Source organism: Macaca nemestrina, chromosome 9 (genome assembly GCF_043159975.1).
Source record: "Macaca nemestrina isolate mMacNem1 chromosome 9, mMacNem.hap1, whole genome shotgun sequence".
NCBI lineage: Eukaryota > Metazoa > Chordata > Mammalia > Primates > Cercopithecidae > Macaca > Macaca nemestrina.
The window spans coordinates 90,134,967-90,207,055 of NC_092133.1; the positions used below are offsets into that span (position 1 = coordinate 90,134,967).

Here is a 72,089-nt window from a genome sequence, read left to right on the forward strand (position 1 = left end):
TTATTGCAATGGCTTCCACAGTGTCTGGTCCGGATGACAGTTCCACAGATATGCCAGGGGTGGGAACGTGTGGTGCCGACGCTCCCACAGGCCTGTCCCGGAGTCCCAGTCTGGGAGGCGCTTGGACCTGAAGCAGAATGAATGGCATCTTTGCCCAGAGTTTGCTGAACCATGCTCCAGACGGTCCCTCATATGCTATTTTTGGACATGGCTTGTCATTACATTGGCCACACTTTCCTTCAACATGAGGATGCCAGGCTCTGAAGCGAAACTGAGCCCATGATTCCTGGGCCCCTGCCCTCCTCTGAGCTCATTGGTAGAGTTAAGGCTCAGTTCCTTCAGAGATCTTTGTGCGCTGATAACACTGGACTCACGAGACTGTGAGAATAGAGGAATGAGGTCTTGCATTTCTTTGGCGTCTTTCCTCAGAGGGTAGAGCACTGTGGATGTTCACCATCTCCCTCATGGCTCCATTGTGAGCTCCAGGGATTGGGTGAGGGAGCTTACTCTTTCCTGCCTTCCGGTCCCATTGCCAGCAGGTGATTTGGAATCTATCAGTGGGACAGCAAAGAGAAAAATGATTGTAAAAGAAAACCGTGTCAGATGGCTCCAGATATCCCTAAACATACAGTTTAAAATATAAGAAGAGTAAATGAGACTACAGCCTGTGTAGTGGAAAGCTGGGATGGACAGACCCTCCAGAATTGTTCTGCAGTGCCCCGGGGGCTCTTGGGCTCCATAGTCCTTGGTTCTGCCCCATGGGGACATGTCATGGCATCCAGCTGAGGTTCGTAGGCATAGAGGCAGCATCAGTGTCACTGGAGCCACAATCCCGGAGTGCACATCACAGACCAAGGGCTGGCTTCATGAATCTGCGCTCAGAAAAACCCTGGGCTTGGCATAGCACTGTGCTATCACAGTTTTGTAATAATTTTTGAACAATGGACCCTACACTTTAATTTTGTGCTGGGTCCTACAAAGTATGTAGCCAGTCCTGCTCATTTTCAGCCCAGGCCTATCAGAGTCTCCAGAGGAGGCCTCTGGTGTGCGTCCATGGAAAGGAGCCAGGCAGATGACCCAGCTGCTGACCAGTCTTGGTAAGGAACCCCCGGCACAGACTCAGGGTGGAGACTTCCTTCAGCCACCAAGTCTTCCTGAGGGACCCCTGCCCATGGAGGCTTTCCTGCAGGCACTTGCTCCTCTGTGAGAACTCAGGAGAAACAAGACCAGCATTCCTCTGAGTGATATCTCCCACTGACTTAGAAAGCAGATGCTAAGCACCCCTGTCTCTTCTGAGAGTCCACATTACAGCCTTGAGTCAGCAGGCCACTCTGTGACTTGGTTGGCTTTTGTTTCCAAACATTCTGCAGCTCTTTATAATTTCCTGATGATTTTGAAAAATGCAACCTTCTAGTGATTCTGACCATGTGTAAAGCATGGCGCCTTTGATAGAGATGTTTGGACATGGGAAGAGCCCATGGTCTCTTCCTTTAGAGAATGTGGAGCCTGGTGGGGAGAGTGTGGAGCCGTGAGGGGATGGTGAGTGTCCACCGGGCTCTAGCCTCTGAGGGAAGATGCAGAGGAAATGCAAGACCTCATTCCTCTATGCTCATAGTCTCGTGAGTCTAGCGTTATCAATGCACAGAGACCTCTGAAGTGAGCTCAGAGGAGGACAGGGGCCGAGGAATCATTGGCACAGTTTTGCTTCACAGTCGAGCATCCTCATGTTCTCTGACATGACTGTGTGTCTGATAAGGTCAAGGCAGGTGGTGCATCTGGGAGGGGTAAGCACAGGGGAACCTAGGGGAAGATGGGTGGTGCCTCAGCTGGTTGGGTGCTTGGCAGGGGAGGGTTAAAGTGAGTATCAGAGGTGGGTAGAATTTAGACTCAGGAGCATGGGCCATAGCTGAGAAAGTGAGATTTACTGAGGCCTGGAGGAGGTGCTTCTGAGGAAGTACCATGTATAGGGTTTGCAGGAAAGTTACAGGGATGGGGCTGAGAGAGGTCCAGAGACTGCATCCTGGGGAGGGGCTGGCTCTAGACTAAGATGGGGTCTGAGGGAAAGCTACTGAAAGGCAGAGAAGTGGCACGATTGGACGCATGCCATGGCTGCAGAGTGGAGAGTGGACTCCATGTTGGGAGGGAGTGAGGGGTTGTGGGGAGGCTGGGGGAAGTAAACACCGGAGTTTCAGAAGGTCAGTGTTTGCAATTTATCTATGAGGTGGTTTGATCCTGGGCAGTGGCAGGAGAGTGACAGCTGACAGAGAGTTCCACATGTTTGGAACCAGGCTTTAGAGGCTGAGGTTAGGGAAGGGTAAGAGAGCAGGGGAGGAAGAGTGGCGGCCAGCTCCCTGCTTGGGGCTGTGTGGAGGACCTGGCCATCTAAGGTCAGCATCCTTCCAGGAGAGCAGGCTTGCAGGTAGGGGAAAAAGCATGAGTCCTACGTTAAAGAGGCTGAGTCTGCGGTCCCTGTGAGACACCCCCGAATGTCCCACAGGCAGTGCGGTAGCTCAGAGAGAGAGGGTCTGCAGTGTGGAAGCAGTCAGCCTGCAGGTGTGCATTGCATCTGTGCTGCTGGTGCATCTGCCCAGGGAGAGCAGAGAGGTGGGAAAGGGAGGCCAGGCCAGCTCCCAAAGGAGCACCACTCTGCAGATGGGCCACAAAGGAAAGTCCGGGAGTTTCCCAGCACCGCCTGAGCTTCCACAAAAGCTTCCAGTTTGTGGATGTCTTTTTGTGCTCTTGTCTCCTCTTGCCAGGACCTACCTGTCTCAAATGTCTAAACTGATCCCAGTGCCTTCTGGAAAGGGTGACACTGGACTCAATGGTCCTGGACACAGTCTTCTTAGCACACGAATTTTCCCAAATGTGAAGTAATTTGAGCAAAGACAAGTAGTCAGGATCGTTGCACTCATGGTTGGAAGTATGCCTCACACATAGTAGTCACCCAATAAATATTTGTTGAGTGAGTGAACATATGCTTAGCAAGTTTAGACATTTCCAGGCAAAACGGACACATCCTTGAATATGATCTGGGCAATCAGTTCCTTCCTCAGGGGATGAGGATAGCTGATGCGGCCCCAGTCATCAGAGTTTCCTGTTGGGGCATAAGTGTTTCTCAGAGGGGCTCAGTTTTCCCCTGGGTAATCACTAGGGCCCTAGGGATGGACATGGCTGCCTTAAATGGCAGCACAGGAAGGAGAACAAGCAACACTCACCCTCCTGTGTGGCCAACAGGGTGCCTGTAAAGCACCCCAGCTCCAGTATAGAGAGTGAAGCCAGGGCACTGACCTGACCCAGACAGATGTATCTGAAGCAAGGGCATTTAAATTTTTTTCTAATTCTTTTTATTGTGGTAAAATACACATAAAATTTGCAGTTTGGTTGCACCAAGTATATTTGCATTTTTCTGTAGCCATCACCACCACCCATCTCCAGAACGCTTTTCATATGCAAAAATGAAACTCTACACATCAAACAACTCTCCACTTCTCCCTTTCCCCCCGAGTTCCTGGTCCACACCGTCCTACTTACGTCTCTTTGATCTTGACTACTATTGGTACCTCATATAAGAGGAATCACGTACTATCTATCTTTTTGTGATAATGAGCTTATTTTACTGAGCATGAAGTCCTTAAGTTTCATCCATGTTGTATCATCTGTCAGAATTTCCTTCCTTTTTAAGGTTGAGTAATATTCCATTGTGTGTACAGACAGCAATTTCCTTATCCATTCATCCATTGATGGACATCTGGGTGGCTTCCTCATTTTAGCAATTGTGAATAATGCTTCTATGAACATGGTGTGCAAATATCTCTTGGATACCCTGCTTTCAATTCTTTTGAATATACACTCAGAAGTGGAATTGCTAGATCATAAGATAATTCCATTTTTAATTTTTTTTAGAAACTGACATATCATTTTCCACAGTAGCTGCATCATTTTACATTCCCATCAACAGTGCCCAAGGGTTCCAGTTTCTCCACACCTTTGCTAAGGGTTATTTTTCATTAAAAAATATATATGTACATAAAATAGTAGCCCTCTTAATGGTGTGAGGTGGTATCTTGTTTTGATTTGCATTTCCCTGGTGGTTAGTAATGTTGAGCATCTTTTCATGTGCTTATTAGCCATCTGTGTATTTTCTTTGGAGAAATATTTTCTCAAGTCCTTTGCCCATTTTTGAATTGAGTTATTAGTTTTTTGTTGTTGAGTTTTAGGATTTCTACGTACATTCTGGATATTAATCTCTTATGAAATAAGTGATTTGCAAATATATTCTCCCATTCTGTGAGTTGTTTTTACTCTGCCAATAGTGTCTTCTGATGGACAAAAATTTTAAATGTTCATGAAGTTCAATTTATCCCTTTTTTTCTTTTGTTGCCTATTCCTAATCAAATCAATAACTACATTAAATGTAAATAAGTTACATACCTCAATATAAAAGAAGATGTTATCAGATGTAAACCATTTATAATGTAAATTTACAAGAAGTAAGGCCAGGTGTGGTGGTTGATGCCTGGAACCCCAGTTACTTCAGTGGCTGAGGCATGAGAATTGCTTGTGCCACTGTGCTCTAGTCAGGGCGACAGAGTGAGACCCTGTCTCAAACAAACAAACAAACCAACAAAGTAAGACTAAGTGAGGCTGAGTATATGCTGCCTAAGTAAAACTCATTTTAAATACAAAGATACAAATAAATGAAAAGTATAAGAATAAAAAAAAAAAACTGTTCTAACTCTCATCAAAAGAAACCTGCAGTGGCTATTTTAAATACAAGGCAAAGTAGATTTCAGAGCAACAAATTCTACCAGAAGTTAATTTCAAAATAACAAAGGCATTAATTTATCAAGATGACATAACAATTCTAAATTTTTATGCATATTATAAGAACTTCACAATAAATGAAGCAAAACCTGGGAGGACTTGAAGGAGAAATAGACAAATCCATAGGTATAATCAGAGATTTAACTAGTCTTTTCTCATTAATCATATGCTATATAACAGAAAATCAATAATAATATAGAAAGTTTGAACAACAATGTCAGCCAGCTTGAATGAATTGACACCTCTGACAACAGCAGAATACATATTCATTTCAAGTGCACTCAAGATATTCACCAAATTATACCATATTCTTGCCATGAATTGATAAGAATGGTTGGGCTCTCCGCTAAACCCCACCCTTAAGCCTGGAACTGTGGCCCTAAGTGAAAACAGTTGATCTTGTTTTTCTGCCCAAATGTTGCCTTTTTGGTCTACCATGCCCCTGTCCTGTGCCCAGAAAAAGACTTCAGCTGGCAGAGCAATACAAGCTGCTGAGTGGAGAGCAGAGAAGCAGCAAGTGAGCTTCTGAGACTAAGTATAGACACAGCTAACTTCAGATGGTGTGGCTTCAGAGACAGATCACCTTCTTTCCGCACCATCTTCTTTCCAATTCCCCATGCCACAGAGAGCCACCTTTATCACCCAATAAAATCCTCTTCATACACTACCCTTCAATCTGCTTGTGTGACCTGATTCTTCCTGGATGCCAGACAAGAAACCGGGTGCTGAGAGGGCAGGGACTTGGACACTGCTGCGGGGCCCTCACAGCCTGCTCCTGCCAGAGAGGAGTGACCGGCTGGTTCTAGCATTCATTCCCTCTGGTTCCCACACTTGCTTGCTCGTGTGCTCCCTCTCTTAAGGAGTGGCCAACAGCTGGCTGAGTGAAACAAGCCACTTCAGTTCCTGCCCACAAAGGGGCTCAGGGGAACTATCCCGTCTTACTGGCTCCAAATATAGTCACATTGGGGGTTAAGGCTTCAACATACACATTTTGCGGGGGAAGATAAAATTCAATCCATAACATTTGCAAAATCTCTATAAACTTAAAAGCATTTTACAAAGTATGTTCTCTGACTCCAATATATTAAATTAGAGATCAATTTTAAAAAAACTCTGGAAAATTCTCAAATATTTGAAAACTGAATAAAACAGTTCAACATAAACCATGGGCAAAAATGAAAACTATATTAAAATGAACTTCTAAAGTGTTTTAAACTACCTGAAAAAGAAAATAGTACATATAAATATTTGTGGTAAGCAGCTAAAGCAGTTCCTAGGGGAAAGTTATAGCACGATAATTCTATTATAGAAAAGAATGTCTCAAATCAATGACATCAACATCTACCTTAAATTAGGGATGGTAGAACAAATTAAACACAAGTTAAATAAAAGAAAGAAAATAATAAAGATCAGAGTAGGAATCAATGAAGTCTATAACAAAAGTAAAATAGATAAAATTAAATTAATAGTAGCTTCTTTGAGAAGATTAACAAAATTGATAAACCTTATTGCATGCTGATTAGGAAAGAAATTACCAATATTAGAAATGAGAGAGGATCCCTTCTCAGCGTTTTGGCTAGGATCAAGTGTAGGAATGAGAAAGGTGACTCACTACAGATTCTACAGATATTGAAAATAAAATAAAGAAATATTTTAAACAACTTTATGCCAATAAATCAACAATTTATATAAAATGGACGAAGCCCTTGAAAGATACAAACTACCAATGCTTACTCAAGTAGAAATAGCTCTATATCGAATACATAGTTTGTTGTTATAACCTTCCCACAACAAACCTCTAGGCCCACATGGCTCTGCTGGTAATTCTAAACATTTAAGAAAGAAGTAGTACGAGTCCTACAGACATTATTCCAGAAATTTGGAAAGCAGTGCATACTCTGCAACTCAATCTATAAGGCCAATTCTGATACTGGCCTGATACCAAAGCCTTAACTGAAAAGAACATTGCAGACCAATATCATTTATGAACATAGATGCTGTTATTAGTTCCCTCAGGTTACCATAACAAAATATCACAGACTGGCTGTCTTCAACAACAGAACTTTATTTTCTCACAGTTTTGGAGGTTGGAAGATGAGGTCAAGGTGCCAGCAGGTTGCTGGTGGCAGACGGCTATCTTCTTGCGTGTCCTCACATGGCCTTTCCTCATGCACATTCACTCCTGGTATTTCTCCCTCTTCTTATAAGGACACCAGTCTCATTGGATTAAGATCTCATCCTTATGACCTCATTTAACTTTAATTACCTCATGAAATGCCCTATCTCTAAATATAGTCACATTGAGGTTAAGGCTTCAACATGTAAATTTGGGGGATAGAATTCAATCCATTGTAGAGGGAAACAGGGAAACACTCATAAAAACATTTTTTTTTTAGCAACCTGAATTCAACAATATATAAAATGAATCACCACCGAGTAGTTGCATTGCAGGGGTGCAATGTTGATTTAACATTTGAAAATCAGTCAATGCATTTCACCACATTAAGAAATTACAAATGAAAAAACAAAAACAAAAACACATGTATCATCTCAATAAACACAGAAAAAGTATTTGACAAAACTCAACATGTATTTCTGATAAAAACTCTCAGAAAACTAGGAATAGAGAGAAAGTTTCCCGACCTGATAAAAGGCAGTGAGAAAAAAAACCCGTAGCTGACGTTCCTACTTCAGGCTGGGAGACTGAATGCTTCCCATTAGGATCAGAAACAAAAAGGTGTCTGCCTTCACCTCTTCTAGTCAACATGATACTGGGTGTTCCTGTCAGGGCAATTAGGCAAGAAAGGGAAAAAAGCCATCAAGAGTAGAAAGGAAGAATTAAAGCTGTTTTCACCCACAGATGGCATGATAGTCCATGAAGATGTGTTGTATTCCACAAAACCTCATAGAAGCCATAACAGAGAATATACTTCAGTAAAGAGACTTTGAAATCAGAAGGTAGATTTCCCAATAAAAAGAAGTTCACAGGAATAAAAGTAAACTTTTTGGCTATTTAAAAAATGCTAAGACTGAGGATGTTTGTTTTTTAAAGATTTATTTTTATTTTTATTTTTGAGATGGAGTCTCGTTCTGTTGCCCAGTCTGGAGTGCAGTGGTGCGATCTCGGCTCGCTGCAACCTCTGCCTTTTGGGTTCAAACAATTCTCCTGCCTTAGCCTCCTGAGTAGCTGGGACTACAGGCATGTGCCACTATGCCTGGTTACTTTTATTTTTTATTTTTTATTTTTAGTGGAGACAGAATTTCACCATGTTGACCAGGCTGGTCTTGAATTCCTGACCTCAGGTGACCCACCAACCTCGGCCTCCCAAAGTAGAACAAAACCATTAGGCAATATGATCGGTTGGCAGATGGGCGGAGATGAACTTCAGATAAAAAATATTCTCAAATTCTTGTATTGTCCGGGAAGAAATTAAAATATTAACTTTATACTTTGTAAAGTCTAGTATGCACATTAAAATGTAATGGTAGCTAAAAAAATAACGGAAATAGAATGTGTAATTCTGAACCAATAGAGAAAAAGGGAGGAGGATGAATTAAATCTGGATAAATACAATGACAAATAAAGAAGAAGAAATAAAGACAGAAAAGGTACAATAAATTCAAGGTGAAAAATGGAATGACAAAATAGGCCCAAATATATCAACATTCACAATAAAGTTAGTGACTGTTTCTAGAGAAAAACAACTTTTTCCAAATTAGATTTTAAAATCTAATTATATTACATCTACAAGATCACCTAAACCTAGAGCCTAGAATGAAAGAGAAGTATGTTTACATCAAAATTATTAATAAATAAAGCAATACTCATATTAGGCGCAATATATTTTTAAGCCTGAAAGCACTAATAGGAATAAAAAGTATAATTACTCAAAAGAAAAAGAAAATATTGATTAGGAAGGCAAAATAATAAAATAATGTGTATTATTTATCAAAACCAAAAAATATAGCATCAAATAGATAAAACGGAATCTGGTCAAATTTGGCCACATTTTTGCACAGGGATTGATAAACCTGTAATACAGTGGGAGATCCTCATGGACCTCTGTCATAATTGATGAACTAAGTTAATTGAATAAGTTTAATCTAATAGCTATACAGAGAGAGCGCTGCATCAAACAAGGAAACAGTCATGAATTTTCGACCACTTGGGAAATGTATAATGACAGAAATCTCTGCAAATACCAATGCATTATTATCATATAGACCATATTTTCTGATCACAATGGAATAAAATTAGATATCAATAGGTAGAGTGCAAAAAAGCCCTAAGCAAACATCAAAACAAAAGCAAAACATAGCAAACTAAAAAGACCCCTTTAAAAATTGTATGGGTCCAAGGCCAGGCTCGGTGGCTCACACATGTAATTCCAGCACTTTGGGAGGCTGAGGAGGGCAGATCACAAGGTCAGGAGATCAAGACCATCTTGGCTAACATGGTGAAACTCCATCTCTACTAAAAAAACCCAAAAAAGTTAGCCGGGTGTGGTGGTGTGCGCCTGTAGTCCCAGCTACTCAAATGGCGTGAACCCGGGAGGCCGAGCTTGCAGTGAGCCGAGATCGCGCCACTGCACTCCAGCCTGGGCGACAGAGCAAGACTCTATCTAAAAATAAAAAATAAGAAGTAAAATAAAATAAAAATAAAAATTTTATGGCTCCAAATAAGTTATTATGAATATTACCAAAGATTTAGAATTTTGTAATAATATAAGTATTGCCTATCAAAATCCATGGAATACAGCTAGAGCCATACTTAGGGGAATACCAGTAGCTTTAAGTGTATATATTGTTATTTTAAAAAGTTAACACCAGGAAAATGGAATAATCCCAAATAAGGAAGAAAATAAACAATTAAAAGAGAATGTTAATGAAGTTGTGTGTATCACACACACAACTACACACACACCAAATATACATTTAAATCAAAAGCTAGGTTTTGAAAAGACAGGTTATAGAATGGTACAGTCTACCAACAAGCTTGATGATGCAAGGAAAGAGAGCACAGATCACCAATATTATAAGGAGAGAAGGAAGAGGAGTGTTGAGGTTGGAACAGGCTGGGGAAGGTCAGATTTTTATTAGCTTGTACAGTATGTCAAAGATTTGGGGCTTTATTTCAGAGTAGTGGGAAACCTTGAAAGTTTTTAAGTAGATAGTAAATATATGGATGGGGGAGGGGATGGTGGATTGGGAAGGAGTGAGTTGGACTAGGTAGGAGACAACAGTTACAGAGAGGACCACAGAAGCCCAAGCAAAATATGATGGCAGTATTCATCAGAGAAGAAGCAGACAAAATGAAGACCTTGGAGACTCAACAGAAATGTGGATCGTAGAGCAAATGAGATTTGGTGTTTGATAGTGCATCAGTTAGGTCTAATGAGGAGGCAGAAGCCACGCAATCATTTGGACTGAGAAAGTTTAACATAAAGAATTCTTGCTGGGCATGGTGGCTCTGCCTGTAATCCCAGCACTTCTGGAGGCCAAGGTGGGTAGATCTGAGGTCAGGAGTTTGAGACCTGCCTAGTCAATATGGTGAAACCCCATCTCTACTAAAAACACAAAAAATCAGCCGGTATGGTGGCATGTGCTTTTATTCCCAGCTACTCAGGAGGCTGAAGCATGAGAATCCCTGAACCTGGAAGGCAGAGGTTGCAGTGAGCCGAGATCATGCCATTGCATTGCAGCCTGAGCCACAAAAGCGAAATTCCATCTCGAAAACCAAACCAAACAAAACAACTCTTAACTGTAATGTGGGAATAACTATAAAGAACAAAAACTAACTTTAAAGAATACTCTGGGGATGAGGAAAAATACCCAAGGAGGATGGAAACTTGGAGGGCCCCTCACCAAGGCTGGGATTCAGACCCGGTTGGAGAGGGTATGGCTACTGCCCATTACATGTCATGAAGGAGGTGGCCAGGTGTTGCTGGGCTGCCCAACACTATGAGCTGCACAAAGATGGCGCTCCCCAGAAGTGAGGCTGGGCAAAGCCCCGCTGGGCACCCCCATCTCCACCTCCACATGTCATTTCTGAAGCCTTGACACTCAGTAGTAGGAGGAATAGGCCAGCACCAGCAAGAGACCCCCTTTCTGCTGCTGCGTCCCTTCAGCGTCCTCTATTGACAGTTGAACCTGGTGGCAATTGCAGAGAGAAATACTTACAGCTCATTTTTTGCTGAGCAAGAAATGAGAGAGATGGGTTTAGAGCTGAGAGGCATTCTACTGCTACCAGATGGGACGCAGGGAACCCATGATGACTCCCAGGAAACTGGCCGAGTCCCTGAGAGGGCAGTTGGTGGCATTCTTAGAGACGGGACCCTTGAGGAAAAACTCTAGAGCAAAGCAGAGGAACGGCATCAGCATTTTAAAAACGCTGAGTTGAATGACACCGAGAAATGCCCAGTAAAATGACAAACGAGCAGCTAGTTTCTCAGGGGCCTGGGGACTGGAGCGGGGCTGGGCTGGAGTGAGAGAGAGGCAGGTCCCCAGCTGCGCTATGCACACCTCAGGTTGAAGACGCTACATAGTTAAAAGCGCTGATGGTTCAGCATGGTATTGGGGGTTGCATTTAGAATTCGGCTGGTATTTTGCATTGCAATGGACAAAAATATCACTGTCACAGCTGACTTGGAGCTCATTCATTGCACATGCAGTGAAGGCAACTGTGTGGTGGTGGGGCCACAGGGGAGGTAGCGTGGATGGAGAGAGGATTCTGAGTAACTTTGACTCTGCAGGTTTTTCATAAGGAAGGGCTGAACAAAAGCAGCCCAGGGGGCCAGAGAAAGAGAAAGGAGTGTGAGATCAGAGGAGATAGGTGAGTTCTAGTGAAGAGGCAACAGCCCATGGTGTCACAAAAGACAAAGACTGCAAAGAGGCCCTTAGCGTCAGTGACCCAGAGGCCTGTGCTGAGGCCTGTGCTGACTTGTGGCTGGAAAAGGTTCAGTGGAGGTAGAGGCAGAGATTACTGTGGGCCAAGGCATGGGGGCAGGAGAAGAAATGGCTGGTGACAATCTGTGGTGACGTTTGCCTGTGAATGAGAGGAGAAAGGATGAGAGTAACTGTGGAGAGGTGTGAGGATGAGGCAGGGTTTTACTTTTAATGGGAGAAGGAGCATATTGATGGTGATGAGATTGCAAAGGGTGGCAGATGGAGGTTACATACTGTCATGAGTGTGAGCGAGGGAGAGAAGACTGCAAGGGGCTTGCCCAGAGCTGGCAGTGAGGGATGGCTTAGCACGTTCGCTCACCAGCTGGGAGGCCTATAAATGTCATTTGGATGCCTTCCAGGAATGAGCCAGGGGACACAGATGGATTTAGTAAGGATGATAACAGATAGTTCTCTTTTTAAGCAAGGTCACATGGAAGTGCATGGTGTGTGTGTGCTGTGCATGTGTGTGTGTGTGCTGTGCATGTGTGTGTATGTGTTAATAGCTACCAGAGCCCAGGTTTCAAACTGAAATCACTTGCAAAAAGGTGAATGTGGCTGTGGGGGCTGGAATCAGAGAATGAGAGGCTAAACACTGACCACAACCTTCAGTTCTGACCTATGAGCAGTAAGAATATATTATTAGCATAGTCTGACTTTCTCTTTTTTTATGTCCATCTGCGATGATTTCTCAACATGTCTTCCAATGGGCCATTGTGAATTTCAGCACTGGTCACCACCTTCTATTTGCACATGAAATGCATAGTTCCCACTCCCAGCTCTCAGAGTGCCACACGTCTGGAAGCAGCCTCCCGATGCTCCCAGTTCCCTTTTGGTTGTGGATTCGTTTGCTTTGCATTTATAGTTTTGCCAAGTTTTTGGCAAATTCTTTGTTGACTTACATTTCATTTTATCAATCTGTTCAGGGTTTTCTTCCCTAGCTTGTTCTCAGATGTGGCCAAGCATCGCTCTTCACCAGGAGGTGAGTGGCTCTCTCCTGGCTGTGGGAACAATGAGCAAGGTTGTGCTACCTCCCTTCACCCGAGGCTCACATCCTCTCCTGCAGTGTGGGATGTCTGGACAGTGGCTTTCCTCCCTCCAGAATCTCTCAGGGGGAGGCAACAAAGGACGTGTGAAGATATTGTGCTTACAAAGCTATGCACATGTCAGGTTGAAGATGCTGTATAGGTAAAAGCACTGATCGTTCAGCTAAATGCAACAGGACTGCATTCAGACTGCAGCTGGTATTTTGCATTGCAATGGACAAAAATATTGTGGTCACAGCCAAGTGGGGACCATTCGTTGCATTGTATTTTGAGTAAAAGTATATGAGCCAGAGTGAAGGAGGACGCTGAGATCCTGCCTTTCTGGGCATCTCTGGGAGGCAAACCACACTGTTGGGCTTCCAGGTGTCTGGGTAAGATTGTCCTGCAGCCTGCCCCTCCATTCCAGGAAGCTTCCTAATGTTTGGCTTCCAGAAGAGAACAAAAGTCAACTGACTTTAGGAGCCCCAGGCCCGCTGCCTGCCCCACTGGAGCACTTAGCCAGATCTTGCATGTTTGTATTCCTCTGATAACATGGGGGAATCTGGCAGCACTAACTGGAGCACACACTCCATTAATTAACGCAGCTCCTAGGTGCCAGGGACTTTCCTAGGAGTTGGGGTGCAAACATGGAGCAGATATGGCTCCTGCCCTTGAATGACTCCTGCCCTTGAATGGCTCATGGTTCAGCGGGGAGATGGTCCACAAAGCACAGGAATAAGCGACCCGAGAGAGGCATGTGCGCAGGGTCATGGGCACACAGATGAAAGAGCAGTTGATTCTGAAACTGATGAGACAGAATGATGGGATGGGAGGGAAGCCAGGAAAGGCAGGCTGGACCTGGAAGGATAATGAGAAACTCATCATGTGGGGAAAAAAAAGAGAAATGGCATTCCAGGCAAAAATGAAAATGGGTAAAATGCAGAGGTGGGACTATGCACTGAGTGTGCCGAGAAGAGGTAGCATCCTATGAGACAGAGAAATGGAGGGATGGAGTGAGGAAGGCTGACAGAAATTAAAACCAAAGGGAGTGTTTAGTGCCCAGTTTGAAGAGAGCCTAACGGTTGAGTTCCCTCTTCAGCAGCGGAAGCTGTAGAATGATTCTGAGCAGGGGAGTGACTGAGGGAAGGTGTGGATGCCAGAAGGTGAAACTGCGGGAAGCAGGGTGTGGCCGCAGGGCTCCTGACTCACCTGTCAATGGGTGAGCTAACAGGGACTGCAGGCACCATCACCATGGAGCTCCATGAGGTCCTACGTTTCTGAAAGTCGCTCTGTTCTGCATCTTTCTGAGAGAACTCAGCATGCCCGGGAGAGCCCTATGAGAGGCCCTGCAGTTCAGGGATACTGTGTCTCCTGGCCAGAAGCTGGGACTTCCCCAGAGCAGTGCCTTTTAGCAGGGAGTGGCCTGGGCTAGACACTAGGGGCAGTGGGGACTCAAGTAGCCAGGGGTTCTGGCCATGTCCTCCTTAGCACACCAAGGTGAGCATGTGATTTAAGGAGAAGCATCTTCAGTCTCATGGACAGAATAAAGCTGTCGCCTGTAAGACAGGAGCTGATTTCAAAGCTGCTTCCAAATGCTGATTTCATCAGCTTCTCATAGAAGAGTGTTTGCTATAGACTCTTGTAACCAACTCAAAATCAGCAGCAGCAGGGCACTTCTCTTTTGGTCCACACAATTTTTCATGATTAAAGCAAGGCAAGGTCACGACCCTTTCCTGCCAAATGTTGTTTCTTTTGGGATCCCTTCAGGCAGAAAGATCCTACTGTCTTCTATTTATTGTACTTCTGAGCAAACTCAAAATGAAACTAAAAACTGATGGCCCTAAATGGGACCCCGAGATACCAGGTGGCCCCACATCACAGAGGGTAGATTCTGAGTAGGGTTGGTTAGTGGCAGTTATGTGGACTGCTCTACATGTTTGAAAACCAGTGTTCTGTGGAAAGGCTCTGTGACAACCAGTTGCTAACAAGAATATTAGTTGGCCCAAGCGCCACCCAGCGGAGGTGGCCCACTCCCATGGCCCAGTGCCACCGTGGGTGGGGGAATGGGGACAAGTAACTGTTCTGTCATGAGACAGGCGAGAACACGGACCTAGCTCCATTCTTAGTGAAGGAAAATTACCTTTCTATTTTTCCCGTCAATATATACCATAACAAACTGAGGACACTAAAGTAAAAGAACCATCAACACAAATGTCACGTCATAGCAAGAGCTGGCACAGCCTCACCAGCCCATGCCCAGCCAGAATAGTGTGCTGCTGAGTCTGGGTTGGGGGGTGGGCATGGGGGTAGCCTGCTGGGGAAGTGTGGGTGGGGGGCATGGGGGCAGCTGGGTGGGGAAGCAAGGGTTGGTGGAGTGGGGTGGCCGTGGGGGTGGCCAAGTGGGGACGTGGGGGTAGCCAGATGGAGAAGCATGGGTGGGGGATGCGAGGGTGGCTGGGTGGGGAGGCGTGGGTGGGGATGTGTGTGGGTAGCTGAGTGGGGAAGAGGGGTGGAGGGCGTGGGAGTGGCTTGGTGGGGTAGCTGGAGGGGGAGGTGGGGAGGCGGTAGGGGGGAGTTGGGGGGGTGGGAAAGGTGGCAGGACCTGGGGAGGGGGCAAGCTCCCCCCGAGCTGAGCCACTACTCCTGACTCTGTGGAGCATGACAAGCTCTACTTGTGCAGAAGTGCATTGAATAAATTAAGTCCCAGTTAATCAAGAAGGTTCCGTTGAACTATGGTGCCTTTGGAGGTACTTTCTTTAGGAAAGGACGCTACTTCTTTTTCACCAGTCAGCATGATTTGGGCCCCAAGGTTCCCGGCAACGGAGACAGCTTGTCCCCACTTCTGTCTGACAGGGAGCATTGGCTGCCTGTTCCATCCCGTGCTTGTCTGCCTGCCTCTCTGTCATGAGACGCATTCGAAGAGTCCTGGGTCTGAAAGTAACTCACAGTCCAGGAAGATGCCCAGGCCTTGGGTGATGCTCAGTCTCAGTAAATGACCCTGGCTGGCAGGCGGTGGCAGGAGGGACCCAGATGGCTGCCTTTGTGCTCCTTAAATACCCTTGTCTAGGATCAGCCTGGGGTATGGCATGGGGCAGATACAGGAGTGCCCTCATCTGCCAGGGAAATGCCCACTAGGGGGGGCAGCTGGCCCCCCAGGCCACACTGCATGTCCCACCCTCTAAGCTGCAGAGTGCATGTGCATCAGTGGAGCTCAGAGGGAGGGTCCCAGTCTTCTGTCCACCCTAAAATGCCCCTGGGCCCCAACCCTTCACAGACGAGATCCTGCCTCATTAGAAAGCACATGTGACTTCTCTAGTGGCTTATTCCCACTTCCTTTGTCCTCAGTAAGGATGGAGAATGGCTGTCCTCCTCCACAGGAACGGTGATCATCATTAGCTAAGGCCAGCTTCAATGTTCAAAATGCCTTTGCAAAAAAAGTACCAGACAAGTTACACAGTGTTTCCAGCCACACACATTTGCTTCTCTATTTGTCTCAACATCTTGGCTCCTTCCTTAGAGATAAGCGTAGGGAACCCAGAGAGACACATAAATTATCTGGCTCTTTTATTACTCTGGTTCTCATAATAGGCTACATTGTGTGACCCGACCATATCTTTTCTAGGAAATTTATGTTGTGGCAGCAATAATTCCTCCTAACAGAAACAGCCTATAACAGGGTAGGTTTATTAGGAGAGTATTTATGGCTAATCAAGCTGCCACAGACACTCCTGGGGTGCTGGGGAGCAGATCCTGTGGGGGACGGTGGGTATGGGAGATAGCACATGTTTCTGAGGGCAGGAGACCCTCCTGTGTCTGGTTGTGGCCTCACACCCAGCGGCGTTGAAACAACAGGGTGATACACTTCCCTTCTCTTGACTGAACTTTTGTCAGCTGGAAAGTGGACGGGTTGAATTAGATGAACTTCATGCCCTGTGATTGTGAATCTGAGGGTGGAGGCCTGGCTGTGTGCACAGGGACATGACATGGGTGAAGGATCCCAGCACTCTGAGGCCTCAGCCCCCACCCACCAGTTGTGAAGGTGACAGTAGCTTAACCTAGTCCAGGAGACAAATCGGAAAGTCAAAGTAAGTTAGACAACACAAAGCATCATGTTCAGTGTGTGTGTGTGCGCGCATTCCCAGCATCTGTCCCTGACCCACACTGAGAAAGCCATTAGGGAAAAACACACTAAGTGACCTAACGGGAGGCCATCTGTGAGCCAGAAAGTGCCTGTCATTCATCACCTCCCCTAAGTGTGTCTGCTTCCACTCTGGGGAGACTAATGACAGTCTTCCCGCTCAGGGATCCTGTCCATCTCCCAGCCACAAATCCCCAGACAAATACAGCTGGGAAGAAATTATTCTCACAGTCAGCAGTGACATATCCTTCTTGAAAACCATTTTAGCACGGTTCCGCTCTGCCCCTTGCTGAGGTGCTGGGTCAGTCTGGACCCCAGGGAAGTCAACTCCAACTAACCTGGCCCTCCCCACCCGCTGCATGTACCAGGAGAAGGAACTGCAGCCCTTGCTTTCTCAGTAGGTCACCACCTATGTCCAGTGACATTCTGACTCCCCAGAGGAGCTGGGGCTCACACTGTCCCTCCAGTTAGGAGCAGACAGGATTATGTGTTTGTCATTTCAACCAAATCACAAATAGCGACTTACCTTTGGTCAGTAATGGCTTCACCACCATCACTGAAAAGATGCAGGCTTTGTGCCACTCATGGGAAGGTTGCTGTAGGTGACTGTGGAATTATTTAAGATACAGTTCTGGCTCTGAAGGGGTTTGCTGCTGGAAACTTCCTATTTGAGAGAAAAAATTGATAGAATTATTTATAGCTGTCAGTTCTAGGAGGTGCTCCTTGACTGGGTGAGAATAAGGACGAAGGGGACAGCATGGCAGGCTTGGCTGTACTTGGCAGTCTGACACTGGTTCCCACTGTGTGATCTCTCTATTCTTACATCCCTAATAGGAAGGCAGCAAATTACTTTACCCTATAATTCAAGGATCAGACAACCATTTGGAAAAGTCGTGCTTACCCTGACTGCTACCAGCAGCCCAATGGCTCATTTCATCAGAATGCACAGCTGGCCTTTGGCCACTAAGATCCCCTGCGGACAAGACCAGAAGTAAATCCCACTGTGTTTCCTCATAATTTTTTAATGACACTTTGAGGAGTAGAGTTAGATGTGCTTTTGAAAAAGAGTCTATAGACACTTGAGAGAGTGATAAATGACACCCAACCCTGCTCAGTAAATCTAGGGCAAAATCTCTCCGTAGGAAGTAAAAGTACAGGTGACCACACCCCAAGGAACTGGGTGATTGGAGCCTGTGTGTAGCACTGGGTGCTCCAAGGATTTATACATTCTAATCTGGTCCCTGTAACTTATGGTGATAACAACGGCAATACCGTTAGGTAGTTATCAGTTATCAAACCCTATCAGGTATTGTGCTAAACGCTTTGTGCACGGGACCTACTTCAACACTTCCAACAACTCTATAAACAGATGTTAATTTCTCTAGACAGGCTCAGAGAAGTTAAGCCAGTTACTTGAGATGAAGCACCAGCAAGTCTCAGAACTGAGATCTGAATCCGCTGCTGAGCTCTGCGCTGCCTAGTATTCCAGTTCTGCCTGTTCAGTCCCATGCCCTTGGGGAGCGGGGCTCTCTAAGGACAGGTTTCTAAATGCTGAGGTCTGCCTCTTCCTTCATCTTCCCGTTTAACCACATCATTTGTATCCAAAATCCCAGCATCACCCACTATGCCCATTTAACAAACCTGCACATGTACTCCCTGCCTCTAAAATAAAAGTTGAAATTATATAAAAATTTTAATACATATATTAAATTTTAAAAAATTAGTTTGGAGACCCCTGCATAAAATTGATAACTTGAAGGGGAACAATTCCAAGTAAAATTCTGAACTACTAAAACAAAAAGGAAGAAATGAAGGATAGCAAGAAAATATTCTTGTCTCCAACAATAAAAAAAATCATATGAAAGAAAACTAATAAAGGCTGGGAACACAGATTCAAACTACTTGTGTGGCCAGGGGAAAAAGATTAAAAATTCAAGTAGACCTGGATGATAAGGGCCCAAGACACCTTGCAGAAACTAAGATAAATCCTCTCTGGGAAATTACCCCACAACCAAGACCTCAAAGAAATTCCATAGATAAAGTTTCAATGAATATAATCTTAAAATCAAAAACACCACAAAGACATGATAAAAAAATGGAGTCATCAGAAATTAGAAACTAAAGTTAAGATACAAAGAAACTTGTGATATTGGAATTACCATATAAGAACATAAAATAGTTTTTTCCAATTCTGTGAAGAAAGTCATTGGTAGCTTGATGGGAATGGCATTGAATCTATAAATTACCTTGGGCAGTATGGCCATTTTCACGATATTGATTCTTCCTATCCATGAGCATGGTATGTTCTTCTATTTGTTTGTGTCCTCTTTTGTTTAATTGAGCAGTGGTTTGTAGTTCTCCTTGAAGAGGTCCTTTACATCCCTTGTAAGTTGAATTTCTAGGTATTTTATTCTCTTTGAAGCAATTGTGAATGGAAGTTCATTCATGATTTGGCTCTCTGTTTGTCTGTTACTGGTGTATAAGAATGCTTGTGATTTTTGCAGATTAATTTTGCATCCTGAGACTTTGCTGAAGTTGCTTATCAGCTTAAGGAGATTTTGGGCTGAGATGATGCTTTAAAGTTCATATGGAACCAAAAAAGAGCCCGCATTGCCAAGACAATCCTAAGTCAAAAGAACAAAGCTGGAGGCATCACACTACCTGACTTCAAACTATACTACAAGGCTACAGTAACCAAAACAGCATGGTATTGGTACCAAAACAGAGATACAGACCAATGGAACAGAACAGAGCCCTCAGAAATAATACCACACATCTACAGCCATCTGATCTTTGACAAATCTGAGAAAAACAAGCAACGGGGAAAGGATTCCCTATTTAATAAATGGTGCTGGGAAAATTGGCTAGCCATAAGTAGAAAGCTGAAACTGAATCCTTTCCATACTCCTTATACGAAAATTAATTCAAGATGGATTAGAGACTTAAATGTTAGACCTAAAACCATAAAAACCCTAGAAGAAAACCTAGGTAATACCATTCAGGACATAGGCATGGGCAAGGACTTCATATCTAAAACACCAAAAGCAACAGCAACAAAAGCCAAAATTGACAAATGGGATCTAATTAAACTAAAGAGCTTCTGCACAGCAAAAGAAACTACCGTCAGAGTGAACAGGCAACCTACAGAATGGGAGAACATTTTTGCAATCTACTCATCTGACAAAGGGCTAATATCCAGAACCTACAAAGAACTCAAACAAATTTATGAGAAAAAAGCAAACGACCCCATCAAAAAGTGGGCAAAGTATATGAACAGACATTTCTCAAAAGGAGACATGCACACAGCCAACAGGCACATGAAAAAATGCTCATCATCACTGGCCATCAGAGAAATGCAAATCAAAACCACAATGAGATACCATCTCAGGCCAGTTAGAATGGCAATCACTAAAAAGTCAGGAAACAACAGGTGCTGGAGAGGATGTGGAGAAATAGGAACACTTTTACACTGTTGGTGGGATTGTAAACTAGTTCAACCATTGTAGAAAACAGTATGGCGATTCCTCAAGGATCTAGAACTAGAAATACCATATGATCCAGCCATCCCATTACTGGGTATATACCCAAAGGATTATAAATTATGCTGCTATAAAGACACATGAACATGTATGTTTATTGCAGCACTATTCACAATAGCAAAGACTCGGAATCAACCCAAATGTCCATCAGTGACAGACTGGATTAAGAAAATGTGGCACATATACACCATGGAATACTATGCAGCCATGAAAAAGGATGAGTTTGTGTCCTTTATAGGGACGTGGATGCAGCTGGAAACCATCGTTCTCAGCAAACTACCACAAGAACAGAAAACCAAACACCGCATGTTCTCACTCATAGGTGGGAACTGAACCATGAGATTACTTGGACTCTGGAAGGGGAACATCACACACCGGGGCCTATTATGGGGAGGGGGGAGGGGAGGGATTGCATTGGGAGTTATACCTGATGTAAATGACGAGTTGATGGGTGCTGGTGAATTGATGAGTGCAGCACACCAACATGGCACAAGTATACATATGTAACAAACCTGCACGTTGTGCACATGTACCCTAGACCTTAAAGTATAATAAAAAAGAAAAGGAAAAAAAAATATATAAAATAATATCTCATAGGTTTAGAGAAATAAAAAGTGAAATAAAATTATGAGTAACATATGAAAGCTAATACACAGCTCCACATCTTTAACAGCTTTATTGATATATAAACCACATGCCCTACAGTTCACCCATTTAAAGTGTACATTAAATGATTCAGTATATTCACAATTATGCAACCATCATCACAATCTAATTTTAGAACATTTTTGAGATCCCCAAAAGAGACCCTGTACTCGTTATCAGTCACTCCTAATGTTTCCTAACCCCCAAGTGCTGGACATTATTAATTCTGTCTTCATAGATTTATCTCTTCTGGGTAATTTATGTAAATGAATAATAGATTATGTGGTCTTTTGTGACTGTCTTCTTTTACTTGGCATAATGTTTTCAAGGTTCACTTATTTTATAGCATGTATCACTGCTTTATTCTTTCTTTATTGCCAAATAATATTCCATTCAATGGATACACCATATTTTATTTATCCACTCAACAGTTGATGGGCATTGGAACTGTTTTCTAATTTTGACTATTACGAATGATGCTACTATGAACATTCATGTACAAGACTTTGTATTGTACATTTTCATTTCTTTTGGATATATACCTAGAATTACTATTGCTGGATCACATGTTAAGTATGCTTAACTATTTGAGGAACTGTCAAAATTTTGCTGCACTATTTTACATTAGAATACATTGAGTAAATTCTTTATTCAGCAATCATTGTACATTAGAATACATTGAGTAAACACTTTATTCAGCAAAATGTGAGAGTTTCAGTTTCTCCATTTCCTTACCAACACTTATTATTTGTTGTCTTTTTGATTATAACTATTCCAGCTGGTGCAAAGTGGCATCTCATTGTGGTTTTGATTTGTATTTCCTTAATGATTAATTATGTTGACTACTTTCTCGTGTGGTCATTTGCACATCTTCATTGTAGAAGTGTCTATTTAGATCCTTTGTCCATTTTTAATTTGTCTTTTTATTATTGATTTGCAAGAGCATATTATATATTCTAGACATAAGTCTCTTATCCAAATATTTGATTTGCAAATATTTTCTCTCATTCTGAGGTCATCTTTTCACATTTTTAATCATGCCCATTGAAGTGCAAAGGTTTTTTAGTTCAATTTATCTATTTTACTATTTTACCTGTGCTTTTGGTGTCATATTTAAGATACCATTGCTTAACCCAAGATTATGAAGACTTGCTCCTCAGTTTTCTTCTAAGAGTTTTATAATTTTAGTTCTTACATTTACATTTGTGATCATTTTGGGTATTTTTTTTTTTTTAGTATGATGTAACGTAGGGTCTCAGTTTCATTTTTTTGCATCGAATATCCAGTTGTCTGATACTCGTTGTCACCATTTGTTGTCTGATAGTTGGCACTATTTGTTGAAAAGACAAATCTTCCCTTCACTAAATTGTCTTGCTTCCCTTGTTGAAAATTAATTGACCATAAATGTAGGGGCTTATTTTTGGACTCCCAGATCGAATCCATTGATCTGTCCTTATAGGAGTACTACATTGACTTGATTACTATAGTGTTGTAGTAAGCCTCTAAATCAACAAGTATGAGTTTTCCATGTTTATTTTTATTTTTCAAGATTATTTTAGGTTTTCCAGGTGACTGCCATATCCATGCAGATTTCAGGATTAAAAAGTCAGCAAGTATTTTGGTAGAGATAGCCTTGAATCTGTGGGTGATGGGTTCAGTATTCTAAACCAATATTAATCAATATTTTTAAATATTGACTTATATGTTGGTTAATATTGACTTAATATTGATAATATGACAATACTAATTAATACAATTAATCAGTATTGACCTGAGGCATTTCTCAATTTATTTTTGTCTTCTATTTCTTTCAGTAATGTTTTGTAGATTCAAGTTCAAAACATGCACTTCTTTTGTTTGCTTTATTCCTAAGAATTTTATTTCCTTTAATGTTATTGTAGATGGAATAATTTTTTAAAATTTCATTTTTGTATGGCTCAATGTTTGTATATGTTGTATTCTGCAAATATGATCAACTTGTCTATTAGATCTAATCATTTTGAGTGTATTCTTTAGAAATCTCCATATACAAGATATGTCATCTGTAAGTAGAGAAAGCTTCACTTCTTTTATTTCAGTGTGATCGGCCTTCCTTCCTTCCTTCTTTCCTTCTTTCCTTCCTTCTTTCCTTCCTTCCTTCCTTCCTTCCTTCCTTCCTTCCTTCCTTCCTTCCTTCCTTCCTTCCTTCCTTCCTTCCTTCCTTCCTTTTCCTTTCTTTCTTTGCCTCACTGTCTTGGCAAGAATCCAGTACAATGCTGAATAGAAGTGGTCAGAATGCACATCTCTGTCTTGTTTCCTGAACTTATGATAAAAGCATTCAGTTTCTCATCATTAATCGTGAAGTTAGCTGTGAGTTTTTCATAGATGGTCTTTATCAGGTTGAGAAAATTCCCTGTTTTTCTAATTTATTGAGACTTTTTATTACAAAAAAATTTTGAATTTTTCAAGTGCTTTTTCTCTATTTATTAAGATAATCATATGCTTTTGTCTTTATTAATATGAATTACTATTTGAATTGATTTTCAGATGTTAAACAAATCTTGGATTCTTTGAATAAATACTACTTAGTCATGGTGTATGATTCTTTTTATATATTTTCTGGATTTGGTTTGCTATTATTTTGTGGAGGATTTTTATATTTATATTTGTAAGTGCTTTGTCTATAGTTTTCTTTTTGTGTGTGATGTTTTCGTCCGGTTTTGGTGTCAAGGTAACACTGAACTTGTAAAATATGTTGGAATGTTTCCTTCTCTTCTATTTATTTGGAAGAGTTTGTGAAGGATTGGTGTTGATTCTTCATTAAATGTTTGATAGAATTCACCATTGAAGTTATCTGACCTTTAGCTTTTCTTTGTGAATAATTTCAGTCCGATATCTTTTCAATTATTTTCAATTCAATTCAATTCAATTCAATTCAATTCAATTCAATTCAATTCAATACAATTCAATTCAATTCAATTCAGTATCTTTACTTTTCAATTCAATTCTAATTCAATATCTTTACTTTTATAGATCTATTCAGATTTTATTTTATTTTTCAATTTTTATTTTAGAATTGGGGTACATGTGCAGGTTTGTTACAAAGGTATATTGTGTGACACTGAGGTTTGAAGTGTGACTGAACCCGTTACCCAGGTAGTGAGCATAATACCCAATAGGTAGTTTTTTTGCCTTTTCCTGCTCCTTTCTGTCTCCCCTCCAGTAGTCCCGTGTTTACTCTTCCCGTCTATATGTCTATGTGTACCCAGTGTTTAGCTACTACTAATAAGTGAGAACATGCAGTATTTGGTTTTCTGTTTCAGCATTAGTTTACTTAGGATTATGACCTTCAGCTGGATTCATGTTGCTTCACAAGACACGATTTCCTTCTTTTTATGGCTGCATAGTATTCTGTGGTGTATGTGTACCACATTTAAAAAATCCAATCCACCATTGATGGGTGCATTAGTTGGTTCCATGTTTTTGCTATTGTGTCTATTCATATTTTCTATTTCTTCTTGAGTCAGTCCTAGTAGTTTGTATGTTTCTAGGTATTTGTACATTTTATCTAGGTTATCTAATTTGTTGCCATACAATTGTACATAGAATTCTTCTATAATCTCTTCTGTTTCTCCAATAGTAGTGATGCCCTCTATTATTTTTGATTTTGGTAATTTGAATCTTCTCTTATTTATTGGTCAGTCTAACAAAAAGTTTGTCAACTTTGTTGATACTTTCCAGGGACCAACTTTTGGGTTTAGTGATTTTTCTTGTTTATTCTTCTATTCTCTATCTTATTTATTTCTTTTCTAATGCTTTTATTTCCTTCCTTCTGTTTTCTTTTGGGTTTAGTTTATCTTCTTTTCTAGTTTCTAAGATGGAATGTTAGTTTAATGATTTGAGAACAGTGAATCCTAACCACTAGACCACCAGGGGTGCTTGGTTTAATAATGGTTTGATACCTTTCTTCTTTTCAATTTATAAGCATTTAGAGCTATAAATCCCCCTTTCTTCCAAGCACTGCTTCACATGTGGCCCAGAAATTTTTCTATGTTGTGTTTTTATTTTCATTTATCTCAGGTATCTTTTAATTTCCCATGTGATTTCTCCTTTAATCTATTGGTTATTTAATAATATGTAATTTCCACATATTTGTGAATTTCCTAAATTTCTTTATTTCTATTGATTTCCTATATCATTGTGATTAGAGAAACACTTGGTATAGATTTAAATTTCTTTACATGTATTGATCCTTGCTTAGGGTGTAGCAAATCCTGAAGAATGTTCCATGTGCACTTGAGAAGAATGTGTATTCTGTTATTGTTGGATTATTCTATAGATGTCTCTTACGTCGAATTGGTTTGTAGTGATTTCTAGTCTTCTGTATGCTTTTTTATCTGTCTAGTTCTCCTACCTTTACTGAAAATGAGGTATGAAAGTCTCCAGCTGATATTACCAAATTGTCACTGTCTTCCTTCAGTTCTGTCAGTTTTTGATTCATCTGAGTTGAGGCTCTGTTGTTAGGTGCCTGTGCTTATAATTGTTACAGTATCCTAATGGATTGACCTTATTTATCATGATAGAATTTCTCTCTCACATCTCTAGTAACGGGTTTTTTTTTTTTTTTTTTTGCCTTAAGGTCTGTATTGTCTGATATTTGTATAGTCATTCCAGCTCTCTTATTGTTGCTGTTTGACACGACTTTTTACGTTCCTTCAAGTTCAACTTGTTTGTGTCTTTGAATCTAAAGTGTCTCCTGTAGGATTTTGCCTGTGGATTTTGGTGTCATCTGGTCTTAAAATATCTGCCTTTTGATTGGATTGTTTAAAGTATTTCCTTTTAATGTTGTTATTGATATAGTTGAATTTATGCCTGCCATTTTACTTTTTGTTTTTTGTGTCTCATTTCTTTTCCTCTTCCTCTGTTCCTCCTTTACCACTTTCTCTTGCATTAAATGAATATTTCCTACTTAATATTTTAATTCCTTTAATAAATTTTTAAGCTTCTTTTGAATTATTTTCTTAGTGGTTGTTCTGGTGCTTACAATATACATCTTAATCTAATTTAGATTTAAATTAATTTAATTTTTGTAAGATACAAAAACTTTACTTCTATATAGCTTTTTCCCTTGCTCCTGTCATTTCTTTTATTATTGTTGTATATATTATAACTTCTATGTAAGTTATTAATAGAAACATAAGGATGCATTATTGTCATTTCTGGTTCTCTTCATTTCTTCCTGTGGATCTGAGTTACTATTTGGTGTCGTCTCCTTTCCCATATGACCTTTTCTCCATTGATCTCCTTTGTTTTGGTATTTTCAAATACACTACATTTCTATGTGTTATAGACCCAATGATACAATTATACACCTTTTCTTATGTAATTGTTTTTTAAAAAATATACTAAGAGAAGAAAAGAGAAAAATCTGCAGTTATACTGCCTTTTATAATTATCTACATAATTACCTTTATTGGCAGTGTTTGTTTTATTGTGTGGATTTGAAATACTTCCTGAAGTTATCTGCTGTTAGCCTGAGAGATTATTTTAGGATTTATTTCAGAGAAGACCTTCTAACATTGAATAATCTCATTTTTTATTAATTTAGGATTTTCTTTACTTAGCCTTCATTTGTGAAAGTGTTTTCCTGGTTGTAAGGTTCTTGACTGACAATTCTTTTTCTTTCTGTATTTGGAATCCCACTACCTCTGGCCTCCATTGTTTCTGAGGAGAAGTCAGCTGTTAGCCTTCCTGGGGTTCCCTTGTATGTGATGAGTCACTTTTCTTGTTCTGTGTTCAAGGTTTTCTCTTTGCTTTTGCCTTTTGACTAGTTCTGTGATGTCTGTTTCCCTGCAGTGTGGAGTCTCTGATGTCTCTGCTCTGAGGGTGCAGCCTTGGGAAGGCAGTCAGTCTCCTTGGCCAGCATAGATCTGTGGTTTAGTTGGGTGCACTTTGACTCTCTTTCCCTGATCTGCCTGTTAAGCTTCCAGCTAGTCTGCCTCTATTCATGTCTCACACAGATATTAGCCTCCAGTAATTGCTGTTTGCTCTATTGTTTTTAAAAAAATACCTTGGTATATAATGCTTCTTAGTCTAATTCAATTAAAGCCATGTCTTTTTGCAGGAGCAAGGTGTTCCCATCTTCATGTCTTGCACTGACCCAAGGAGGGCTCTTCTTAGCAGTCTCTTTCTCTGGTTCGTCTGTTAAACTTCTAACTGGTATACCATCTTGCTTGCTGCTACTACTGTCATGGAGAGACAGCCTCCTCTTATTCATCACCAAGATCTCCACTGCTTTTAACAATGCCCTTAGGCATTCTTCTCTCAAACTATATGATAAATAATGTCCATCCCTTTAAAGAGAGTTGAGGGTCTTCCTTTTCTTAAAACCCCCTTCTCCTTTTGGGCAGAATCTCTATGCCATAAAAACCAGAGCTAAGGATGGGGATAGTGGCCCTTTTCTCCTGGAGAGATGCCTCTGCTCTATGAGTGAGATCTTCTCCTCTTGCCTCTCCTAGCATTGAGCTGCCACCCTGCAAGTGAGCTGGGGCAGGGGTGATCAGGGTCCCATGTTCTCAGCCTTATAAGTGGGGCCCGAGTTCAGGAAGGGAACCCTGGTCCTCTTAGGCACACCTGCCTGGAATAGAGCTCCTGCAGCACAGAGCTGGGTAGGGCTGTAAGATTGGCTGACAACTTCTCCATCCTGAGTGAAACTGTGGCCCTAGACTTGGATCTTGAGGGAGAGGAAGCCCCACGTTCTTGGCCATACCCACTTAGAGTAGAGCTTCCATCCTGAGCCGAGGGTGGGCATGGGAGCTGGTCGTGACTCAGATGTCACAGACTTTCACTGTTATTACTAAGATTTAGTAGAATTTCTTGAACAAACGTTTCCTATCTACCATATGCCCTTAGGACAATTCCCAGAGACTTTAAATCATTGTTTTGTGAAATGTTCTCCAGTTAAAAGTTTGTTTTGCTGGGGAGAGGGTTTGCTGAGCTCCTCCCAACACCACTTTTCATGTCCCCATCTGCACCGCCCTATGATCTTTTTGAAGATGGAGCAAAATCTGCTCTCTAATCCTTCAAAAACCATCACAACACAGTTCTACAACTGAATGTTATGAAGGTTTATTCTCCCATATAATATAGTCCCAGAACTTTTTAGCTTGGATTTTCTAGCTTTTCATTTTCTTTCCTTGCCTTTGGCCAGTCAGTCATTTCTGCTTTACTTTTTTGGCAGCCTGTGTGTCTGTAGTTACTGTCTTTCATGCTTTCTAATTTTCTGATTCAAGGCTGACTGGAAGTTTATCAGAACTGTGGGACAATTACAGTAAAAACATTCTGATTGAAAGCCTAGAGACTTCTTCAACAAACCAAGTGCTGGTGCTTCGAGTCATGCCATTCCATGAAGATTATCGAAAGCCCCTGTTGAGTCCTGCTTATTTTGGTGTTGATGGCCTTCCAGAAAGGGGGCTCATGGGGAGCTGAGGGGCGCTACACAAGGGACCTCGCAGGTTGCTCCCAGCATCAGCAGTGATGATTGAGTCAGGGAGTCAAGAGACTTGTGAGAGTGTTACTATTTTAGCATAGAAAGGGAACACCTTACTAGGGATGCTTGCAGGGACTGATAGCCAGTCCTGTGGTGAGGCAGGAAGAAGATCACAATTTCCACCCAACACAAAGAGACCAGCACTGGCCTTGCAGCTAGTCCCACCCAAGGCCAAGAGGGTCCTGATTCTTATAATGGAGGTGTTGCATTTTCTCTGCCTCTGAATATTGCTGTGGGAGACTGCTGCTCAGAGCATCTATGCCCTGGAGTGTTATCTCACCTTTCCTGTGTCCTTGTGAGAGATTTGCATACACAGCACCCCCAGTGGACTCGGCCCCTCGATGATAAGCCTTCCTAATGCTCACTGCCAGCTGTCCAACTGCACGTGGCTCTGGCTCCTATCTGTGCCTGGTGTCCTTTCTGCAGGGTCCCATCTGTCTTCTGTGCTGTACCAGCTTGCTGTGACAGACTTCTGTGGTCTTGCATATGTCCCTTCCTACAGCTGGTCTGTTGGTCAGTGAATGTGCAACCTCAGTTGGAAGGTATGTTTTAAGCTCTGGCCTCTCCCAACGTACTTGGCCAATGTGCAACCCAGCTGCAGGTAATAGAGAACTGGTAGAAACAATCAGTGCTTCTCAAACTCCAGCAGGCATCAGAATCACCTGGTGGTGGGGAGGTGTCTTTAATACATAGATTGCAGGGCTCTGAACCCAGGGTTTCTGATTCAGTAGGTCTGAGGTGGGGCCAGGAATCTGCATTTCTAAGAACTTGCTAAGTAGTACTGATTGCTGCTGGTTCAGGAACCACACTTTGGGAACCACTGATATAGAAGGCAACACCCTTAAAACGGTTCTAGTTGTTGTCCCTGGGGAGATTGCTGAAGCTGATTTTTAATGTTTTCCTGCAGTTTTAAGTTTGTATTTCCAGTTTTTAGAATTAAAGAAATAATAAAAAGTAATAGGAAAAAACATAAATACCTGAGCCTTCAAATGCATGTCCTCAAGTTCTCCATTCAGGCGCTTGACTCCAGCCCCTGGACTTTCTTCCTTTTCCTTAAGGAAAATGTGCTTGTTCTTCTTCAGGGCCATTGATGAAGCTGTTCTGTGCCTGCAGCGACCTCCCAGGAGGCCCTGCCATTCCCATCAAAGGTTACGCCCTCAGAGAGAGCGCTCCTAATGTGTGCCACTCTCTACCACCTGAGATGCTATTTTTTATAGCACTTCTTACAACCAGAGACGATCTTAGTTGTCTGTGTTCAGTGTGTTTTCTGTTCCTGACCTGCCCCTTCTTCCACCTCCCTGTCCTCAGCTCAGTTACCAGAGCGTCAGCTCCACATGTCTTCCCTGTTGCTGCCGAGTCCCACGGGCCCAGGGCAGCGACAGTCACATAGCAGGTGCTCAGTAAAATGATTGTTGAGACTAACTGGAGATAAGAGAAGAAACAGTAGTTACAAACAACAGGACCAAACCCCCCACTGTGCTTTCAGCCTTCACAGGGGTGTGTGCTTTAATTTAGCTGGAGCAGCTCTCTGGGGAGGCACTGTACTTGAGCAGGGCGTGGAGGAGGAGGGCATGGCAGGGAAGGAGTTGTCAGAGCTCAGGGACTGGGGGGACAGTGGACAGAGTACTGCCCCATAGCACAGGGAGTTTCAGCAGGGCTGCTCACCCTGTCATCACAGCAGGGAGCTCCTGCATGCAACGGGCAGAAAGTTCTATTTGCTTGCAGGTGGTTGTGAGTTTGCTAGGGCTGCATAACAATGTCCCACACTCTGGGTGTCTTAAACAACAGAAATGTATTCTCTCACAGTTCTGGAGTCCTGAAGTCCAAAACCAAGATGTTGACAGGGCCATGCTGTCTCCAAAGCTTCCAGGGAAAGATCCTTCCTTTCCTCTTCCAGCTTCTGGTAGCCCGGGGGCTCCTTGGCTTGTGGCAGCATCGTGCCAATACTTGCAGCTATGGGGTGTACTGTTCCTTTCTGTCTATGACTGTATCTCTTTACCTCTTCCTATGAGGATGCCAGTTGTTGGATTAGGGCATACCCTAATGACCTCATTTTAACTTGATTACATGCGCAGAGATCCTATTTCCAAATAAAGTCACATTCACAGGTACCAGGAGTAGGGCTTCAACCTATCTTTTTGGGGGACACAGTTCAATCCAAACAGTGGTCTTTGCAGAGCAGTTTCCATGGGGGTGGTGTTTCATTTGCCAGAGATCTGCACCAACAGGTTATATCTATCCAACTGAAGAACGTTTCACTCCACAGTCTCCAAAAGAAGAGTGGTCCATTGAAGCTCCCCAGAAAAAGTACCTCAGTCCAGGGCCCCTCAAAATAGGGAGTACTCTCACCCAGACCCCTAAAGGAGAAGTGTCTCACTCCAGAATCCTTCCAAGAACAATATCCATTGATGTACCCTAAAACTTAACATGATCTCCATCCAGTTAGGGCCCATTTTTTGATAGATTGGGAGGGCTAAGATTACCCCAATTTCAACTGTGCTAACAAGGCAAGCTTGACATGTGTCTTTGCCCGGGTTTTAGAAAAAGAGGAGGCTTCACCGCTGGGTGAGGTGGCACATCTTGTAAAAACCCAGTCTTTCTATGTATGTGTTGCTGCGACCCTATGAGCAATGTACGGTGATCCCATATACAGAAGAGGAGACAAAGGATCAGAGCGGTGACAAGACTTGTCAACAGTCACATTGACTCGGTAGTGGTAAAGCCAGGCCTTGTGGCTCTACTCCAATGCACTGTGCATTGTACCACAAAGAGTCTGTGTTATTGGGGTGCAGTTACCATTGGTGAACATTTAACCCATGCCTGGTCCGTTAAGACTGACGGGCATCAGATGGAGGCTGAGGGAAATCCCTGGACAGTGAGTTTAGTGCAGAAGACCCTCCTATCTCACAGGGCCGTCCTCTCACCTGCTCATTATTATTAACGTTGGCTAAGTACAGACCAAGCATGCCAAGAAAACTGTTTCTGTGGAGCCTGCAGCCCCCTACGCTCTGATATTTGCATTCAGCATTGTGCACAGAGACTTCTGGGGGCAGCCAGCTAACCCAGATGGGAGGGCTTTTGCTTGAGGATGTGACCACAAAGCCAGGTGTGGGAGGAGCTCGGCATGTCATGGAGGGAGGCCTGGGGTGGGCCAGGGAATGGGCTTCCTGGATTTGGACCATGGGGAGCAAGGAATGGTAGGATGAACCCTGTAGTAATCAGAGGTGAGGCCGCAGGGGCCCTTGACACCACACAAAGGAATGTGATGTTCTTCATTAAAGTCCTCAGGGATTGGGGTCATCCAGGGAGCAAGAGAAATGGGTATCAGACTTCCAGATGCCACCACACTGTGCAAGACAGGACCCTGCTCACTGCGCCTGCCTCCTGGGTCCTGGCATTGTTTAGTGCTGCCTTGAACCTCCCATCCTGAATGGAGAGGAGCAGCAGCTGTGCTTGGGTTGTGCCTTCTCACTGCCGGGGTCAGACTATACCAGGGCCGTGAACCCTGTAGGATCCTGGCCTTTCTCCTAAGCCTGTGACCAGAAACATGCCCTGCCTGGCTGCTATCTCAGTACCCTAGGGAGCAGAGAAGCTCTCTAAGCCCCTGGCTTCATGCCCTTCAACATGGCCACAGAGAGTGGCAGCCTTGAGACTGGCAGAGCAGGAAAGCCTACCTACCAGACTGGCTGGGTGAACAGCGCCCTCATCAGAGGCACCCATTCCATCATTCACTTAAGCATCAAATATTTACCAAGTACCCACTGTATGCATAGTTACCTGCTCACTGCAGGGACAGAGAGGTGGGGAAGGGTAGACCCTGACTTCAACCTCCCCACAGTGCAAAGAGATGCCCAGAAAATGTTTATACATCCAGATCTGGGATCCAGAGGAGGGAGCAGTCAGCCTTGATGCAGAGCCCTCAGTACAGGGATGATAAACAGGAATCCAGAAGGTTCTGTCTGAAGTTGGTTGATTTGCTGCTCTCATAGGGTCCTACTGTGAGGAAGCTCCTTCTCCCCGTTCCCTAAAAGGTCACTTCAGACCTTTCTGAACTCATAGCATTAATCCTTCTGCCTCAGTCTCAGTTGACGAGCCTGTTCCCAACATGGCCAAGGAGACAAAGCCAGTTTGAAAGGCCAATACTCCCCAGGAGTCATCCTCATCCGCTAGCCAAAGGTTCCAGCTGCCCTCTGCCAGCCAATGGCTCCCAGGATAATGTCCTCAGCTCCAACTCACTCCCAAAGTCTAGCTCTGTCCCTGCACATACTCCAAAGTACTTCAAGCTCAACTTGCCTCAAACTCAATATCCATCCAGTCCGCAGCCTCTCACACCAAAGATATGTGCTCATTTATCTGAATTATATAACTTTATTAATGGTGGGGGTGCTCACACAGCTCTCGGATTCAGAAATCAGGGGATTGTCCTGGAATCCCTCATGCAGTCCTCTGGATGTGGGAACTAGCTGAATATTTCTCCATTCCCCCTTCTCCTCCTGGCTACCCAAATTCCTGCCACACCACCCTTCACCTGAATTTTGCCATAGCATGACTGTTGATTTCCCGCCTATAATGTGCCCAGTCCTAGTCCACCCTCCATGTTACATCAAGGGTGAGTTCTCTAAACGCGCAAAGCTTAAATTCAACCTGACTTTCCATGAAAAGCAGACAGGACTGTTCAGAATATGCTCCCTCCTCTGTCTACTCTGATGTTCTTCCCCTTCCCCTATGACCCCTGTCCCTGCCTGTAGCTCCAGGAATCTGGAATTGTCCTGGCGGTGGGCACTGCTGATTGCCCACCCTGCGCTGCTCTCCTCCTCTCTCCTCATGCCCCATTACCCCCTGCTCAGCTCCTGGGAGGAGGGCGACTTGTCTCCCTTCTCTGCACGCAGCATCCCCAGGGTAATTGACCTGGGGTGGAGAGACAGGCTGAAGGGAAGATGACTTCCTCTCTGTCTCGCTGGTGTGGCTAAGAGAGCCTGTAGCCTGTTGCTGTTAGCTGTGTGAGACCACTGGGGCCACAGCACTGGGGTGAAGCTGAGGGTAAGGACAGTGAAACACGTGGGGAGAAGGCAGCTGGGTCCCTGGTGGAAGCATTAAGATGCTGAACGGCAACTCACCTGGAGGTCAACTTGGACTCGAGTTACACACACTTAGCAAGGGTTTTTGTTACTAACAGCCCAAATTCAATAGATGTTGTTCATGCCTCCAATGCCTGTGCACACTCTGTTTAGACACAGGGCGAACACGTGTCCCACACGGCTGGGGACAGCGCCGGTTTATGCCTACCATTTGATTATCATTGGTAACAGCGTCCCCTTTCCCTCTCCAGTGTTCCAAGTGTGGACAGTAGAGTTGGTGTTCCTTCTGCTGGAATCAGGCTGCACAGACATCTGCCGAGCACACTCCTACCCAGAAGTCTAGAGCATCGCCTCGCTGAGGAGGCTTATCCAGCCTCTACACGTCCCTGCTTGCCTGAAGGGAATCCCATACTCCTTTGTAACAACCCCTGTCGTGTGGACATGCTGGTAATGCATGCACTAGACTGCACTGAAATGACTTATATATTTTTTTATTAGATTGTGAGCTCAAGGGGAGGAATCACATGGCCACGTGTGCTCATTAGGTGATTGTTAAACACATAAATAAATCATTCAAGATATGTCATTTTCATATAGTAGGTAGGGCCCTCTGAGCCACAAGGTGGCCATGTAATAATTTACAGGGGACAGAGCCTGGCAGAACCTTGGGCTCCTCCTCCAAGGTCACGGGCACTCACTGACCAGCCAAAAGCTGTCAGTGGAGGTATCTCCTGACCCTCCTCAGCTCACTCAGCAGCCTGCAGGGTCTGCCCTCAAGAACCTGGCATGGTGATCTGGGCTCCCATCTGGCCAGGGAGCCGGCAGCAGGACAACACTGACAATGCCCCTAAGGGCTCCTAGCTGCTTGGCTGAGGATTTTTTGTGATGCCTGAGCTGGGTAAGGGCCATCCCTCACTTCCAGAAGCCAAGGGTCATTGCAACAGACAGGGCCCCCGGGTCCCCAGTTCCCATCTCAAAATGAAATGCCCCTTTGTTCTTCAGGCATCCTAGAACCGAACTCTGTTTGTCATTTCTTTGTTGCTCTTTGTCCTCATGCACAGGCCTGGGGGCTAATAGTTTCTCTATTGGAAAGACCTGAGTAAAGGGAGGTTGCATGGCTGTAGGTCTTCATTCTGCATCTCCAGACAAGGTTCCGTGCAACCATGCACTGCCTTCCCTCCTGGGCTACCCTGGAAAACTTAGCTTATCAGATAGTTCCACCATCCTAGAACTGAGAGGGCAGAGGGGACCCCAGGAAAGAAGATGGCTCCTTAACAAAGAATGTGGGCATCTTGACAAGGAGAGTCAGAAAGAGTCCCCAACATCCTCCTAAAGCCAGCACCACCAATGAAAGTGACACAACCATGGGTGCTGAGAAGCGCAGCGTGTGGCCCATGGCAGGGCAGCCCAGTGCCCGGAAAGGCCTCCTGCCCTGCCTGCGCTGTCCATGGCTCCCATACATTTCTGGATTCTGAAGGCCCAGAAAGGCAGGAGCTGGAGATTTTGCAGAGAGCTGTCAGAAGTAAAATACGCCCATCAGAATAAATGCCTAGCATCATAACATGTATTCGGGACGTTTTCTAGCATCATCTCTGTACTCCCGCCTGCCGTCTCCAGACACAGATGGTCCTGGCCCTCAGCATCATTGAGAACCCACCCACTTCTCAACCTCTGTGTTTTTGCCCATCCATTTCTATCCAGCAAAACCATACAAAAACTTTTAAACCTAGCTGAAATAACTTCTCCTACAAAGCCTGCCTTCTATAAGCTTCCAAAGTGGAAGAAATTGGGATTTATTTCTACTTCTAAAAACATTGACTACCGATGTTGGGATCCTAGAGTAACCATGCGAGTGTGTGTATATGCGTGCATATGTGTGTGTGCAAGCCCTAGCGACTGTCTGAGATCCCTTGGTGGGAGGTACTGTTTTTTCCAGATTCCCAGAAGTTTTTCTGTTTTGTGGTTGATGCTCTGAAATGTTGAATGAGTTGATCACTTGCCTGAGGGCTGGAAGGAGACTGCTGGTTTCAGCAGACGAACTTCAAAATTACGAAAAATCGTCTTTTTTTCTCTTCTGGTTTGGCAAATAACTTTAATTCTCTAATGCAGAGCTTTAATTGGAACCTTGATTCTATATTCAGAGGTAATGGGCTTTACTAAAAATGGATTAGAGCAGTTCGTAAATTTTTCCCAAAATGTTAACATACTACAGGGCTGATAGAGGTTGTTTAGCTTGGCAAAAAAAAGTAGCATTAAAGATTAAAATAACAACTTCCTGGATTGCTGTGCGGGCTTCTAACTTGTCCTGGTGTCCTTGGGCCCTGAGTGGACAGTCGTGACATCATCAGTAATGACCATAAATCAGCAACAATCCCAATCTCTTCATGGTTCTCTTGCAAGATGTTTGAGGGAACAAATAGGCAGAGTGGGTGTCAAGGAATAATGACCAATAACAGCCAACTTCCTGAGTGCCCATGCCACCCACCTCTCCTGTGAGGGCTGTGCCTCAGTGACCTCCGTAACCTCCTGCCAGCCTGCGAGTGACTGGGTGCCTTCCCCAGGTCGTGTGGCTGAGAACCTGCGACTGTACTGCATTTGAGAGTCCAGGTCCCCAACCGCTCTGCTGTACCTTCTCAATTAGAAACAACCTGTGGATGTTCCAGATCAGAGAGCTTGGCTGAGACAGAGAGGCACACTCTGAAGTTTCGGATCCCGTGTTCTTCACTCCAGGCCAGGGACCATCGTGCCCCAGATGCAGCGAGGCTGGGCTCTGGAATAGGTCTGGACTAGGTCTGGATCCACCTCTGTGGAGGGACAGGGTATCTCTGGGCTTGTGGTTCATGCCCTCAATGTGCTGGTGTCTTCATCTGTAGAATGGGGTTGTTATGACGGTTAAAGGAGACACTTCGTGTGCAGGGCTCAGCATGACATCTGGGCTTGCAGGGAGATGGAAAAGGAGGATGGGGAGGAGGAAGAAAGGCAGCCACAGCTGTGGGTGTTGGTGGGGCAGGGGGCAGAGTCTGTCTGCCTTCTTGAAATGGCTCCCATTTCTGTGGTCCTAAGAATGTTCAAAAAAAAGAAAAATAAATATTTGCAGACAGGCCCTCAGGAATCTGCTCCCTGTGACTTTCTAGTGGCCCCCTTGTCTTTCAGCATCTCTGGGGCCAGGTGCCCAATTGCTGCTTCTCCTTCACTCTTTGCCTCCCTGCCAGCCCTTGCCATCTCTGGGACTGTGGGCTGGCCACTCAGCTGGGTGCCAGGGCTGGTGCTTGGGTTTGTGTGGGGACCCCAGCACCAGCACTGCACAGACACAGCCAGGCAGCAAGTACTCCGTCCCTGCTCCTGCAGCTCCGCTGAGTGTTATACCCCAGCCCAGGTCCATCAGATGGTGGGACCCTCTGGACCACTCCCTCAAGAGCGACCTGCTGGCTATGGGACATCGGGGCCAGGCCTACCTTTCCGTAGACTCACAGGGATGTTTCCCATAACTGAGAGGGCTTGAGGCTCTTCCACCCGGCAATCTCGCTGACCTGGAAACCAGGCGGAGAGATTTATGGATCTCCAAGTTAATGAAGCTCAAACACCAGCTGCCTGGGCTTCAGTGGAAGGCATGGCCCTTCGTTCAGTTTCTCCATAGCTCTGCTGCTTTCACAGCCAGAGCCAAGGTGACCAAATTCCTCACATAACCACAACACTCATTCATCATGTGTGTTTATAATAATGAACACACTTCAGGGCCATTGACAGAAAGCAGCCTCCTGATGGTTGAGTCTGCCTGGTCACACAGGGCAAAAGCCCATTGGCCAAACCTCGAGATCTGGGTGAGATGTGACTTATCTTGGGAACGCCTGACTTTGAAAAATATACACAGAGTGACCCATGACAGACCCTTAAGCCCTGTTTGCTAGCCCTCATGTATTCTCTGCCTCATTAAAAATGTTGTTTAAAATTGCCGAGGAATAATTAAACAGGCCTGTGGTTGATTTATGGAGGACAAACAGAGCTATGAATGCACAGAAATATTGTGTTGTTGGGGAGGCAATTTATGAAGATGAGGCTAACTGCTGACCTGAGGTTGGCCACAGAAGTGATGTGTCTTAATGATGCTTCAAGTCCACAGAGGCCCGAAGTGTCCAGGTATTACATGTTGACAGCCTGGCCCACATTTTGAGTTTAGTAGCTTTTCAATCTGAATACCCCAACTCACAAAAGAAATGAAATATTGTGCCATGCCCCTACCCCACACTGTGGGGTAGGCACATGTTTGGAATTTGAAGTGGAAAACAGGGGGACTGACTGTGATACTGATGTTGGAATGGCCCTCACTTCTCAGCACTCCACCTTGCTTGGCAGCGTGGTTGACACTCCCCCAGGGGGTTTTTATAGCAAGTTATGAATCAGAGGGTGTGGGTGCGACTCAGGCACGTCTGGGTCCTCACTCTGGGAGTTCTTTGGAGTGGAGTGGGGAAGGACATTGTTATTCTCTCTTTGTGTTGATGCTGTCAGTAAGCAAACAAAACACAGAATGTAACCGAGGCTACCTCCATAGAGAACCATCCTAGAAGGCAGAGAACATGAGACTTACGAGCCTGTGACCTTCCCGGCCTGGCCAAGCTCCCTGCTAATTGGGGAGCAGCTTCGGTCCGTGACTGGAGTCCTGATGTGGGCTCTGCATCCTGGCGGCTTCCGGCGCTTTCAGCAGCTGAGCCTGGGGCTAGTGTTTTGGGGCCGCAGTCTGAGTCCTGTTCTGTCCAGTCCCTCAGTGGTCAGGGGCCACAGGGACACCTACTTCCAGCCACTTTAAAAGGTTGGGTGTCCACTGTGTCAGAGAAAGGCTCCTTCTACCCTGAGAGCTGTGTCCTGGAAGCCAGCTTGCACCAGGGCCCTCCCGGAAACCTTTGTGCATTTACCCATCACTCCCTTTTGGCTGTCTCTTATCTCCTCAGCTCTGCCCTGATCGTATTTCCATCCCTAACACCTCCTACCCCGTGACCCACACTGGAGCCACATGCAGAGTTCAACACTGGAGCCCTGGGACCCTAGTCAGGTGTGCTTGGGTGCGAGGCCAAGCTTCACTCCCTCTGCCTATGTTCTCAGGGTTGTGTACCCTGAGTGCCCCAAATAACTTCCAAGGGAAAAAAATTAAATTGAGCTCTAGAAATGACCGCAGGTTGCATAGCGTTCATGACACATTTTCCCTGCCGAGTCCTATCTTGAAGGTGCTCCTAACATCATCAGGGTGACTGTGAGAAAATGGCCTGGTCCCAGCTTCCTTTGTTGGCTCAAGTCTACCTGCGCTTCTGTTCGCCACATTAGAAACCCCCCCCTCAGAAACCCATGCTTCCACTTCTGTCTTTCTGAATGTCCCTCTGTCCATCTCCAACAACCTCCCCACATGTCCCAATTAATGAAACTGCCCTCCCCAGCGTTAGGCTACCACCTTTCCTTCTGTCAGAAACTGCCTCAGAATCTGAGTAACTCCTCCAGGCTCTGAACCCAAAGCGATCCCCAAATCACCACCAGAGCTCCCTTTGTTCTAAAGAAGGAAACGTTTCACCAGCCTGGTTTGAGTTACTGTGTGTACTTGGAAATATTTGAAATACTCAAAGTACTCTTTCCTGTAGAATTAAGTTGATTTAAACTGTCCTTGTCTTCAATTTGTCTGAATTGGTAAATTTATTGGATGGGAAAGTTAAAATCAATGACTATGTTTTACACATCCCCCACAACCAAGAGACCCAAATCTTAAAATAGAGTAAATGGTTACTTTATTCTAGTTAAGTGTCCCTGAGACTTAAGGTAATCACATACTTGAGGTTTTTACATTTCTGTCTTATTTATCAGTAATTCTAACCCAAGAGCCATTAAAAAAGTGGAGCTTATTGTTTAGCTTGGAAGGGAAAGCTCCTCCTGTTCCGCAAATCACCGAGGCAACTCCCGTCCTGTCCACGGTGTCCTGAGCCTTTACAGCCTGGACTGGGAAAAGTTGGTTTCCTTTTTACATAAATAGGAAAGTCGTACCGCTGTGCATGTGACCCCAGAGACTGGCCTCTGCAGTGTACTCCAATCTGGTAAAAATGTCACTTCTCCCTCTCTCCAAATTAAGGCATGTGGATGATCCGAACAACGCAAGAATAAGCTAGAATGTGAAGCAGAGTCAATCTTATCAGTTAATAAAGTCAAGTTGTTGATTCAGAAAGATTGGCCCTGAGAGGATTTCAGGAGCAGAAGTGTCATCAGAGCCGAGGCTTCATTTGTGGTTGTTACCACAAGGTCTTGGCTGAACCCAGAGGTGGACAAGAATTGGGTATGTCTTCGGGGAAGGATGCAGTGGGGGTGGAGAGGTATTTATGGGTTTTAAGATTTAAATAAAAAGAAAAACCACATTGTCATCTGAAAGAAGATAAATAGCAAATTGTTGAAGCGACAGGCCCATAGGGACTAATTACTCTTCCACAGTAATTCAGGAACTTCACCAGTGATTTACATTGACTTAACATGTCAAATGTCAGTTCTGTGTTATGAAATAAAAATACATGTTCTTTTAGTGTAAACAATACAGAAATGTTCTCACATGTCCCAAGTTGTTAGTCATGCAGGACAGATTCAGTGCCCTGCGACGCATGTCCACGGCTCTGTGCCTGAGGTTACAAAGTGTAACAGTGCAGCTTTATAGTTAAAATCCAGGTAGACACCTTGCTCATCTGGGGGCTGAGGAGCATCCACACCACCCCTTGGAGACACTCATGTTGCACATTCAGAATGCAAGAGTGATCATGAATAAATGTTCTTGACACTCCATTCTCCAATCTCCGTTCGACTTTGGTTTTGGGGAGGTTGTTGCAGGACATTGATGGGGAGACCACCGGCCAGCTGTACCCCTGGTAGGGTTTGAGCCGATAGCAGGGTGGCAAAGCTTACAGCACTGCACTACATGGTGTGAGCTGCCTTGGTTTCTCATGGGGTATCACCACAGATCAAATACAACGTGTCTGCAAACCAGGCCGAGAAGCTGGTGCACAGCTCACACACTACACATGCTAACTCAATTGAAATAGACTTTCAGCAACAGGTGCACACTGGCACTTATTCTACACCAGGCTCTGTGCAGGGTGAAGATGGCTAAGGCTCTGTGTTCAGTAGAGCAGGCCCTGTCTTGCTGCTGCTTCTCTGTGGCTTGGCTCAAGGTCTAACAGTTTACAGAAACCCAGTCAATGTTGGTTGGCTTGAAGACAGAATCTCTGCCTACACACTTTTCATAGTTTCGGAGAAAAATCCTATTAATCATCCAAGGTTCAACAAAGAAAAGAGAGGACACTCTAAGTATTTATAATAGAAGACTCTCATTACCCAGGTGATAGGAAGACTTTGAGGCCAGAGCACAGTGACATTGGAGGGAGCCACAACCCTTCCTGGGTTGAACTGACTAAGTAAGTAAGTGGTGCTATGGGGCCCAGGTACGAGGGTCACCCTTTGGAAGCTGGAGTCTTGGCTTCCCTGGTAGGAGCTGGACCCTCAGGGAAGTCTGCTGGAGATAGTGCTTAGGTGTGGGGAAAATGGTAATGGAGGAATACCCTGGCTTCCCCCTTCTTACCCCTCTTTTTAGCACCTCTCTCTAGGGTAAATGCCACCAGAAACCAATTGGCACAGGAGCCAGGAATGACTGTCTAATAGGCTCAATCCCTCCTTCCCTGAAGCCCATCCCCATAATGCAGAGAGGGGAAAGGGCTTGCACTGGCTCTGAGGGCAGACAGGCCCAGGATTGGCACGTCTTCCATTGGACAGCATCCCACAGACTAGGAATCAATTTCCTTTATGTATTTCATTCTCAAAATTCCCACAAAGACCCGGTGAATGGTGCATTTTTACCTCATTTTATGTATGAGAAACGTAAGACCCAGAAGCTTCTGATAAATGACTATAAATTCCCCAGAGAGTGCCTGGCTCAGCAGTATTCAAGGTGGGCCTGTAACCCCCATTTCCCTCTTACCTGTGCTCTGTGTAACCCTCGAAAGGCTATTTTTCTTTTAAGGACTTATGGGGAGATCTTTTCACTCATGAAGGTTTTGCATTTTAGATTATTGTTCAAATTGTCTATTTCCCTTTTGATCTCCTGTCTAGTTGTTCTCTCCATGATTCCAAGTGTGACATTGATGTTGCCAACTATTTTTATTGGTCTATTTTTCTCATCATTTATATCAGTTCTGCCCCGTGTATTTTGGGGTCTCTGTTAAAAACATATGTTTATAATTGTTATATCTTTTTCATGAATTACCTTTTTGTTATTATAAAGTGTCCCTGCTTATCTCTGATAACTATTTCTGTTTGAAAGCTTATTTTGTCTGATGTCAGTATGACCACTCCAGTGCTTACAGTTGTTTGCATGATTATTTCTTTTCCATCCTTTTACTTTCAGCTCATTTATCATTTATCTATTTAGATCTTTGAATCTAAAGTGTATCTCCTGTAACATAGTTGGATCTTGTTTTTCTTATCCTGTCTGATAATCTGTGTCTTTTGTGTTGCTTAATCCATTAATATTTAATGTTAATATCCATAGGTTTGGATTTATGTCCGCCATTTTACTTTTTTCTTCATGTCTCATGTCTTTTTTTCATCAAATTTGGCATATAAAGCTGCATATTACAAAATTGAGGTTTTGGAATGCAAAATTTAATAGCATAAAGCATTATTTTGCTTTCTTTCTTTTGTGTATGAATCTCTTCCAAGGTCTTCTGTAGGAGGAACTCGAACATCTCTTCTCCACCTTGCAAGTCCTGCTGGGTTGCGCTGGGAAGGGATTAGGAAGGGAGGTAGGGATTCACATGCTTCTGGTAGAAGAGATGAGTTGTGAATAGGGAAATTCCCAGTAGCCCCTCAGCCACCATCCCCCCTCACCTGCATCTCTTCAGATCATTCTCTTCAAGTCACTTCAGGTGCATTAAGACATTGTTATCCGAATGGCAAAGAAATTCTCTTAGACCTGCCCATCACTGTTCACTGGGACCAGAGGGCAGTTCTCTGTGGATCACAGTCAGTCTAAAGCACCCTCCCTTAAAGCTACCAACATTGAGGCATCAGCCAAGGCTTCCCCGCCATGGACTTTAGTCCATTCCCTGAAAGCCACAGGCTTGTGGCAAATGATAACAGGGAAGCTGATTTGGCAAAGTGGAAAATATGATATTATCAAGTGAATAAAGCAAACTATTAAATTCTACTCCTTGTTGGGACCACCAGGAAAAACTAAGAATGCCTGTGGACAGGAGTGAGGGGTGGCATGGGTCAGACGCAGTTTTTGTCATAGTTTAGTGGTGATGTGCCTACTGCTTCTCTTTTGTTATACCTCCTTCATTAGTATCATAATTCTTTTTGGTTTTTGATGTAAGAATCAATTAAAAAAAGAAAAGACAAATTAAGCAAAGGCTGATGGAAAGAAGAGGTGGGAAGGGAAAGAGGTAGAGAGGGAGAGAAGACAAAGAAAGGGAGGTTCGATTTAATTTGGGCTGTAGGAAAAAGCTAATACCCTCAAATTTTAAGCCAGCTATAGTTGATGAGTAATAAAGGGAGGTCCAAACCTCATTTATGTTTTAATATTAACTTCGTGTAGTAAAAAGCAGGGAAAAAGTAAGAGTGTCATAGGGAGTTCAAGACCTAAAAAGGAGCATCTGAAACATAATCTAAAAAAAGGATATTGTGATTCTAATCCAAGGACTTTAATTTCACACAAGGGAGTAGGAAACTTCATGGCCTGTAAAACGTTTTTCACTTTTGGTTATTTGCCCTGCGGGGAGGAAGCTGGGGCTCATCTCTGCGTACCGTCCCCTCTGAGCTCTGCAGCAGACGCTGCCGCTGCCGCTGCCGCGCCTGCTCTGCCGGCTGCCCATGATTCTTTGCGAGGCCTGTGCACTACCTGTCACAGTCTCCTCTCCTGTGATTGCTGCCCTGCCTTGGCTCCTGTAACCCCTCTGTCAGAACTTCTGTCCTCTTAGCCCCCATGACCTGTTCTCACCTGATTCCCAAAACCAGTTGAGATGCTTCCACCTCCCTGGAGCCTTCCTGATCTCTGGACCTCATTTTAAAAGAGCGGCTGAGTTCCCTGAAGTTGTGTTTCTGGAGCTCTCAGACTCTCTCTTCCTAGGAGAAATGATCACCTGTTAGGTTGCGCCCTGGATACCTGTTAAGTGGGTTTATGTAGGGTCCTCTTAGCTGAGCTGGCCATTATTCCTCAGAATTGTCTTCTCTGAATAGTTGCAAGGCAGCCTGAAGCACATGTTGTGATGCAGAAGGCTGCAGCATGGGAGCAGCCTGCCTGTTCATAGGTCCGTGCAGGCCGCTGTACCTGACCCTTTGGTTCACCTGGTCAGGGTGGGGCAGCTGCTGGTGGCCACTTTCGGGTCCTGCTGCAGCCCCTGCTCTGGCCTCTCCTACTAGAGATCAAAGCAGTTTCAGTTGGTCCTTGTGGATCCTGTGCAGCCGTGGGGGCCACTTAGTCTTGCTTCCTATACTTGACATCTGTCATCCTCCCTGAATGCTTGCCCTGCCATACAGGCTCTGAGCCACAGCCTCAGATGCAGAAACAGCAGCAGCAGCCCTGCAGGCTGAGGAACCAAATCCCTGCTTGAGGCCAAACCCCTGCAAGAAATGTATTATTCTACAGTTACTGCAGTGCTGCTTGGCACTGGACCCTCACAGATGACCACCTGTAAGCTGCCCAGATGCCTCTCAGGTGGGGCCAGGGATCAGCTCTGGTTCTTCTCTCTTGGCAAGTTTAGGCATAGGGCAGGCACTCACAGAACACAGGGTGGTTGTGGGGCCTTGATGTACCCAAGCTGGCTGTGATGGCCTTGCAGATCCTGGCTGAGCAGGTCTGGACAGAGCAAGGGCTGGCTGGCTTCCCATGGCTGGAAGAAGCCTTTTGGTTGTGGTTGTTTTGGGTTTTTGGTTCCCCTCATGGTGGGACTACTTGTCAGGCAGGTGCTTGGAGAGAGGATCCTGACGATCGTGAGTCTTCAGATGCCTTCATCTGTCCAGATGGTTTGATGATGGCCTGTGCCCCAGGGCCAGGAGGGTGCCCCTGTGCAGGGCGGTGCTTCAGGCTGCCTGTGCTGCGCTCTCCTGGAGCTCCAGGATGGCTCCTTCCCCTTGGCTCCCTTGGACACAGATGTTTTTGTGTCTTGATCTTTGGGATCTGTCCCCAGGCACTCCCACAGGAGGACAGACCGTGGATGCTGGACTGGTTTTGGACCCTAACAATGAAGTCTCTATGATGCAGTTAGGTCCAACTGACATATGTTTTCTCCCATAACTCTGGCATGACCTCCATGCTGCCTCCAGTGCTGCTGCCCACCCTGCACACTCTCTACCCAATCCCAGTGCATTTCCCGGCTGATTATGGGGTGCCCAATTGGGAAAGGGGGTCAAATCATCCCCCTATGTGAATCCTTTCTGAGCTAGAAATTCCCAGTGTGACCTGCTGTGTTGAACTTAAGAATGAAGTCCAAATGTCATCAGCATCCATTGCTTGGCTCTGCTCCCAGGGCCTGAGAACAAAGCAGGACTTTGTGGTCACAGGCAACAGGCCCTGCTCACTGCCTTGCTCCACCAGGTGGATTAAACGGCAGCTCCATCTCCTCCTGCCCGCCTCAAAGCCCGGATCTACAAGGATGTCCAGGCCAGTGCGGCATCACAGCAAATGACCCCAGGCTTCCTTCTCTCCATTGTTTCATAAAGTTCTCTGATGTGCATGTTACCATGGTTACAGATCCATTAGAACATTGCTCTCCAAGTCATCAGAGACTTTCCGCTTCCCAGTGGCTTCCAGTCACTTTAGAAAGGGGCTTGGATGTCTAGAGAGGAGAGGGGATGTGGGCAGACATGAGACGACCACTGAATGATCTGTACTTCCAGTTTCGGGGCTTTTGGGGCTGGGGTGGCATTATGGCTCAGTTGTGTTCTCCCAAAACTTGTATGTTGAAGCCCTAACCCCCACTACTGCAGGATACGACTGTGTTTGGAGATAGAATCTTTAAAGAGGTGATTAAAGTTAACTGAGGTCATCGGGGTAGGCCCTAATTCAATACAACTGATGTCCTTCTAAGAAGCGATGAGGACACAAATGTGCATAGAGGGAAGACCATGTGAGGACACAGGGAGAAGACAGCATCTATGAGCCAAGGAGCGGGGCGTGAGAAGAAACCGAACCTGCCAGCAACCTGATCACAGACTCCCACTCCCAGAACTGCAGGAACAATGCAAACCTGGCCTGTGGTGCTTTGCTATGCAGCCCTGGCAAACTAGGACAGGTGTGTCTTAGTCCATTTGCGTCACTATAAAGGAATGCTTCAGGCTGGGCAATTCATGAAGAAAAGGGACTTACTGGCTCACAGTTCTGCAGGCTGTACAAGAAGTGGGGCACCAGTATCTGCTTCTGGTGAGGGCCTCAGGGAACTTCCACTCATAGGGGAAGGCACCACGTGAGACAGGAAGCAAGAGAGAGGGGAGGAAGTGCCAGGCTCTTTTTAACAATCAGATTTCATGGGAACTAATAGAGTGAGACTTTGATACTATGAAGATGAGGATGGCAACAAGGTATTCATGTGGGAATGGCTACCATCACCCACACACCTCCCCCAGGCCCACCTGCAACATTGAGGGTCACATTTCAACATGAGATTTGGAGGGAGCAAACATCCAAGCCATATCAGGTGGTGACTGAATTCCTCTTGTGGCCCCACCTATGGCTTTGGTGGATTTGGTGCCCACTCAGTGAGTGCCCACTTAGCCCAGTGATGCTGCATGCACACGGCTCACTTCCCTTTCAACAGTTCCTGTGATTCTTCCTGATGTTCCCAGCCTTCCACCTTCATATTTTGGATGCCGCTGCTGTGTGGCCCCATCTTGCATGAGCTGCCGCCACTCAGCAGGTACCACCTGGGCTGCCTTTTCCTCCTGGAGGGCCCAGGGGAGTGGGGACAGGGGTGAGAGGAACTGGAGCAGCGGATCCTGTCCCTACTTTTCCCTCCTTGCCCCTATCTCAGCCCAGCAATTCCAAGGTGGGACACAGAGGGGAGGCAGATGGAGGGCCAGGGTCCCAGGGCAGCCCTCATCACAGACCTAAGGGGAATCGTGCTTGAACGTGGATGTCATTGACTCAGGTCTTCCTTTGTCTTCCTCATCTTAATACCTGGAGACAGAAAATTGCACTTGTCAGCCTTTGATGTTTTGCACAGGATATGGAAAAAAACAAATGTCGGCCTTCTTTGAGTTTAGTCACATATGCAGCCAAAGGCCCAGGAGTGTGAGCTGTCTGCAGGGAAGGCAAAAGCATCTCTGTTCATCAAAGCTGCCCATTTGTCCAGGGGTTATGATAGCAGCAACCACAACTGACACTGTTATGATGAGTTATGGCTTCCTGGCCATGTTTTCAAGCATTTTAAAATTTAATACAGGTATTGTTGTCTCTGTTTTATAAATAAAAAATTAAGATCTGAGGAGAGCATCTTCTCCCAAAGTTCTCACAGCTGTGCTGATTTCTTTTTCTCTTCCTTTTTTTTTTTTTTGAAAGGAGTCTCGCTCTGTGGCCAGGCTGGAGTGTAATGGCGCTATCTTGGCTCACTGCAACTTCCACCTCCTGGGTTCAAGCAATTCTCGTGTCTCAGCCTCCTGAGTAGTTGGGACTACAGGCACGCCACCACGCCCAGCTAGTTTTTTTTTGCATTTTTCATAGAGACGGGGTTTCATTATGTTGGTCAGACAGGTCTTGAACTCCTGACCTCATGATCCTCCTCAGCCTCCCAAAGTGCTGGAATTATAGGCATGAGCCACCGCGCCTGGCTGGTTGTGCTGATTTCTAACCAGTGTGACCATTGCCCCATCCACCTGGCCTCTGCCATGGTATCTCCCCAGCTCACCAGGCCCTTGGACCCAGACTCAGCGCACCTTCCTCCGTATGCCCTGTGAAGAAAGTGCCTCCTCAGATCTGTGAGAATGCAACATTTCTTTCCAGAGAAGCCTGTTTCTGACCTTGCTGGCATTGCCCTGCCTTTCTTGATCAGTACCTGGGGGATCTGAGTCTGCCAGGTGCCTGTCCTACTCTGCCAGCTGCACGTCTCACTACTTGTGCCTGAGCCCATCCTGAGGGTGTGAAGGATGGCAGCAGCTGTCTTTCCCAACCAGGGTCAAAAAATGCCATGCTTTTTCCAAGTCCAGGCCACACTAGTTTGAGACTAAAGGGAAGTGGCAGTTTCTGAGAGTGATGGCATCTTCTTCCAACTGCAGTGCTGAGAAATTGCTGGCCTTCCTTTCTCAGGAGGCTTGATGACTTACGCATGAAATCTTAGCACAGCTCAGGTATTCTCACAGCTCTGCTACCTTTACGGCTCCTGAATAGCCCTTGGTGTCCATCAATGCTGCCTGCCGGTGGCCCCAGGTGCTCAGGGTGGCTGAGTTGTAGCTTGTCCCAGCCCTGTTCTGTGTTGGTTGAATGTGGCGTGGGCTCTGCCTTGTGTTTCTGCTTTGCCTTCTGCTGGACAGCCCTGTAGCACTCTGTCCTGGACTCCAGCCCAGGCTAGCCGGGCACTGCAGGCCCTCTGAGGGTCCCACACCAGTCATAGGCAGAATTCTGAGAGGCCTCACGATTCCCACCCCGTGTATACACGCCCCAGTGTAATCCCTTCCCCATGGTTGGAGGCCAGGCTGCAAATCTGACGGCATTCCTGCCAGTGATGAGGGTACAAAGGTGAAGAACTTTGCAGATATAATGAAGCTCCTTGATGAGTTGCCTTTGAGATGATCAAAAGGCAGATCCCCTGAGCCTTTAAAATAGACAGGATCTTCCTAAAGAGAGAGATTCCAAATAGGAGAGGGATGCCCTGCTGGTCTTGGGGAAGTAAGCCTCGTGTCCCTAGGGGCCCTGCCTGGGTGGACCCAGGGAGAGAGGTGTGTGGCCTCTTGGCGTGGCAGGGAGCAGGTATGGCCTCTAGGTGCTGAGAAGAGCCTCTGGCCATCACCTGGCAAGAAAGCTGGGACTTGGTCATTCCATTGCAAGGAACTAAATTTGGCCAACAACCACATGAACTTGGAAGGGGACCCAGCTCCAGAGGGGACTGTACCCCCACTGACATCTTGATTTTAGCCTGGTGAGACCCTCAGCCAAGGACCCTGCCCGAGCTTCTGATCTACAGAAACTATAAGACAGTAAACACATTGTGTTTTAAGTTGCTGAGTTCATGGTGCTTTGTAACACAGCAATGGGAAACTAATACAGTACCCCAACTCCCTCTGCCCCCACCCACGGGGGTCAGATTTTTAGCACAGCTGGTAGGGCCTCCTTATTGTCTCTGCCACTGTGTGACTTCTAGATTGGCCTGTGTACTGGAATCCCATTCTTCATACTCGTCCTAAGGGTTAAGCCCTGGCACGGGTGATGTCCCAGGCCTTGGGCTACAGCTTATCCCAGGATGAGCCCCTCTGCCTCATGCACCTCAGTGAACAGGAGGAAGGAGCAGGCACTGGACCCCAGTGGTCCTTTTTCAGCGGGCTCTACTCTTCATGGCTCTGTTCCTAGTTCCCATCAGGTCATTTCTAGGAACTTACAGGAACCGCAAAACCTAAGCCTTCCCTAAAGAAGTTAAAGAAATATTACCATTGTTCCAAGCTCAGACCACAGTAACTTGAGACTCAAGAGGAGTGAAGATATTTCAGAATGACCGTGCCTTCTGCTATCTGCAGGGTTGAGAAATTGTCATTTCATAGGGGGCTTGGTGATTTATTTCTGAAATTCTTAAGAGGGATTGCAATGAGAAGAGAAATATCACCAAAGTCTCAAAGCTGCTGACCAGCTTATTTAAAAGTATGCAATATATTCAGCAAACACTTAGGGCAAACCACAGGAAAAACAGGATAACATTGATCACCTTATGAAAAATAGTTGGAAATGTAAAGCCCAAAAATGTGTCAATAAAGAGGGAAAATGGAGTAAGAGTCCCCATTTGATCTTCGTTTATGTAACATAAAAATTTTTAAAACTCTTTTGATTTTGATGTAATTATAGATTCATAGGAAGTTGCAAAAATGATGCACAGAGTGCCATGACTTTTACCCGCTTCCCCCAGTAGTGACATTTTATATGACTACAGTATGATATCACAGACAGGAAACCGATATTGGTACATGCTATGGCTTGAATTGCATGTCTGAAATCCTCACCACCAGTACTTCAAAATGTGACCCCTTAAAGTAGGGCCATTTCAGATGTAATTAGTTAAGATGGAGTTACAATGGAGTAGGGCAGCCCGAATCCCATATGACCAGCATCCTTAGAAGAAGACGGCATGTGAAGACAGACCCGCACAGGAGGAATATGAGAAAGGCAGAGATCTGAGTTATGCAGCTGCAAGTCAAGGAATGTCAAAGGTGGCCAGAAAACCACCAGAAGCCAGGAAGAGGCAAGGAAGGATTTGGACTTACAGGTTTTAGAGAGGGGTTCAGCTCCCTAGTCCACCCTGCTGACTGTTGGCAGAAGGTTTTCCATGGATGTTTGGCTGGGGAAGAATAGTTATTGTCAAAAAGACCTTCTGTTGTGTTAGACTGCTATTTCCCCAGTCCTGCAGCTGCAGGAAGCAGGCTTTTCTTGGGACATGTCTGTCTGCAGTGGTTGGGGGTTCCAGGTTGCAAGCTTCTCCAGTGCTTTGGCTGAATTACATGGAAGCATATAGAAAATCCAGGCACCTCAACATAGCACTATGTTGAGTCTCAAGGTCTTCTAAGTCCCAAGGTCTCTAAGAAGTCACCTTGCTCTTTCCACCTCTCAGAGTCTTCCTAGATTTGACTGTTTTTACTGTAGTAAAATATACATAACACAAAATGTATGATTTAACCAGTTTTAAGTGTATGGTTCTAAGTACACCTAGTATAGCACTAAGTACATTAACGTTGGGGGGCAACCATCACCACCATCCTTCTCCAGAATGCTTTTCATCTTGCAAAACTGAAACTGATTCATTAAACACCAGCTCCCTATTTCTGCCTACCCCTAGCCCCTGGAAACCACCATTCTCATACCTGTCGCTATGATTTTTGAAGTATTTGTCCTTTTGTGACTGGCTTATCTCACTTGAAATAACGTCCTCAGAGTTCATCTATGTTGTAGCATGTGTCAGGATTTCCTTTCTGAGGCTGGATGACATTCCAATGCATGTACTGCATTTTGTTTATCTCCTTTGTTGATGGGACACTCAGGTTGCATCTGCCTCTTGGCCATTGTGAATAATGCTTCTATGAATGTGGGGATACACAGCTCTGTTTGAGTCCCTGCTTTTAATTCTTTTGAGTAAACACCCAGAAATTGGATTGCTGGGTCATCTGGTAATTCTGTGTTTAATTTTTTATGTTCAACTTTTATGTTATGTTCAGCAATTCTTTTTCTATTTTCAAGAGAGATGTCTAGGGATGAATTGGGGTTGCTCCACCTTGGCTGGAACTAGCAGGCTAAATCAACTTAAAAAATATTCTTCTTAGCTAAACCCCTTTTATAGAATAGCTAATGTGTCCCTTGAAGTTTGTGTCAAGAACATGAACACACTTCTCCTTAGAATCCTTACCTGCTTCCAGTGCTCAGGGAATCTTCCTGAGGGATGATTTTGTTCCAGGCCTTCTGGTCAACTGCGGAACCTGAAACCGTGGAGGCAAATTATTTTCTTTCTTCTTCAGTGTGATTTTCCTTCCCCTTCATACCACTGCTAATGTGTAAGTAAAACATAGTTGTTACAATAAAGGCCATACTGACCCTTCTCATTTTTGAAGAAATGTTCATTTTCATTATCTCATTCATCCTCATCAACCACTGTGAAGGAAGCAGTCAAGGCCAAGGCTTTATCTCTACTTCATAGACAAGGAAATGGACTCGGAGTCAATTTGGGATGAGAATTCCAAAACTTCCCATGCAGAAGCCAATGCTCTTTCTTTTCACCATAATTCCCATATGATTTGATTAATGGAATGGTAAGAGCACCACTTCAGCATTTCAGACGATCGACCTCATCTCTACCAGTAGAGAGTGTCTGTTAATGGGGCTGTACCTTGTTCCCTAGCCTGGGAACTGTGGAAGAAGGGAAAGGACGGAGGGAGCATGCTGGTGGATTGAGAACGTCTGGTTTTAATTTGACATTGGGAGGAATCGTAACTCTATTTTCCAGGTCTGTAGTTCTCTTTCTGATTTATCATTGGTGCTGCAGTAGTATATACTGGAGTAGGACATTAGCGTTAGTAAAAACTGAAGCACCTTTCTTGTGAATACTGTGAATTTGGGGTCACCTCCAATGGGAGATTGTGCGTGGGATGGTTTAGTAGTAGATCAGCTTACATCAGGCTAGGGGTAATAGAGCCAAAGGCAGCAGGAGGGAACAGAAGAAACCCCTGGGCACTTCAGCTGATGGACACATTTGAGTCTAAGAGTTGTTTGCCCTGCCTGGGACTAGGATGTTGACCAACTGATCCCATAAAACTCTCCAAGCAGAAGGTCAGGTGAAGACTCAGAGCCCTGCCTCCCAGAGCATGATAAGGTTTGATCAGGATGTGCAGGCTGATTCTCAGCCTAAGGGTCCCGTGAACCTACAGCCTTGCTCTGGAGCCTTCAGTCTCCCTGGATGGCAAGGCCGAGTTCCCATGGAAATGCCTAGCTGTAGTTGTGAAGCAGACTCCACGAGTAGTTTTTCCACCTACGTCAGCGTTCTCCCCATGTTATTATGAACTACGTTATGTCAGAACACCAACTCTCAACTCTGGGAAGACAACTGAGATGTCAGGATTTCTAAGCAAGAGCATCCTAGCTACCCCTCTTTAAAAAAAAAAGATTTTCTACTTTGTTTTCACTGCTAGACATGCAGTAGGTTCATCTGCGTCATGAACAGCTTGTATAACTTCCTGCTCATTTTCCTAGGCAGTGCAATAGTTGAGTTCTCTCTTTAATGACCTCATTAAATGAACAAGTTTGGGTTGACTCTCAGCTTCTTTCTATCCCTTATACAGTAGTCCCCCTTGTTGATAGTTTCACTTTCTGGGCTTCCAGTTACCTTCGGTATGGTACAATAAGATATTTTGAGGGAGAGACCAAATTTACATAACTTTTATTACAGTATATTGTCATAATTGTTCTATTTTATTCTTAGTTATTGTTGTTAATCTCTTACTGTGCCTAATTCATACATTAAGCTTTATCATAGGTCTGTATGTATAGAAAAAAACATATTATATATAGAGTTCCCTAAAATCTGATGCTCAACCATCCACTGGGGGTCTTGGAATGTATTCCCATGGATGGGGAGGGGCGGCTACAGTAATAGGAATGAAATAAGAGTGGAAATTTAGTTTCTATTGCAATCTTTAAACTCAGAAGATTATGAATAAAATCTCGGGAAATCATGTGCTGCCCCTGAAGAAAATGGCTTCTTTTGGTCTTCCATTTGTCACATTTTCAGCCTCCTAATGTTGCAGGACTTTTCTTTAGTTCAGCCAAAGATGAGGTTCTTTGTCCCATGGCCACAAAACTCCAGGCTTGCAGACAACTTGAATAATGAGTAAGACAGGGTTTTATTACGTGAAAAGGAAGAAAACGGGGAAACAGGGACTCTCGCAGGGTCAGAGTCCCTACTAGAGCGCTTCCCACCCGGCCATTGGAATCCCAGGTTCCACACAGGAAGAGGAGGGGCCCGGCTCCTCTCCATTGCAAGCAGCGTGAACCTCCCGAGGCTCTGCCCCAGTGCTCGGGTAGGTTGGAGTTTTTCAGGGAACCCCCTGCCACCTGGATGCCTCATTAAATAATGTGGTAGCCAGCACCAAAGTGTTAATGCACCAGTGTCTAGCTTTGGGGAGTGTGACATCCAGACATCGGGTGGAAGGGCCAGCCTGTCTCCATGATAAGACTCCTGACACCCCTCCCACTCTCCAATCACAACAGCTTCTGATAGGTCCCCCATCTCCACTCTCCCAGAGTAAAATGTATGGGCATTCTGCAGAAGAGAGTCCCTTGGCTCTCGCTTACAGCCTATTTAAAAAAAATTTGTATATGTTTAACCAACTTAGCAGACTCGAATAGAGGAAAGAGGCTACATCTTTATGGCAATTAATTTTTTTTTTTTTTTTTTTTTTTTTTTTTTACAAAATATTATCCAAAATAATGAAAATATTATAAACAACCGAAATGGTGACTGTGGTAGGATGCATGATGGCCCATCAAAATGTCCACATCCGAATCCCCCAAACCTGCGAATGTGTCATGTTATGTTGCAGGAGAGAACTAAGGCAGCAGATGGAATGCAGATTGTGAGTCAGGTGACCTGGGGATGGGGGGAGGGTCCTGGATTATCCAGGTGGGCCCAATGCAGTCACATGTCCTGACAGTGGGAGAGAGAGGTGGAAGGCTCGCCATGCAGTGCTGTGAAGGCTCCAGGCTTGACGGGCTTTGAGGGTGGAGGAGCAGCCCCTAGAAGCTGGACAAGGCAAGGACAGTTTCTTCCTGGGCCACACGTCTATTTCAGTCTAGTGAAACTGACTTCAGATCCCTGACCTCGGGAACTGTAAGATAAAATAATGTGTTGCCACTGAGTCTGAATAGCCCTTGTCCAAAATGCTTGGAACCAGCACTGTTTCAGATTTTGGATTTTGCATTTTTTCAGATTTTGGAATATTTGTACATACATATTGAGATATCTTGGGGATGGGATCCAACTCTAAATACAAAATTCATTTACATTTTATATACATCTTGTACACATTGCCTGAAGGTAACATTTATTATTTAACATATTGTAAACTTTTATTATTGAAATTATTTAATTATTTTAAATTAGGAATGCTCAGCCTATAATTTGTTATATCAGCAAGAGGAAAATAATACAACATAGCATAAAGCCTGATTCCTCAAGCTTTTAGGACGGGTAAGATTGTGATTGTAACTTATGTGGGAAAACAGACGCTTGAGTTTTCTGGGGCAGTGGGCGGTGCCTCTGTCCTTGCTCTCTCCCTACCCTGCACACGCCTGCTGCTACTCTCATCAGTGGGTGGAGTTCATTTCCTTTTCTTTTTATCAACAGAATGTGGCAAAATTGGCCGGAAGCAGAATTGCCTGTTTCCAGTGAGGCCCCCTTGCCCTCTTGGAAGCAGTTGCTGTGTAGGAAGTCTGAACACCTCACAGGAGATGGAGGCCTGGCCAGTTCCTGCCTGCTGCAGCCGCCCAGCTGAAGGGGGTCCAGACACGAGTGGAGCCATGGTGACCTCCAGCCCCAGCAGACACCTCCACACCGTGCAGGGCAGACCAACCATGCCACTGAGTAAGCCACATTTGCAGACTTTGAGCAAATAATGATTGAGCACGTTAGATCATTTATTACGTTTCTCTCATACACCAAGTGCTGGTTGGATCCCATGCTTGTTGGTGACAGAGCTGCTGTGATGCCAGTCGTGCATTCCCTTCAGCCTGTGAAGGAGGAGCACCATGAACTAGCCAACTAACGCGTGTCTAAATCACGTAAAGGGAACTGAACACCAGAGAGCCACAGTCACTTTCCGAAGGTCACACAGCCAAGTGCAAATGAGGCCTCATCCTCAGGGCTGGGCTCCAGGCCTGCTGGGCAGGTCAGTTACTGCTGTACAGAATTTCTATTATCCTAAAATTGCTTCAGACAAGCACCAAAGGACGTCCCACAGTTCTGTTTGACTAAGGTTTACAAAGTTAACGTTCATACTTTCCACTCTATTTTTCCACTCTTTAAGGGTCCAAATTTTCTTGGTGTAACTGCATATAAAAGTTTAACTATTACAGAGATAACCACAAAATTTGATTAGGCTTCAATGAGTGGAAAACACTGTAGTCCAAATAAATGCAGAAATCACTGGTTTGGGAACCAAGGGCTAAAATGCTCCCAGCTGTGGCAGTTCCTCTTTTACCTTCTTTAAGTGAATTTGCAACACAGAAAAAGGCTGATGAAGCAGAGACATTGATTATCAAAGTGGCTTCACTTCCCAGAAGCATTCTGACGCAAGATAGAATCCAGCTATGCTTAATCACCACATGCACAGCACTTTCTGAAATGCTTTCTACATCTTTGGGTAGATCTTATTTTCTCTTAATGGAGGGGTTTTCCCAGGCTTGTTGGGGACATAGTCTTCTCTGTCCCCTTCCCTATCTTGGCTTCTTCTTTGTTTTTATTGTGGTAAAATACACAAAACATGATGTTGACCATGTTAACCATTTTTAAGCATACAATTCAGTGGTATTAAATATACTCATAATATTGTGCCCCCATCACCACCATCCATCTCCAGAACTCTTTTTATCTTATAAAATGGAAACTCTGTACTCATTAAACAGCAAGTCTCCATTCTCTTCTCCAGTCACCTCTGGCAACCACTGTTCTTTCTGTTTCTGTGATTTTATGAGGTACTCTGTGTACCTGATGTCAGTGGAATCATACAGTATTTGTCCTTCTGTAACTGGCTTATTTCACTTGAGCATAATGTTCTCAAAGTTCTTCCTTGGTATAGCACATGTCAGCATTTTCTTCCTTTTTAAGGCTGAATAATATTCCATTGTATGTATAGACCACATTTTGCTTATCCATTTATGTGTTGATGGACACTTGAGTTGCTTCCACTTCTTGGCTGTTGTGAATAATGATATTATAAACAGGGATATGCAAAAGCCTCTTCAAGTCCTTGCTTTTAATTCTTTTGGGTATGTACACAGTAGTGGAGTTCAGGATCATGTGGTAATTCTGTGTTTAATTTTTTGAGGGTCTGCCATACTGTTTTCCAGTGGCTGCACCATTTTACATTCCTTGTGCAAACAAAGCACAAGGGTTCCAATTTCTCTGTATTCTTGCCAACATCTGTTAGTTTCTGTTTTCTTCCTGGTAGCCATCCTAATGGGTGTGGAGTGGTGTCTTGGCTCCTTCTTGACAGTGGATCTCTTTGGAGTCTATACCTGCCAGCCGGGATAGCTGTCTACTGGCGGCTCCTTGGTCCTGTGGAGCTTTGCTCCTGCACTCTGCCAAGCTCTGAGTCTGGCCTCTGTCTGGGCTGCTGATAAACACCTGTCTTCATGCTAAGGCCTCGCTGACTGGTTGAGCCAACCGACTCCTCCAGGGCCTGCCCAACACCGATGGGTGCCTGACCCAAGCCTGGAACATCTTGCTGCCTTCTTGTACTCACAGCTTAGGAAGCAAAAAGCAAGCCAGGTGTTTGTACTTCTCTGCTGGGGACATAACAAATGGCATGACAAATATTAAAACAATAAATGAACTGAAAAATAAATGAATTGGCAATTATTTATTATAGAATCATCTGAGATGGTACTTCAAAGTATTCCCCCCCCTTAAAAAATAAGGATATTTTTTACGGCATGAAGAGTCAAATGTAAAAGTAAAGAAATGAAAACAATCAGATGGAGAGAGATGAATATTTATCAGATTCCAGGATGAACATGGGCTTTGTAATTGTAATGCTTTGGGGAAAATTAATTCACCAGAAGCCCCCCTGGGAAGAGCATGGTAATTGCTGAAAATATGCCTGATAAGCCACTTACGGGGGAGGGAGATCCCCTTAGGAAGGGCAAAGGGATTGCAAAACTGCCTTCCAGAAAGCTGGGGACCTTGCTAATGAGCTGACCTCATGTTCTGCTAAGAGCTGATAGATGATTTAGGGACAAATAGCAGGCACTGTGCAACGGAGGGGAGGGAATTTGAAGTTTTGGTGAGATTAAGGAAGACACCCTCCGGGGAATTCATTTGTATTTCATAAAATTTAAAAACTTCTGAAAACAGCAACAACAAAAAATGTACCATGAGCAGAAATAAAAGTACTTAAGAAACTAAGAGAAATGTTTGCAGCAAAGATGAATCAGGTTTAGTTAGTGTATTTTCAGCGCTTGCTATGAAAGGCACTCAGACTCCTGAAGAAAATTGTTCAAGGTCATTAGATAAGTCAGGGGTCCCTGAGAAAAATTGCAGAAGATGGGAGGATTTTATTCAGGGAAATGGGGGATGAGAGGGAAGAGAGGGCAGGGCTGACAGGAAGCTGGACTCCAGGGAGAGAGAGAGAAAGTTGGGAGGGAGTGTGCTGGACACCCTGGGGATTCCAGGAGCCCCAGAAAGAGGACTCCCCAGTTCCAGGAGCTGGGCCTTGGCCTCCCAGTCATGCCCTGGTGAGCGGGAGCCATCCCTGTGCAGTGTGGCCCCTGTCCCCGTGCAGTCTGGGTTTCCCAGCAGCAGTGGGGCCTGGTCATCTACACTTTCTGTGGTTGGAGTCTGGAGGTGCATTTTGTCGGCCAGAACAGATGTGACAAGAGAGTCCCAAAGGAAGGAAGGCAGATGGCCGAGGAGCATTTCTGTAGGGTGCCCTCAGCCATCTGAGACAGCTTCCCACAGCAAAGTTCCGTGCCGAGGTATAGAGACCTTCTGCGCTGTCCTCAGGGCCTAAACTATGTAACCCCAGCTGAATAGTAGATCTCCGAATCTCAAGCACGATCCCTTAGTGCACCTCCCCATCCTGTGGTTGTCCAACCTGTGTCTGACTACCTCCCATGACAGGGCGCTCATTCACTTCTGTGACATTTCTGGACACGTCTTGAAGAGCTGTGTGTACAGAGCACCCTTAACTAACTCCATCTTAGAGAAAGACTCCATTTTATGTTCACGGAGCACTTTACCAACAAGGATAAGATGTTTTGTTTAATAAATAAATTTTAAAAATAATGACTGCATCCAACAAGATAAAGTCATAAACAAGAATCCTCTTTATCTGTTCTCACCAGAGGACTGACTAGAAAAGATTAGGCCTTCAGCAGCCTGAAATTGGCCATCCTAACTGACACCATCTTGCAGTCACCTGTGATAAGAGCTCGGCATCTGCTTCCAAAGGCTCTGCTGCATCAAAGACTCTGCATTGCAAGACCAATGGGCCACCCAGCCTAAACCAGGGCTCCTTTGGTCTTCTTAGCTACCTCGGACTGGTTCGTTCACTTTTTCTTCTCTCTGTTTTGCCTCTTGGTGCTAAATGTTACTTTGTTGTAGAATGTTTAGCCTATAACATTCATATATTGATTAAGTACACTATGATGTATGGTGTGCAATATTGACTGGCTTGTGGGGTGACTTGAGCTTGTATGCCCAGGGCTATGTGCCCATGACTCCCTAGTAACTGGGAAGTGCGATGGAGAATTGCCTTCTTGGGAACTCCATGTAGCTCATGGCTTTTGTGATTGAAATAGCTTCAATAAAAGCCTGATATTGTGGAAAGACACACACGTGCATGGACCTGGTTATTTCTAACCTTGTACTACTCATGCCATCATGCGACTCAAAGCAGAGTCCATAGGTCACGGATCTACCTGATCTCTTTAGAAATGCAGAGCATCAGGCCCACCCACTACCTAAAGAGCGAGCGAGAATCTCCCTCTTTGTAGATCCCAGAGCTGTGCATACACATTGCAGGGTGAGAAGCAGTTCCTCAAGGTGGCTGCTGTAGCCTGAGCTAGCATCTGCTCCCTCCAACTCTTAGCCTGGGTCTTAGTTTTGCTTTGTGTAACCACATGCAATGGCCTTGCTCCCTTCTCTCCATAATGGCACTGTGAAGAAGTGCCATCGCAGTCAGTTTTGGTCTGGTTAAGGGTCCTGCCCTGGAGGAGTGAGGAGTGCAGGAGTTCCCACTTCAGGTGGGCAGAGGTGGGGTAGCAGCGGCTGGCTTTGGGGATGCGGTGAAGGTCTCTGTGCTTACGATTTAAGGATTGAGGGGAAGAATGGCCCAGATTGTCAAGGCCTTGAATGTCAGTCTGAGGACTTTGTTCTGTGAACAGCAGACGGCGCAGGTGTGGGAGGGTGACGTCCACATGGCTCTCCAGCCTGGATCCCGGACCCTTCTTAGCCCGGGACCCAAATCCTCCATTGCAGCTCCTCCACCCTGGATGGCTTCCAGGAACCTTGCTCTGGACTGAATCGTGTCCCTACAGTATTCATGTGTGGAAGCCCTAACCCCAGTGCAGCTGGATTTGGAAATGGAGCTTCTAAGAAGGTAAATGCAGTTAAACAAGGTCATGAGAGCAGGGCTCTGACCCCATAGGAGTCTTGTCCTTATAAGCAGGGACACCGACTGGGTGAAGTGGCTCATGCCTATAATCCCAGCACTTTGGGAGGCCGAGGCAGGTGGATTACCTGAGATCAGGAGTTCGAGACCAGCCTGGCCAACATGGTGAAATCCTGTCTCTACTAAAAATTCAAAAATTAGCTGGGCGTGGTGATGGGCACCTGTAGTTCCAGCTACTCGAGGTTGAGGCAGGAGAGAATCACTTGAACATGGGAGGCAGAGGTTGCAGTGAGCTGAGATCGTGCCATTGCACTCCAGCCTGGGCAGCAGAGCAAGACTCTGTCATAAATAAATAAATAAATAAATAAATAAATAAATAAATAAATAAGGAAGAAAGAAGGGACACCAGAGAGTTCTCTATGTCTCTCTCTGTGAAGGCACAGTGAGAAGGTATCATCTACATGCCAGAAAACGGCCTGCCGTGGAAACCAATTCAGCTGCGCCTTGATCTAGAATTCCAACCTCCAGAGCTGTGAGAAATTGAATGTCTGCTGTTTCAGCCGCCCAGCCTGTGGTGTTTTGCTGTGGCAGCCTGAGCTAAGACAACCTAAAATGCAGTGTCTTCTTCAGATAACTGAAGATTTCTCCCACAAAACCTGCCCTCCTCTGTGTTCCTGGTCACTGACAGCACCACTGCACACCTGCTTTCCTGGCCAGAAAGCCCCTGACCTCTCCTCCCCCTCTGTCCCCTGCATCTATATAGTCACCTCATGGTGCGGCTTTACGTCCTCCTGAGCCCATCTCTTACCCTCTGGCTGCTGCCTGGGTGCAAGCTGCCTTAACCTCCAGCCAGCGATGGCAGCAGCTTTCTAGGTGACTTTCCTGCCCCTAAGTCCTGCCTGCAGCCCCTCATCCCGCCCTATATACTGTGGACATTTTTCCAGATCCTTCTAAAAAGACTCATTTGACGAAGTCACCTCACCATCACACACTCCTGGGCTCCACTGCTGCAGGAAGAGGTGCAGGTTACTCTGCACAAACACGCTGGTATTGACCTTGTCTGCTGGCCTCTCAGTTCACAGAGGCCATTCTTCCTGCCCTTCCCCACCCTCCCAACCCACATGACCAGTGACCCATGACCCAAGTCTGCCAGGCTCCCTGTCTTGCATGGGAGCCTCTGCACATGCGCTTTCTTCTCCTTGGAGTATCTTTTCCTCCCCCACCTCATTACCTTCCAATCCCCTCACCTTTGAGCCTCAGCTGAGCTTCTTTAGGAAGTACCTCCCCACCTCTCAGACTCCAAGGCAGCAGTCTCCAGGCCCCTGTGGCTGCTGAACTCCTGAGATGTGGCCAGTGCCATTGAAGAAGGGAATTTCTAAGCTGTGAGTAAACTATGCAGCAGATTCATCTCAATTTTATGTCTATTACATATAGAATCTTGAATAACAATATTTTAGATACATTTAGTTAAAAGGTACTCTTAAAATTCATTTCACATTTTTAAACTTAAAAAAATATAGCCACAAGACAATTCAAAATGATGTATGTGGCTCACCTTTGTGACTCATGTTATATTTCTATCGGACAGTGCCTTGGTCCGGGTCAGATGTCCCTCCCGTGTGCTCCCAAAAGGCCCTGTTCTTATTCCTGGTACAACACATGTCAAACACCCTGTAATCACCAATCCGATCCTTTGACCATCCTCTCCAATAGGGACTGTTTCCTGAAGGGGTGTCTGGTGTCCTGATCAATGGGACATCCCTGTCATATAATCACAGTAACTCACACAGAGGGGGTGCTCCCAAAAGATCGTTGGGAAGAGGGAGGGAGGGAGGGAAGGGGAAAGCAGCATGGATCTGAGCACATAGGAGGATGCAGTTGCACACCCGGGAGGCTCTGAGTGGGCAGCTTCGGGGAGCCTCCCAGGCTAGGAGGGTGCGACACTCTTACTGGCCTGGATCTCGAGAAGGAAGCCTCCTGGATCAATGACTAGAGTAGGTTTCATGGCAGCCGTGATTTCCTATCGCAGTGAATAGCCAAGTCATGTTAGATGTTCACTCGTACACATCCCCAGAGGCCTGGAGGAGGAATGCTTGATCTCCTAACATAATCCAAAAAGTAATCTTCTAGACACTAGTATTTCAGGGAAAAGCACCTTCTTCCTCATCTTTTAGTCCATACGATGAAAGCATAATGGATTCTGTAATTTATCCACCTGGCAGGCCTTTTTATATTTTTTGGCCCATAGGCCATAAATCAACCTGGGTCTACTTACCTACAGCAAGTCTAGTTTGCAGGGGAAGGTGGTGCTCAGATGCAGCCTTCCCTGGAGTCATTTTGGGGGAGAAGCGTAACTATGCTGACAGCTCTTGCCTGGACAGTGCATCCCATGTGGTATAATTAAACGCACACCCTGCAGATCCAGGAAAGGTGAGTCGGGTGGGTTAAAGGAATCCATGCAGTGGGTAAGACATCAAATACCATACTTGTTATCATTTTCTTCAACATAGTGGAATCAGTCTACTGACAATTTATACAAAATGCATGTCCTAAAATGAGAAGACAAGATTATTTCAAACACACCTAAATTAAGTAACACATCTTTATAAGTGGTCTAGCTCTACACATGGGCTCCAGGTATCATTGCCTGGGAAACTCTTTCCTTATGGATCATGGAAATAAATGGACTGTACAGATTTTTTCATTTGAGGTTTAGTCAGAAATTCTAATCTAGGTATTTTGAAGACTAAGATGTCAATACAGGTCATTAGAAGCTTAGACAATCCTCAGAAGCCTGGGCTTAAAGGACCAGGGCAAGTCCTGAAGGGTGGAGTTCTCCTTGGTCTCGGACACCTGCAGGACCCAAGTGAATCCTCTCAGGAGGCTGCCCAAGGCACTGGGAGCTTCCATGTACACCTCAGGGCCCACAGTCCTGAAGCAGGGTCTTTCCTGACAATGTCTCCTGGCAGAGGAAAAGCCCCATGACCTCTGCTGTAGGGGAATTAGATGGTTTCTCTTTCTCTTTGGCCATCCAAGTTTTATAGAAAGCATTCTTGTTTCTTGGGGGATTCAACTGAAGTTTAAGGGACTTGAGTAGACGTATAGTTTCCAGGCTTTATCCACTTTGGTTTGGAGTGAGGGAGCTCAAGTGGGAAAGGAGACATATCTAGAAGGTGCCTGAAATATATAAATGGTTTTTAATTTATTTATCCACAGTAGAAAATTTATTTGCATCCTGATTGTAAATTTTTATTTTTTTTCCCTTCAAATCACCAACAGGATTGTTAAGACTTATTGAGGTCAGAAGCTGGCCCCAAGTTGTACTAGACTTACAGACCTCTTAAAAACTTCAGCCTTACCACCCATTCCCAGGGCAGGAAGGTTATTGCACCTCTTGTTTCCACAGATTCTGCATTGCTGCAATGAACAAGAGCATCATTTCATAGAGGTCCAGCACATGTTAAAGCAAATAAAATGTAAAGCAACACTTTATAATGGCATAGATGCTAAATTATAACTGTTTTCCTTTTTGCCTCCCATCCTTAATGTGAAGGGTTTTCATTACATGACAGCAAAGCTTGGTGTTGCAAGATAAGTGGGAGTTGGTCAGGTGGAATTTGGGGAAGGCAGGGTATCCTACCATCAAGAGGAGTTATATACTCAAATCATGGAGACTTGCAAGAATCTTGGGGAACCACGGGTAGATCTGCACGACTGGATCCTCGGATAGGAATGGGAAGCATGAAGGATGAGATGATGACAGAGGCAAAAGCTAGACTCTGAGTTTTAGATTTTTATCCTAAAGGCAAAGGGGCCAAGTAAATATAAGGCACAGTTTTTTGTATTCTAGGAGCCCAGAGTCAACCTAGGGATAGATAGGTAATTTAAATATGATATAATAAATACGAGGAGAACTTCTGCATTTCACATTCCAGAGGATTCTTTTCACATTGCAGTCTATAAATACATGTCCTGGGATGCAGTTCACAGCCTGCACAGCTGCCCATGCTGGCTCTGGTTGCTAAGACAGTTGTAAGCACCAATACATTGAAAGGAAGACCTAACTTAGCATTGACTAAATAGAGAAAGTTTCCCAGAAGATTGATATCCAATCTGTGACCTGAAGTATAAGTGGGAGTTAACAATTTGAGATAGGGAGGAGCCAGGGAGAAAAGGTTTTCAAGACAACAGTTTTAGCATGTGCAAAGGCCTGAAAGCGTTAAAGGATGCATGCAGTCTGACAAGCCCCTAAAGGGCATGAAGGTAGAGGGCTGGTAGCAGTGTGCATGGGTGGGGAGAGATGCACTGGAATATAGGGAGTTGGAGCCCAGAAAACAGGTATAGACCAGAAACAGACGGAGATCATCAGCCTTCAGGTAGGGGCAATGAGGAGGGTGAGTTGTAAAGATGGGAACAGGATGAAAGATGGAAGCCTGATGCATATTAACATAAGGGGTAAGGATGGGTGGACAAAAACTTTATTTGGCCAAGACTGAGAGTCTTCTGTATGCAGCAGGAGGAACAGGTGTCCAATGTTGCTTTATTTCAAAGCTTCACGTGGATTTAGCTGCTGTGAAGTCATTGATAACTTTTGAGAGAACTGTCTTGGGGGTGTTTTGAGGTAAGAAGGGCACTGAAATGAGTTAAGGAGTGATGGAGCATTCTTTTTCTGTCTTTTTTTTTTTTTTTTTTTAGATGGAGTGTTGCTCCGTTGCCCAGGCTGGAGTGCAGTGGCATGATCTCGGCTCACTGCAACTTCTGCTTCCTGGGTTCAAGTGATTCTCCTGCTCCAGCCTCCCAAGTAGCTGGGATTACAGGCACCTGTCACACACCTAGCTAATTTTTGCATATTTAGTAGAGATGGGGTGTCACCATGTTTGGCCAGGCTAGTCTTGAACTCCTGACCTCGTGATCTGCCTGCCTTGGCCTCCCAAAGCGCTGGGATTACAGGTGTGCACCACCGCGCCCAGCTGGAGCATTCTTTAAGAAACTGGTCAGTGAAGGGAGGAAAACAGATAGTAGGTAAGGTAAGAGAAAGAAGATCGAAGATTTTTTGTCCCCAGTTAAGATTAGTGTCATTTGAACACATTTATGTGACCCTGAGAATGACCTGCCAGAGAGATGTCGAGAACACAGGAGAGGGAGAGGAAATCCATGAACCAGGGTCTTAAGCAAACACATTCTGGGTGAGAGAGTCAGGGAGGGTGCTCTGCCTGGTGTCCAGAAAACAAGTAGAATTTATATTCAAAAGTTTCTTAGCTAAGCTATGGACTGGAGGAGGGAAGGGCAGGCAGTTGAGGGAGTTCCTTCCCCATATCCATCAGATTCTCCAGGAGACAGACACTGACATGAAGCTTTGCATGCAGGGTTTGGGGTGTGACTTCAGGAACAACACCTTGAAGAATGAAGGAAGTGGGAAAAGATGGAGACATTGAGCTGCAAGGCAGCTGCAACAGAGGCGTCAGACTATCCTACAGGGAGCTCTGGACTGGGATGACACTTCAGAGTCATCCTGCCTTGAGGCAGAGGCATGCTTTTATACACATATGTCAACCAGTCACGATTCAGGTTATTTCTGGGGAGCGGCATGATTTTGGGTGAGGGAGTTCTTTGTGCATGTGGAAGTCCCAGAGAGGAATTCAGTTGTGAGCTATCAGCAGCCAACATTTATAGAAGCTGGAATGATGAGTGCCTCAGCCCTGAAGGGAGCCTAGATTGCAGACCACAGTCTCCACTCTACACTTTGTTTTCCATGTAAACTAGTTAGTCATGGGAATAATGAAGGAGAAGTGTCCAGAATACTGAAAGTGGTGAAAGTTAGAACTGGTTTCATTTTAAATAAAGCAATCCTCCAAGGACCAGAAAATGGGGGTTATTATGGAAGCAAATTTGGAGACTAAAAATTTTATTGGTCTTAGTCTTCATGCTTATGTGAGTTACTAGCAGTGCTCAGCACCTCAGGTGTAGGTGTAAGGAAAATTATAGAGTCAACCTCATTTAAGGTCAGGTGAAGCAGAAACTTCTATTTTATTGTTAAATTTGACCCCAAAACGTGCATCTTCTGATTGAAGAACAACTCTTAATAATTCTTCCTATATAGACGCTCTAGTAGCAAATTATCCCAGTGTTTACTTGAAAATGTATTTTTCCTGCTCACATTCTTAAAAGATACTTTTGCTAGATATGGAATTCAAGATTGATAATTACTTTCTTTCATCATAGTGAATAAAGAATTCCATGTCTTCTATATGCCTTCGTTCCTGCTGAAAAGATTGTCGCTTCTGAGATAGTCTTCTGTATTTATTTTCTTACCTTTAAATTATTTGGTTTTTATATTTGTTACCTCTCAAATCTGTCATATTGCTTTTTATAGCTTTCAATTCTCTCTTGAAAATTTCAAGCTTGTCCTTTTTCTCTCTGGATGCTGGAATTAAGGTATCTGAGGTGGCACTGTGCCAGGTAAGGGCACTCCCCTCTGGACAGCCAGGAGAGCCTTAGCCCTGGGACCCATGTGTAGCCTGCATGACACTGAGGTAGGCAAAGGTGGTGGATGGGATGGGAATGGATGAGAGAAAGCCAATGCCGCAGATGTGCTCTTCACTGCATGAGTGAATGGACTGTAGAATGTGGAGGGGAGGGATAGGTAGAAGGGAGGGATAATGGCAGCCAGTGGGTAACAGATGCTGCAAAAAAGTGATACAAATGAGCAGAGTGAATGGAGAGAGCAGAGAGTGGCAGTCTCCTGTCTGTGCCTGAAGTGGGTGGGGGCCCCTCTCTGTTCACCTGTGGAGAGCAGACTATGGGGCAGTGGGTTTCTTAGAGCAGTGTCACATTTCAGAACAGGAAAGAGAGCTGATCTGCTCTGCAAAGAGGCCAGAGCCTCAGCTGAGACTGTCTACATGAAAGGAATGCACTAGACACAGTGGTCAAGACAGTAATGGAGGGATGAGGTAGGGAAGGAGCAGAGCATCATGGCTAGAGGACATAGGGCCATCGGGAGCCAGGGAGGAGGCCAGAATGTGAGGATATGAGCAGCTGGGATCACTGGCCTTGTGTTGTTGGATGGCTAAGAAACCAAAGAAAGCTTGCTCTGAGCATGTAGGGCAGTGGACCCATTAGCTCCAAACACGCTGACCTCATGCTGCAAGCGGCCATGGTCCCAGGTGAGTGAAAGAGGATGCACTCGTTCTGGACACCCTTACTTCCTGTCAAGGAGCAGCCAGAGGCCTTGTGGGATTGAGATGGGGTCTTCTGTGTGTGGGAAACAACGCAGAGGAACTTAACATTAATAACCAGAGGGATGGCTTATTAACAAGCTGGCAAACTCAGCCTCTTCAATAAAATAGAAGGTTAAGTTCATGTCCAAAGCTGGTTGTGACTGAAACTTGTGATAATGTATATGAACACTTTTTAAAGACATATTACAAAAGTGATCAGAGTATCATCTTCTGTTTCAAAAAATCATACTTTATAAACCAACCAATAAATTGTATATTAATTTGAAGAGAAAAAGACCTTAGAAATGTTGAATTCTTCCTACAATGCTATTTTAAAAATAGCTAGAGCTGTTATTGAGAAACTGTCTGTATATGAATGACAATTCCAATATATACAAAAGATAATAAAAAGAAGACAAATTCTCTGTCCCCTCAGAGCCCCCATTCCCCTAAGAATCATTCCTAAAGCAACTACTCCTAGAATTTTCTTATACATCCTCACAAGAATGTTTTAAACACATAAAGTCATGTACATTCATCATTTTAAAAAATGTAGTTGGGAGCGCTCTGTAGAGTATTTTCGTTTCCTCTTTATTTTGTAATCAGTCTTAGATATTTTTCTGTATTAGGACATATAGATGGAATTTATTCTTCTACGTGGCTGCACTGGATTTCATTTTGGAACTGCACTGTGATCTAAGTAGCTCTCCATTGATGGACTGATTGTTTCATTTCTTGTGTGGCCACTAAGACAAAGTCAGTATCATTTTACTTAGACCTTGTGCAAATGCAAAATGCTCTTTGCATCTGTCGATTAGCAGGCTCACAGCATCCAAGCAATTATCATTTATTGAGATTAAGACATATTGACTTCAACGAGATCAGCTGGGGTTCTATATATACTTCTAGTTGTGTGTCATCAACATTTTGTTAGGTGAACAATGGAAAAACAACATCTTAATTTGCAACTATTTAATTATGAGGTATGTTGAGCTTCTTTTCAATTATTTGTGTGAAACTTGCATTTTATTAATGTAAACTGCCCATTTTTCTTTTTCCACTGTTTTTATTATATTTTGTAGATGTGCAAAAAGCTTTTATATATTAAGGATTTTCCCCTGTATCATTTTGGCAATCTTTTTTCTTATTGTTGGACTTTTGCTGTTAATCATAATATTTTTGTTGTGAAACTTATCAGTCTTTTTTATGGGCTTTAATTTTTGCTTCTTGCTTAAAATATCATTTCTAACAAAAGATTATGTTTAATTGTTTTTTCTAATATATTTGCATTTGCCTTTTTAAAACATTAGAGGTTTTGGTTCATAGGATTTATGTAAATTTGTCAGGAAGGGTGGAACTGAGTTTTGCCTCTCCCATGATGATGCAGTTGTCTCTTGTCATTTATTTAACAATCAATTTTTGTCCAATGATTCAAAATTCTGCATTATAATGTGCTATAATCCTATATTTATTTCATTCTGGACTCTCCTTCTAATGATCAATTTGTCTATTTATATTGTAGAGCAAAACTTTTGATGTCCACAGCTGTAGAATATGTTTCAATATCAAATGGGGCTTGACTTCATTACTACTTTTGTGTTCCCCAGAATTTTCCTGACTGTGCATGCATAATAGTGTTTCCAGATGAACTTTAAAAATAGGTTTCAGGTTTCTAGAATAAGATAATATGAGGAATGAAAGTTGATCTTTTAGTAATACTCCAGGTCAGGGTATAACTTCCAAATATTAGGTCTCCTCTGTTCCTCAGAAATTTAAAGTGTTTCTCATAAAAATCCTTCACATATTTTTTGTTTAGTTGATCCTAGACATTTTTATTATTGTTTTTGCAACTCTAATGGGATGTCCATTAACATTTTATTTTCTAAATACTTGCTGCTTATGCTTAAAAATATTCTTTGATGTTTTATAAACTGCCGTTTTACTGAATGTGGTTTACTAAATCCTTTTGATGTTCTAATGGTTTTACTTTATTTTATTTGAATCATTGCCTTGGTTGAAAGCTCTTATAAAGTCCTAAACAGTTTGATTCATGCTATCATCATTGTCATCCTTCTCTTCCTCCTCCTACTCATCATGATCATCACTCTCACTGTGATCCTTATCACCATCACCATCCTCCTCCTCCTCTTCATTATCATCCTCCCCATCATTACTGGCATCATCACCCCCATCATCCTCACCATCATCATCACTATCACCAATATCACCATCACCACTGTCACCATTATCCTCATCATCATCCTCACCATCATCATCTTTATCATCCTCCTCCTCCTCATCTCCATCATCATCATCATCATCTTTATCATGCTCTTCTTCCTCATCTCCATCATCATCATCACCATCATCATCTTTATCATCCTCCTCCTCCTCATCTCCATCATCATCATCATCATCAGTAGTAGGAGAGGAGTAATACCAGTGGTAGCAATTTCAACCTTCAGGCCCTACATTATTAACCCTATTTTGCCCATGTAAAGAGTCAGAGCAATTCTCAATGAATGACTACTCAAAAAGGTGGGTACCACATATGAGAGTAGAAAAAATATTTATTCATTCACTTAATAAAAACTTTATGGATTGTCTACATCAGACATTCAGTTATGGCCAAACATGCAGGAATAATCAAGGTACAGGAAGACAAAAGGAAAGTTGAGTGTGTCAATCACCTTATGTACCTCGCCTCATGTAATTCTCCCCAAAGCAATTTATCAGGTGTATATTGTTAATCCTGTTTTTATAAACATGAAACTGACACTCAGAAAGGCTAATTCTCTTGGCTAGAATAATACAGTAACATATTTGGGATTGAAACTCAGGTCTATCTGATTCCAGAATCGTCTCTCTTTTTCATCTACCCTTATTCCCTGGCATTTAGGAAAAGCCCTAGGCTTGAGTTATTAATGCCATGAGATGAGTGATATAATGGACCCATGTGCAGAGGAAGGCGGGATCAAATGTCACCTGCAGTTAGGGGAGTGGGGAATAAGTGGGCATTCATCAGAAAACCAAGGGATTGGAGGGAGAGGTGTTTCAGAGATGGGAAATAGCATGTATGAACCATGTATAAACATTTAACTGTTTTAAGTGTGGTCGTGAATTGCTGTATCTGAAACGCAGTGTGCTGCGATGGAGGAGAGTTGTAGCTGAAACTCTGGCCAGAGGAGGGACAGGCTAATCTGTAGTGTGTGGTAGGTTAGCACATCAATGGGCTGACATGCAGTTTTTCTTTTTTAATGTCTTTACTAGGATACAATTCACTACTATTCACCCATAAAAAAATAATGTATTTTGCAGTAAATTGGATGGAATTTGAGGCCATTATTCTAAGTGAAGTAACTTAGGAATGGAAAACCAAATACCATATGTTCTCACTTATAAGTGGGAGCTGATACATGGGTACACAAAAGCATGAAGAGTGATATGTTGGACCCTGGAGACTTACAAGTGGGGAGGGTTTGAAGAAGTATGGGATTAAAAAACTACATACTGGGTATAATGGACACTGTTTGCGTGATGGGTATGCTAAAATTTCAGACTTCACCACTATACAGTTCATCCTTGTACCTAAAAACCACCTGTACTCCTGAAGCTATTAGAAAAATAAAGATAAAATGCACACACCATAAAATTCATGCATTTGAAATACACAGCTGGGAATTCCCGTTGAGAGGAAGAGGTTCATATCTACCCTGGGGATATTGACTCAGGAGTCCTCAGAGCATCTGGGGAGTGAGAGTGTGTGGGGCCATTTGAGCAAAGGGTGAAGGAGACAGAAAGAGTTTTGAGGACAGACCAGAGAGACGCTGAGACTTAGTAGGCAGGCAGAGGAAGAGAAGCCCACGGGGGAGAGAGGGAAGGAGGAGAATGAGCAGCTGTTTGACACAGAAGAGGGTGCAGGAAGAGGGAGGAATCCACCAGGAGGAGTGGAAAGTGTCCAGAGGACACGGTGGCCAGGAAGCCCTGCTAAAGCTTGGCAAGGGTGGGTCAGTGTGGAAGGATGCTGGTCAGAGTGAGGAAAGGTATGAGAGGCAGGTGAGGCTGAGCAACCAGTGCTCAAAGAATCGCCCTTCAGAGGCCTTTTCAGCTCCACGGTGACATCCAGATGGTCTCCCTGGCCTCTGTGTCCAGAAGCTAGAGACAAGCTGGACCAGTTCACCTTGTCTCGCCCTTTCCCTGGCACGATTTAGATGGTACATGGAACCTGGGCTTGCCCCGGGTGGGCCTTCACATAGACTATCCCTGTTGTTTTCAGGAATCCAAGAGGAAAGCAGGAGAAATTCTGGGGATCTGCAGCAGACAGACCCAGTTAAAAAGGCAACTCAAAAACTGTAGCAAGATCTCAGTTTGGCTCTAGGCTATATTAACTCAGGTAGTCATACTGAACTCTGTTGAAATACGTGGGCCACGTTACATCTGGAACCTAAACTGTGGTGAAGGCCTGTGGGTAACCTATTCTAGGATATTCTCCAGAGTTACTCTGATGAAGGCTGTTTATTTATCAGCACTTCTTGATCAAGAAGAGCTGAGTCCTGGGCCTGATGCCTTTTGTTACCGCTTGGGGTGATATATCTACTTTTTGGCAATTGTATTTGCAGTTCATAACAACACTGCACCCCTCACCAGTGACCCAGAACGTACACAGTTGGATGAGGCTCAGTCTTAGAGCCCTGAATCCTTCCTGCAGCCAGAATGCTTAAAGAACGCTACTCCAGGCTGGGCACAGTGGCTCATGCCTGTAATCCCAGCACTTTGGGAGGCCGAGGCAGGTGGATCACTTGAGGTCAGACGTTCAAGACCAGCCTGGCCAACATGATGAAACCCTCTCTTTACTGAAAATACAAAAACTTAACTGGGTGTGATGGCAGGCACCTGTGATCCCAGCGACTCTGGAGGTTGAGACAGGAGAATCACTTGAACCCAGAAGGCGGAGGTGGCAGTGAGCCGAGGTCATGCTATTGTACTCCATCTCAAAAAAAAAAAAAAAAAAAAAAAAAAGCACACGCTACTCCACTCATGTTGGCATGGAGCAGACCGAGTGTCCTCTGGTAAAACCTGA

The 72,089-nt window shown here is 44.5% G+C and overlaps 1 long non-coding RNA gene across 1 annotated transcript; it reads right to left on the reverse strand.

Moving 5' to 3' along the window:
• Nucleotides 1-42,376: 42,376 nt before the first annotated feature.
• On the reverse strand, nucleotides 42,377-43,869 carry LOC105486593 (uncharacterized). Its single transcript, XR_011608004.1, has 2 exons — nucleotides 43,729-43,869; nucleotides 42,377-42,509 (listed from the first exon to the last, which is right to left on the reverse strand). It is a non-coding gene; the product is annotated as an uncharacterized lncRNA (long non-coding RNA).
• Nucleotides 43,870-72,089: the final 28,220 nt, after the last annotated feature.